Source organism: Erpetoichthys calabaricus, chromosome 2 (assembly GCF_900747795.2).
Source record: "Erpetoichthys calabaricus chromosome 2, fErpCal1.3, whole genome shotgun sequence".
Classification (NCBI taxonomy): Eukaryota; Metazoa; Chordata; class Cladistia; order Polypteriformes; family Polypteridae; genus Erpetoichthys; species Erpetoichthys calabaricus.
Genome location: NC_041395.2, coordinates 96,256,006 through 96,328,094, shown reverse-complemented (window position 1 = coordinate 96,328,094; position 72,089 = coordinate 96,256,006). Strand labels below are relative to the sequence as shown.

Sequence of the window (72,089 nt, the reverse complement as noted above, 5' to 3'; positions counted from 1 at the left end):
CTGCGTATACTTGCATTGTTGTAGTCATTGGAAATGCCAATGACAGTCATTTTAATTAAAATGATTCATAATTTCATATAAATCATTTTACTGACAAACACCTTTTTTACACTTTAAAAAATAGGTGCTCTTAACAAAATCAGGCTATCTTACATCCCAAGACACATATGATGTAGGGTAGTTGCCAGTGACAGTTTGTAATGAGGCGCACTGGGGCACCGTCCCCCCTCCAAATATTGTAAAAACTCTCCTTAAATTAATTAGGTAATGTGAAATAATCTTGAAATAAATGTATTTATATGCACAGTGTGCCTGGTGTTGGCTCATGTTGACGTCCATTACAAATTGGTTCCGACTTGTATATGTTTCATTTCTATGTGAATGCCAATATTTCTTGAGTTGAAGGGCGCAGACCAAATGAGAATATATGTAAGTCCTTCATCTTTTGGTGTCCAGAGGCAGCCCTTTAATTTTTCTGGAGACACATCTCTCTGCGCCCAGGACACTCCCACCTTTATTGGCAGTGAATTAGTATTGTTTAAGGTTTTTTTTAATATAATGTGAATGGACACTCATCAACAAACTATTACAGGTTCACAGTTCACCCTTGCCATTAATGTAACTACAGATAAGCAACCATGACTTTAGGGAGATGGTAACTTCAAGTGGAACTTCAGAAATCAAGGAAAATTCAGTTATTTCTTTAATGAAATACTCCTTCATAAATCATTCACTTGAAGAAAAAATGACAATAAAGGAGCTTCAACTGGACCGATCTGACTTAAGAATTCGAGGACAAGCTTACAGTCGGACTTTCTCCCACACAAGCTCCACAGGTGGTTGAGGCCTGTCTAAGGAGGATAGGTCAACCTGCAGAAGCTGGCATAAAAGCAGCTCTGCAATTACCATGTTAGTGCACTTCGGACGTGTTGAGTCCTGGCTGCTAGAGTCCATCTGCCCTGGGCGTGTAGTCACCAGTGAGCTTCACACGGCTGGTAGATAGTGGGCATTTGAGAGGGGCGTAAAGGGGCGAAGCAGCTTGGAGATGCCACCAAAGTGTCTGCGAATGCTAATCTCGGAGCTGCTCTTTTACTGGCTTCTTTGGTAGTCCCGCTCAGAGGCGTAGCTAGGGTTTTCAGCACCCAGGGACAACTGTTTGCCAAAATGCAATGGGAAAGGGAAAGAAAATTTTAAAATGGTGGCCCCTGGATGCTGCGCCCGGGGACAGCTGTCCCCCCTTGCCCCCCCCCCCCTAGCTACGCCCACTGGTCCCATGCATGAGATATAATGTGCTTGTGGTTAGTAAGACAGTGGTGTGCCTTAGGATGATTTTGGTTACAAAAAGTGTGTCACTACAGAAAAAAAGTTGGGAAACACTGCTCTAGACAATATAGTGCAAGGCTAATTTTTTGTCAGACTTGGTGAAATGAAAGTAGTACTTGAGATTTGATTTGTTTGTATGGATTGGTATTTGCTTTTAATTAAAATTAATAAAATAAAGAAAAGAAAGTAATTGAGAAATTTTTAGGCCTGAAGGAAAGGAGAGCAAAATTTATGCTCAAGAACATCTAGGTATCCTGATTGTAAAGACAAAATAAGATTTAGGTTGGACTTATCCTGTGGGGGGGGGGGGGGGGGGGGGGGGGGGTGAATTATATTTTAAGATGTGGGGGGGTCTATAAATCTTAGAATGTGAATTTGTGCGCAGGTGAGGTAAGCCTGGCAAACTTGCATAGGATGGGGCAGACTGGCAGCAAGTGTAGAATACAGTTAGGGAGGGAATGACTCTGTGGGAGAGGCAAATGATAAACTGGGACTTAAGACTTGAGTAAAATCAGAGGACTAGTGATTGTATGAGGTGGATTTATGGAATACAGTGGGAACGGCCAAGGACTGGGCACTCTATTAGCTGATGGATGTGTTATATGACACCATGTTATTGGAAGATTACAGAGGTGGGGGTGCGGACATTATTTTTGTGTGTTTTGACAGAATGGGGAACTAGGCCAGTTTGGCAATTTAGAGGCAGGTGTAGTATAAAATCTGGATGGCAGGCACACCTGTTCCTTTCCACATCTAAAGGGCAAGTTATAGGAAGAATAAGGGGACTGTGAATGAGGTTTTGGAGCACAATAGACATCAGATTTGGCAGCATGGTGGGAAGGATATAAAACATTTTAGCCTAGATTTTGTCCTATGGGTCTGGTACTGAACAGGCCAAGACATGCATTAACACGATGATAATGACCACAAGAGCATGTGGAATGACCAGATAGATAGATATGAATGGCACTATATAATAAATAGATTTGAAAGACACTATATAACAGATAAGTGCTGCTTCACTTTGTCTCCCCAGAAATTTCTCCCCTGCTGAAATTTTTTTTAACCATCCACCACTGGTAGTTGCCATCCTCTAAACTGGCCCAGAGTGAATGAGGTTCTGGTAGGTGTAACTGTGGCTGTTGTAGATTCATTCTATATAACATCCACAAGATCAGACCATATCTGGCAGAGTGTGTAGCACAACTCCTGGTCCGGGCTTTGGTCTTGTCATGTCTAAATTACTGCAATCCTCTCCTGGCAGGAGTAGCTGCATGTGCTACCAAGCAGCTGCAAATAATTCAAAATGCAGTGGCATATTCAACCAGCTGAGGTGGGCACATCTCCTTCCTCTTTACAGGAAGTAAACAGTTGCTCCTTGTAGCAGCAGGTATTAAGTTCAAATCCTTGATGCTTGACAGAGTAGTCAATGGGTTACCACCTATGTGTATAGAGAGACTTTTGAGGTCCCATGCTCCTTTTCGACCACTAAGATCTGCCAGCAAACAGCATCTGCTGATGTCACCTCTGCAAGCATGAAATCTCAATCACTTTTCATGTGGAGCATCTAGTGGAACAAGCTGCCCACCTCCATCCAAACTGCTGGTTCCCTAAATCTGTTTAAAAAGTGTTTGAAGAGTTTCTTGTTCTGTGACTATCAGCCCATTTGATAATGTCCTTTATGGCTTATTGTAACTAAGGAAAGATGAACAAGTTTTGTTTTCTGTTTGGTTTAGAGCCCTTCACTTGTGATGATCATTTTTGTAACCTTAATTAATTTTCCAGGATCCTGATGTGGGTGCGAAAGCATGACCATATCACCCCAATCCTGAAAACCCTTCACTGGCTCCCTGTTCCACTCAAAATAGAGTACAAGGTCGTTCTCCTTACCCATCAGTGCATTTATGGACATGCCCCTCTTTATTTACAGGAACTCCTTACCCCTCATACCTCCTTACGCTCCCTCCGCTCTGTACACACTAACACCCTTCAAGTCCCCAGATCTAAGCTGAGCAGCATGGGTGACAGGGCATTTTCATCTGTGGCGCCGAGGCTGTGGAATGCCCTCCTTGACTACCTGAGAGCCCCACAGTCGACTGAGGCTTTTAAGCGAAACCTAAAAACTCATCTTTTTAGAAAGACATTTTGTTAAAGTATTTTATAGATTCTTCTGTATTTTTTATGATTCTATTTTTACTCTGTAGCACTTTGGGATTGCTAAAATATAAAGTGCAATATAAATAAAATTTATTATTATTATTATTACCCTTGTTGTTTAACATTTTTTCCATTTGATGCTTTCTTGATTAAGTTGACCGCTTTTGTAAGTCACCTGCAATAAAAGTGTCGATTAAGCAAATAAATGTAAATGCAAAAGTAGAGCATCAACTTTAAAATCCATCCACCTATCCATTTTCCAACCCGCTGAATCTGAACACAAAGTCATGGGGGTCTGCTGGAGCCAATCCCAGCCAACACAGGGCACAAGGCAGGAACCAATCTTGGGCAGGGCGCCAACCCACTGCAGGACACACACACCCCAAGCACACACTAGGGCCAATTTAGAATCGCCAATCCACCTAATCTGCATGTCTTTGGACTGTGGGAGGAAACCGGAGTACCCAGAGGAAACCCATACAGACACGGGGAGAACATGTAAACTCCACATAGGGAGGACCCGGGAAGCGAACCCAGGTCTCCTTACTGCGAGGCAGCAGCACTACCACTGTGCCACCGTGCCACCCAACTTTAAAATCTCACTTGTTAAATCATACCAGAGAAATAATGTGCTTTTGGCGTGTTAATTCTAGTCTGAATTTGTTTATTGTTCTTTATTATTCCAGTGTTTTAGCTGTGAATTAATAGATTTATTTGTCAGAGTCATCTACTATAAATAACACATTGCATGTATACGGTATTTTTAAGATGTAGACCACAGTTACAGTGGTGTGAAAAACTATTTGCCCCCCTTCCTGATTTCTTATTCTTTTGCATGTTTGTCACACAAAATGTTTCTGATCATCAAACACATTTAACCATTAGTCAAATATAACACAAGTAAACACAAAATGCAGTTTGTAAATGGTGGTTTTTATTATTTAGGGAGAAAAAAAAATCCAAACCTACATGGCCCTGTGTGAAAAAGTAATTGCCCCCTGAACCTAATAACTGGTTGGGCCACCCTTAGCAGCAATAACTGCAATCAAGCGTTTGCGATAACTTGCAATGAGTCTTTTACAGTGCTCTGGAGGAATTTTGGCCCACTCATCTTTGCAAAATTGTTGTAATTCAGCTTTATTTGAGGGTTTTCTAGCATGAACCGCCTTTTTAAGGTCATGCCATAGCATCTCAATTGGATTCAGGTCAGGACTTTGACTAGGCCACTCCAAAGTCTTCATTTTGTTTTTCTTCAGCCATTCAGAGGTGGATTTGCTGGTGTGTTTTGGGTCATTGTCCTGTTGCAGCACCCAAGATCGCTTCAGCTTGAGTTGACGAACAGATGGCCGGACATTCTCCTTCAGGATTTTTTGGTAGACAGTAGAATTCATGGTTCCATCTATCACAGCAAGCCTTCCAGGTCCTGAAGCAGCAAAACAACCCCAGACCATCACACTACTACCACCATATTTTACTGTTGGTATGATGTTCTTTTTCTGAAATGCTGTGTTCCTTTTACGCCAGATGTAACGGGACATTTGCCTTCCAAAAAGTTCAACTTTTGTCTCATCAGTCCACAAGGTATTTTCCCAAAAGTCTTGGCAATAATAGAGATGTTTCTTAACAAAATTGAGACGAGCCCTAATGTTCTTTTTGCTTAACAGTGGTTTGCGTCTTGGACATCTGCCATGCAGGCCATTTTTGCCCAGTCTCTTTCTTATGGTGGAGTCGTGAACACTGACCTTAATTGAGGCAAGTGAGGCCTGCAGTTCTTTAGACGTTGTCCTGGGGTCTTTTGTGACCTCTCGGATGAGTCGTCTCTGTGCTCTTGGGGTAATTTTGGTCGGCCGGCCACTCCTGAGAAGGTTCACCACTGTTCCATGTTTTTGCCATTTGTGGATAATGGCTCTCACTGTGGTTCGCTGGAGTCCCAAAGCTTTAGAAATGGCTTTATAACCTTTACCAGACTGATGGATCTCAATTACTTCTGTTCTCATTTGTTCCTGAATTTCTTTGGATCTTGGCATGATGTCTAGCTTTTGAGGTGCTTTTGGTCTACTTCTCTGTGTCAGGCAGCTCCTATTTAAGTGATTTCTTGATTGAAACAGGTGTGGCAGTAATCAGGCCTGGGGGTGGCTACGGAAATTGAACTCAGGTGTGATACACCACAGTTAGGTTATTTTTTAACAAGGGGGCAATTACTTTTTCACACAGGGCCATGTAGGTTTGGATTTTTTTTCTCCCTAAATAATAAAAACCATCATTTAAAAACTGCATTTTGTGTTTACTTGTGTTATATTTGACTAATGGTTAAATGTGTTTGATGATCAGAAACATTTTGTGTGACAAACATGCAAAAGAATAAGAAATCAGGAAGGGGGCAAATAGTTTTTCACACCACTGTATCGCACAATAGAGCCCTCTGTAAATACATGGAATATAATCACCTTAAAATATAGATTTGGCAATTTGTATGCATTGATGTGACTTTTTTGTATTATTTGCCTCAAAAATATATAGCATTCAGCATCTTTATTTTGAGTCCATTCAATGGATGAATGCTGTGAATGGATTGCAGATGCAGGAGGAGTGCACACTTTGAATGGCAGTCTTATTTCTTGGTGAGTATGTCACACACCAGATATTGCAACTTCAGCTTCTTTTATTAAGAAAAAGCAAACTACGTATCATAAAAATAAAATAATAAAAAAATGGTATATCCAGCACGTGACTCTCCCTATATTATACTACAGCTTGACTCAGCACAATCCACTGGACCAACGTTCCTCAAAAACATAGGTTGGTAGATTTTTACAATGCTAATGACTATGTCAAGTTTCAAACGGATTCCAGTAAAAGATTTTTCAGCTATATGTCCACAGACACACACATCCTGAACCAAAGACACAAACAACATTTATTCAGGGAGACAAATATAATGTTTAGGAAAGCCAACAACATGTGAATTATTTGAAAAGTGTAAGTCAAAATATTGAATCCTTCACAATGCTTTCCCTATACATATATACATTGCAACATGCAGTCATCGCAATGCAGTCAGAAGAAAGGACCCATGGTCTCTGATTTGCATATATGCAAGTTCAACCGGATGCACATTTAAATGAGAAATTCAAGGCTAATACTAAAAGATCCAGAGAACTGACTGAAATGCGGCTATCTAATGAAAATACCATTAACAGAAATTTGGACATGAACTCAGCATATGCAGTCTTGAAAAGAAGAAAATGCAAATATTAAATAAAACTTTGTGATCAACACATCCACAGCCTTGAGTTTCTGAAAGTTTAATCATTTTCCTCTGATGATGATCCCTGGTAGGAATCAAAAGCTTTGGAATTAAAAACTATATATGTTTGGTATAATTCTTTTCAGAATTTATCGAACTTTAATGTGATATTTTTAGATCTTCAGATTCTTATTCCGTTTCTTAAATTATAAAATAAAAAATATCAAGAACTCATGTCCCACGAGGCAAGACTTTGTGCCAAGAGATTTAACCACGCCTGGGGCTGTAAATAAAAGACAAAGAGTAGATGATAAAGACAGCGACTGTACAGGCTTTTAAATGTCTGAAGCGCCGTGCGAGATGCAGATCACGCGGCATGGCAGTAGCAGCAATCCAGCAGCTGATCGAGCAAAGAGGAGGTAAGAAAAACTGTATTTGTTTCCCATTTCATTACGGTTTAAGAGGGGGTTTTGGAGGAGCGACCATGTCTCCTTGTGTGTTCAGTCCCCCTCTTCACAACACTAGCAGCAGAGACATGAAGTGGCTGGCACGTAATGCAGGCTGGGGTAAGCACCCTAGTATTATATATACAGTGCATCCGGAAAGTATTCACAGCGCATCACTTTTTCCACATTTTGTTATGTTACAGCCTTATTCCAAAATGGATTAAATTCATTTTTTTCCTCAGAATTCTACACACAACACCCCATAATGACAATGTGAAAAAAGTTTACTTGAGGTTTTTGCAAATTTATTAAAAATAAAAAACTTGAGAAATCACATGTACATAAGTATTCACAGCCTTTGCCATGAAGCTCAAAATTGAGCTCAGGTGCATCCTGTTTCCCCTGAGCATCCTTGAGATGTTTCTGCGGCTTAATTGGAGTCCACCTGTGGTAAATTCAGTTGGTTGGACGTGATTTGGAAAGGCACACACCTGTCTATATAAGGTCCCACAGTTGACAGTTCATGTCAGGGCACAAACCAAGCATGAAGTCAAAGGAATTGTCTGTAGACCTCCGAGACAGGATTGTCTCGAGGCACAAATCTGGGGAAGGTTACAGAAAAATTTCTGCTGCTTTGAAGGTCCCAATGAGCACAGTGGCCTCCATCATCCGTAAGTGGAAGAAGTTTGAAACCACCAGGACTCTTCCTAGAGCTGGCCAGCCATCTAAACTGAGCGATCGGGGGAGAAGGGCCTTAGTCAGGGAGGTGACCAAGAACCCGATGGTCACTCTGTCAGAGCTCCACAGGTCCTCTGTGGAGAGAGGAGAAACTTCCAGAAGGACAACCATCTCTGCAGCAATCCACCAATCAGGCCTGTATGGTAGTGTGGCCAGACAGAAGCCACTCCTTAGTAAAAGGCACATGGCAGCCCGCCTGGAGTTTGCCAAAAGGCACCTGAAGGACTCTCAGACCATGAGAAAGAAAATTCTCTAGTCTGATGAGACAAAGATTGAACTCTTTGGTGTGAATGCCAGGTGTCAAGCTTGGAGGAAACCAGGCACCGCTCATCACCAGACCAATACCACCCCTATAGTGAAGCATGGTGGTGGCAGCATCATGCTGTAGGGATGTTTTTCAGCGGTAGGAACTGGGAGACTAGTCAGGATAAAGGGAAAGATGACTGCAGCAATGTACAGAGACATCCTGGATGAAAACCTGCTCCAGAGCGCTCTTGACCTCAGACTGGGGTGACGGTTCATCTTTCAGCAGGATGACGACCCTAAGCACACAGCCAAGATATCAAAGGAGTGGCTTCAGGACAACTCTGTGAATGTCCTTGAGTGGCCCAGCCAGAGCCCAGACTTGAATCCGATTGAACATCTCTGGAGAGATCTTAAAATGGCTGTGCACCGATTATTCCCATCCAACCTTGAGAGGTGCTGCAAAGAGGAATGGGCGAAACTGGCCAAGGATAGGTGTGCCAAGCTTGTGGCATCATATTCAAAAAGACTTGAGGCTGTAATTGCTGCCAAAGGTGCATCGACAAAGTATTGAGCAAAGGCTGTGAATACTTATGTACATGTGATTTCTCCGTTTTTTTGTTTTTAATAAATTTGCAAAAACCTCAAGTAAACTTTTTTCACGTTGTCATTATGGGGTGTTGTGTGTAGAATTCTGAGGAAAAAAAATGAATTTAATCCATTTTGGAATAAGGCTGTAATATAACAAAATGTGGAAAAAGTGATGCGCTGTGAATACTTTCCGGACGCCCTGTATCTATAATAATAAAAGGCAAAGCCCTCACTGACTGACTGACTGACTCACTCACTGACTGACTCATCACTAATTCTCCAACTTCCCGTGTAGGTGGAAGGCTGAAATTTGGCAGGCTCATTCCTTACAGCTTACTTACAAAAGTTAGGCAGGTTTCATTTCGAAATTCAAAGCGTAATGGTCATAACTGGAACATATTTTTTGTCCATATACTGTAATGGAGGAGGCGGAGTCACGTATCGCGTCATCACGCCTCCTACGTAATCACGTGAACTAAAAACAAGGAAGAGATTTACAGCACGAGTCGCACGCGGGAACGAAGGTAAATGACGTTAATTTTTGACTGTCTTTTAATACTGTGTAAGCATACATATTAACACATGTGCAATTAAACGTGTGCATTTACGGGGTGATTTCTCAGGCTTAAAAGCTCGCCTTTTATCAAACGCGGGAACAAAGGTAACTGACGTTGTTCACTGTCTTTTAATACTGTGTAACCATACATATTAACACATGTCCAATTAAACGTGTGCATTTACGGGGTGATTTCTCAGGCTTAAAAGCTCGCCTTTTACTAAAAAGGTAAATGCAAAACTATTTTCAATCAGTTTATTGAAACGCTCCCGTTAAGGATTGCAATAACATATTCGCGAGATAAAAGAACGAAGTGGGGGGAAATGAAGGAAGAGCCGCAAACAGCGAAGAGCAAAAAATTAATTAAACAATTGAGAACGGAGCGAGTTAAGCATACAAGCATGTTCATAAGGGAAACAAAGCACGGTGTAAAACGTAAGTTTAAATTAAGTTTATACAAACGCTCCCGCTGCGGATTGCAATAACATATTCGCGAGATAAAAGTTTAATGAGAAGACACGAGGTATAAACGAACCACACGCCGTGGCGCAACGTTAGGGGCAACAGTTTCAACCATTCTATGATCTGCTTCTCGCAACTGAAAGACGGCACATGGCGGATGTTAGCCGACTTGCTGACCGCAACGTTAGGGGCTTCAACTATGGCGCTGACGCCACATCTCAGTGCCAACACTTTGCAGACTGTACTTAAAAGACACGCCCTCCTCACTGGACAGTTAAAAACACCAATCAAACTAACGATGACATCAAGTATTACCCAATCAAAAGTAGGAAAGGAGACATCTTCATAAAATGCGTGTGGGATGATTTGCATGAGACGCTGCTTTAAAAAAAAAATTATAAAAAAAATACGGGATAAATCCCGTCCAGTATTGATTCAAAACGGGACGCGCAATTTCATTCTCAAACACGGCACGATTCCGTATTTTAAAGGACGGGTGGCAACCCTACAGTGCCAGGTAACCACCCATACAATCAGATTGTGATTCAGACTACGAATGCAATGAATGTAATTACCCCGATCTACATACAAGGCGAAAGTCTTGCAACATTCAAAGATGATGGTTTGGGATAACTACACCATACAACATAAAAGAGCTTATGAAGCCTTGAACCGAGAAAAGCAAGATCTCAGAGATCGTAAAAAAAAAAATAGGAGGTAATGTCGTTTTACTCGCTGTAGATTTTAGTCAAACATTACCAGTTATTCCACGAGGGAGACCAGCAGATGAACTCAACGCGTGTTTAAAATCCATGCTTCTCCCACGCTCGGTTATATGTCGCGTGTTCTCCGGTAGGTGCACCAAAAAATGTATACATTTAAGCATGTAATTGGCAAACAAAAAATGAGGTATACCCGAAGGCACTGCAGTAGTACTTAATGTAACTTTACTTCTTAAATGTTAATGTTTTACTGTTTAATAATTTATACGCTTCTTATATGTTGTTCAAATTCTTTTATCAAAATACCACTGACAGCGCAATGCACGATAACATGGAGTGAATACACCATACGCATCCGCCCACGGCTGCCCTGCTGTGCGCAGATAGGAGTTGATTCTACAATAAAATAAAATAAACATAAAAAGAGTAAAACAATCATCACCCATGAAGCGTGTGTGTGTGTATATATGTGTATATATATATATGTTGATATGTGGATGTGTATATGTATATATATATATATATATATATATGTAGATATGTATATATATGTGTGTATGTATATATATATATATGTTTATGTGTGTGTGTGTATTTTATATATATAAAACACAGCAACACTCATAACAATGACAACACAATTACATTGACAATCATGTTACGTTATTTTTACAATGTTTCCTTTTTTTTTCATAACCTCTTTAACACACTACTTCTCCGCTGCGAAGCGCGGGTATTTTGCTAGTATATATATATAGGGAAAACAGTTTTCAGTTGTGAGTATGCGAAACACAGACTTTTTTCTTGTATTATTTATTAATTATTGTATTATTTATTTGTATTATTTGTCTTATTATTTGTCATCTTCTTCTTCTTATTATTATTGTTTATTAGCAAGTTGACTACAAGAATGTGTGAATAATGAAGGCCAGCAATTTGAGCAATTATGAGATTGTACCTAAGTGCACTGTGCCATTGGGACATTTTTCTACAGCTGTACCACCTCTGTATGTATATACTGTACATATAACTGCTCAAAAAAATCAAGGAACACTTTGAAAACACATCAGATCTCAGTGGGAAAAAAAATCCTGCTGGATATCTATACTGACATGGACTGTGTAATGTGTTAGGAACGAAAGGATGCCATATTGTTTGATGGAAATTAAAATTATCAACCTACAGAGGGCTGAATTCAAAGACACCCCAAAAATGTGAAGTGAAAAAATGATGCTGCAGGCTATTCCATTTTTCCGAAATTTCATTGCAGCCACTCATAATCGTACTCAGTAGTTTGCATGGTGCCCACATGCTTGTATGCATGCCTCACAACATTGGGGCATGCTCCTAATGAGACGATGGTGTCCTGGGGGATCTCATCCCAGATCTGGGCCAGAGCATCACTGAGCACCTGGACAGTCTGAGGTGAAACCTGGCAACATCGGATGGGCTGAAACATAATGTCCCAGAGGTGTTCTATTGAATTTAGGTCTGGCAAGCATGGGGGCCAGTCAATGGTATCAATTCCTTCATCTTCCAGGAACTGCCTGCATACTCTCGCCACATGAGGCCGGGCATTGTCGTGCACCACGAGAAACCCAGGACCCACTGCACCAGCATAGGGTCTGACAATGGGTCCAAGGATTTCATCCCGATACCTAATGGCAGTCAAGGTGCCCTTGTCTAGGCTGTAGTGGTCTGTACGACCCTCTATGGATATGCCTCCCCAGACCATTACTGACCCACCACCAAACTGGTCATGCTGAACGATGTTACATGCAGCATAATGTTCTCCACGGCTTCTCGAGACCCTTTCATGTCTGTCACATGTGCTTAGGGTGAACCTGCTCTCATCTATGGGCAGAGGGCGCCAGTGGTGAACCTGGCAATTCTGGCATTCTATGGCAAATGCCAATCGAGCTCCACAGTGCCAGGCAGTGAGCACAGGCCTCATAAGAGAACTTCGGGCCCTCAGGCCACCCTCATGAAGTCTGTTTCTGATTGTTTGGTCAGAGACATTCACACCAGTGGCCTGCTGGTGGTCATTTTGTAGGGCTCTGGCAGTGCTCATCCTGTTCATCCTTGCCCAAAGGAGCAGATACCAGTCCTGCTGATGGGTTAAAGACCTTCTACAGCCCTCTTCAGCTCTCCTGCAGTGACTGTCTGTCTCCTGGAATCTCCTCCATGTCCTTGAGACTGTGCTGGGAGACACAGCAAACCTTTTGGTAATGGCACGTATTGATGTGCCATCCTGAAGAAGTTGGACTACCTGTGCAACCTCTGTTGGGTCCAGGTATTGCCTCATGCTACCAGTAGTGACACTGACTGTAGCCAAATGTAAAACTAGTGAAAAAACAATCAGAAAAGATGAGGAGGGAAAAATGTTAGTGGCCTTCACCTGTTAAACCATTCCTGTTTTGGGGGTCGTCTCATTGTTGCCCCTCTAGTGCACCTGTTGTTAATTTCATTAACACCAAAGCAGCTGAAACTGATTAACAAACCCCTCTGCTAGTTAACTGACCAGATCAATATCACAGAAGTTTCATTGACTTGATGCTATACTCTGATTAAAAAAGTATTCATTTAATTTTTTGAGCAAGTTATATATATATATATATACATGTACATATATGTATATATATACACATATGTATATATACATATATATATACATATATATATACATATATATATACATATATATACATATATATATACATATATATATATATATATATATATATATATATATGTATATACATATATATATATATATATACATATATATATATATATATACATATGCATATATATATACATATGCAGTATATGATGTGTAGTCAAACCAAGGAAACACACTGGTCACAGAGAAAGCATTGAGACAACAACCAGGGTTGCCCCTTTTAATATTTATAAAGTCATTTGAAGTGAACCAGGCACAAAAAGCTGCATCAAATAATGAAAAATGGAAAGCAGGTTTAACTAAAGAAATAAACAAGAGGCTTTTCAGTCTTCATTGGGTGTGTCAAGGTCATATGGGAGCTCCAGTATTGATGCACACCATTTTGGGAATGTCTCGCTTTTATAACGGAGGGACGACATGGGACAGAGTCAGTTTCCCTCCGTGGGCCATTCCTTGTGGCATTGGAAGAAAAGGGAGAGACGTTACCATCAGAGAGGAGCACCCCCTTGTTTCCCGAAGTGGTACTGCTTACCTCATTTGAGCCAGGAAGACAAAACTCAGAAGCACATGCATTACAGCAGGTAAGTAAATAGGTACCATCATGAAAAACAAATAGATATTAAATGTTTACAAGATTAAATCACTTTTTGGGGGGCAGAACAAATGTAAATAAAGCACAGAAGTTGTGAGTGCCCAGTCTTCATTTTGGTAATGGAGCACCACAGGGTTAAGATCGGTTTTTACAATCCAAAATCTCCAATAGAATTTTCAACCCCAAAAGCCAAATTATTAAACTAAAGTTGTTTTTTAGGTCTTCTAGTATCAATCTAAATATCACATTAGGCTCACCATTCAGGAATTTTCTGATCTTACGTACTTCTGGAGCTGTCAGCTTTCTATGCACCTACTTTATGCATTTGTTGCAGCTGCTTGTTTTTCTGTATGAATTATTTTTAGGTCTTTACATTTATGCTGGAATTTTTCTGAACTAGTGATGCCTGGTTAAAGTCTATAACAAATGATCTTTTAAATCACTCTAGCTTAGCTTAGTAATGATAAGATGCCTTTTTATCCTGCTCGGGGTTGGTTTATATCTTGTATATACTGCTTCATAGGTAAGTATCAACTCAACATCACTGTGAACTCTATAAGAGGGTGTCACACACATGCGAGTTGGAGGCAGTCAAAGAGCCTAAAGGTGAGTGAATTATCGCGAGACAGAGGGTCATCACGTGGTACTTACCTGAATCTCTCTCATTCTACAGAAAGTCAGAAGAAAAATAAGGATCTCCATTTCCTGGTTCAAAATGGCCGTGATGGCGTCACTTCCGGTCAATCCCAATGATATCACTTCCGGTTCCACAATCCTCCACTTCTGTCGACTCCTGATGACGTTGGTTCTGCTTCCTGTCTCCAATCGTCACTTCCTGCCAACCATTTCCTGCCAACTATTTCCTGTCCCATCATTCCTTGTCATATAAAAACGCCATTTTGTGTGTAGTAAAGGGTTCGTTATTCTTTACAAGTTACGAATCAGTTTCTTTATTATTGTCTGGACGACAATATACAGGGATGGTTCCCAAATCTTTTTCTGTGTTTTTGAAGTTTTGTTTTCTTCAAGAATGACTTTCACAAGGGTTAGAAAAGGAATTTATATGCGTTAACAGAGTTTATGTTCAACCTACACTGATAGGCAACTGTATCCATAAATTAAAATGACTTGTATGAAATAGTGTTTTAATTACTCCAAGTGGGTTTCTTGGGTATTCTGGTTTCCTTCCACATTCTCAAAAGGTGTGTTTAAGATTGTTTAGCAATTAAGAATTATTCCCACATGAAGGAATCCATGGGTACCTTTATGAGTGGGAACTATAATGAATGGCTTCCCATCCAGGGTTTACACTTTTGGCCAAATGCTGATGAGAAAATCTAAATTTTTCCATGATCCTCTAATGGACAAAATTAGTTCAGAAACACATGGATGGACGTTGCACTGTGGAATCTTGCAGATTTTCAAAGGTATTACTTTCAGATGTTTTAGTTTACATCACCCATTTCAATCCTGAAAAAATAAATCTCTTTACTTTTTCCCTTTTTACTTGTCTGTTTTCAAGATGATTACCGTTACTGGCATTCAATATTATTAAATATCCAGTGGTGGAACCATAAAACAGGTGTGCCACAGATTACAGCTTCTGATTCTTTGAACAAAATCACCTTTGATGCTGAGGTAACTGAAATGCCCTTTCATATGTCCATCTGCCAATCTAGCCCTCAGTTATCATTGTCAACCAGTCTAAGCAGCACTTGGAACAAATCAGAACCCAATCCAAAGTAGAAGCCCAGTCCAACATAAGGTACAGTTAAACAAAGAAGTCCAAGATAACATGCAAATTCCTCAGAAAGGGCATTTGAGTCATGAATATGAATTAATATTAAATAATGACAATATTTAATAGTAATAATAATAATAATAAAGAACTAAGGTATGTGTGTCTAGTCCCTCAGAGAAATCTGATTGGTCAGTCAGTCTTTAACAATATAAACAGGAAGAAAGTGCAAGGGTGAGATGCATAAGGAGGAGTTAAGGTGAACTCTGAGAGAGCTGTTCTCAAAGATGGAAAGTATAAAACTGGACAGGAGGTGAGAAAGGTACCTCAAAAACAATGACAGAGTCTGAGATGGAGGCTTTACTAGAACCCGCTCAAAAGAGGGAATGCCGATGAAGAGAGATTCAGACACGTAAATACAGAGGAAAGGCTCAGAAAGTACATGTAAAACAAGGGACAGGAATTTTTTTAATTATCTTATTACCTGTCATTGACAGGTACCATGGCTAGTATTTAAATAAATTACTAAGTAAACTAAAATTGTTATAATTATACATCCTAATAGTCATCCGATTGTACATGCAGATTTATTCATCCATTAAATTTCTAATTCTTTTACCTGCCATACACTGTCACATCTTATATGAGACACACTGAGTCACTTTCCTGATTTTCTCGGCATTCAAAATGGCCGACAATATGCGAGAAATACTTGAGCATCCCATTGAAATCCCGATCAGATTTGCTTTCACTCCTTCAGACTACAGATCGAGCTACAGTTTGTCAGGTAATGCTCCCACAAGAGTTTTCGTTATAGTCTTCAACAACACTCTCTACTTCATCATTGGTAATACCAGCATGTCTACCAGTTTCTATTGCACCTCTAAATCTTGGACAATGGTTGTTTCCAGCTCATTTAAGTTCCAAATTATTTTTCTAGCTTTGTATTTATCCATAGTTCAGTTTAATTTATGTTTGTGGTAGACACCTAAACAACCCAGCCACAGGGGATGCACATCCAGCCACAGGGAATGCACAAACCAGTGTGTTTCTTCGTGACGATCCCAAGCCCAGATAAATGGGGAGGGTTATGTCAGGGGGGGCATCCGGTGTAAAATTTTGCCAAATCAATATTCGGACAACAATACAAGGATGATCCGCTGTGGCAACCCCTAATGGGAGTAGCCAAAAGAAAAAGAAGAAGAAGAAGAAGACACTGTGGAAGCCAGCCCCGGACACAGACAGACAGACACCTCCATGTCTACAAAAAGCACACATTTAATGAACAATAAGGTCCCGTACACAGCACACGGCACCTCTGCACCAATCACCCTCTCAAGTCCTTCTCAAGGTCCTTCACCACCTCCACTCCTCTGCACCGAGCTCTGTCCTCTTCCTCCCGACTGCAGCCCCCGAATGGAGTGAGGCAGCCCCTTTTATTCAGCCCCAGATGTGCTCCAGGTGCCTGATGACCGACTTCCGTCAGCACTCCCCAGTGTGGCAGAAGTGCTGTCCTTGCACCAGGAAGCACTCCGGGCATAAGCCATCCCTGGTTTGTCAGAACTTCCTGGTGTCTCGGAAGTGCTGTCCCCCAGGGATCAAGGACCGGCTGGTTACCCAGGTTAAAGAAGTGCCGCTCTCTCGGTTCCTCCTTCCTCCAGGCATCCCAGTGGGGCAGGGTTCCTGGCCATCTATCACAACACCAAAACATAATGTTCATCTACTGGCTTAATAAAGAACATAGTTGTCAGACACCGTCAACAAAAAACTTGGATGTTAAGGCCAGATCTAAGAGGCAAAGGAGATGCCTATTGTAGGATGCTTTAGTTGACTTAATCCTGACAGGTTATATTTAAATGCAGCAAAAATAAACAGAATAATAATTGGGTGCATGGGTCAAAAGCCTCCAAAGATTAGATCTTTTTTTTTGTTATGATGATCAATTCAAATAGTTAATTGACCATTTGCAATGGCTATTTCATTCTTACCTGCATGTTTAAGTTTACCTGGTCTTAATAAGAAATCTAAAATTTGTTTTAGTAAGAAGCAATTTTAAGGGACAAAATTCAAAGTAGTTCAGAATATATATTTTTTTGATTAATTTTCCTTCATGACCAATGGTCCGACCCCATGTTCTTCAATTCATCTTAATTGATTAATAACCGGCTTTAAACCTGCTTTTATATTCCTGTTGAAAAAGGTTTGTATGAATTGTAGAGTTAAATCTGGCACATCATACTGGACGTGTGATTATTTGCTTACTGCATATTACAATACTTGAACAAGTGTCAGCTGTTATCACTTATAATAACTTTGTTGAATCTCACCTGTTTTCTATTTCTTGTGCTGTAAGTTACATTTTGGCAACTGTTTACACAACTATTCTGACCTCTAATGTTCAAAGACGGAATTGCTTTGCTAAATCATAGGTTCATTTAGTTAATATTGTGACATGTTCACTCATCAAATGTACCTCATTTTTAAAATTCACTTTTAGAGTTACAAAAGCCTAACCTGGCACCAGTTGTCCAAAACAGCAAAGTTCCTGAGATGGGAAGTTAATTAATTAAATTAAATTAACAAGTAAATTAATATTTCACAATATAGAGCACAGTCCAGGATGATCACTACATTAGAAAACTTTAATCACATAAGACATTGTTTTAAACAATACTAAATCCCGAACTTTGGGAGCTAAAAAGAAAATAAACATTATTTTATTATCACATACTGCAATACTGCTGTCTTCTCAAATTCTCTAAAAGCTGTTTTTTTTTTAATTTTACCTTCTAGCAGGAATACCACTTTTAATAAACTCTATATATAAAGATTTTCATTATAAAACATATTATACTCTAATGTAATAAAAAAAATGAAAATTGACTGAAACAAATTTAAAGACTATTTTAAACGCAAAGAAAGCGGTGCACGAGTGGATGCAAGGACAAGACAAAAACCTTTTATTTTGCTGGAATCCAGAAACTTCCAGGCAGGTGGTGTAAGTGCATTGAGAAGGGTGGAGACTCCATTGAGAAATGACTGCATCAGTTTGGTTAAGGTTCATTACATTTTCTGATAAATGCCATTTTCCAACTTTAGCTTGACTCCCCCTTGCATTAAACTTAATCAAACAAATAGTAATAACATAAATATACAACTGTTTACTTTAAAGTCAATACAGAGAAAACAAGGAAAAAAATTTGAAAGAATGAAAGCAGAACAGGATGAATTCTTGTAGTTAATGAAAAGCATAAGGAGATTTTTGATCTACGCCCTCCACACAGCTCTCCAGCTTCACTTTACATGGGATTCTTCAATATGTTGATACGACAAAATCAGGACGGTCTGGCTGGGACACTTAGAAACAGGCATAAATGTGTAGGAGAATGAGGTTTTTCTTAATCACTATGCAATTCTCGTATTTTAGTTTCTTTATTATCATGTTCCACATCTGTCGTGCTAAATGAAGATGGTCCAGTCAGGTTCACTTCCCTTTTGTCCACTGAAGCCAGGCTCTCTTTGCTAACAGCATTTAAACATCCAAATATGGCACACAGGACTTGAGATGAATTGCTTTTCCTAAATAATCATATAAATCCCGAAAGCCATTGATCTCAAGGCGTCATTCATGTTTATACCATGATGTGCTTACTAGTTGCATACATAACACCAAGTAATGTAAAGGAATCTTCAAATAAATGTTGTTCTTGGTGGCACTGAAACATTGAAGCAGTATGTAGAGGCTACTGGATACTGTTCTGGACAGTTCTGGGTAGTTCTAGATGCAATGTAAAAATGAAAAGCACTTTTAATATTCTCCTTTAACATCATTTATTTTAATCAACTCTTCTCACACAACATGAGATGCATCCTGCAAAATAAAGACAAGATGAAGTTGTGTTACTATTGTAAAACATACTGTTATTAAAGTCAGACAAAGAGCAGCATTTCAAACACTACAGTTCCTGGATTTCTATTTCTCCCTGTTAATTTATCCTAGAGCATTACAGGGTTTAAATCCATCATGGCGTACACATCAACACAATTTATTCTCACTGATTTGATCTGAAAACAAGTCTTCTCGAGAGTTCATCCTAGTAGCATTGGGTGAAGGATAGGAATCAACCAACCAAGACACACTCAAATGCACACTGAAACCCACTCCTACAGGGCCAGTACAAGGTCACCAGTTAGCCCAGCATGCATGGTTTTGAGAAATGGGAATGAGAACTCAGAAAAATACGCATGCAGACTAATCCACACAGATAACAAACATGCCAGGACTCAAACGTACTCTCCAGGAACTGTGAGGAAAAAACATTAAACACCATGGAACCCTAGTAACCAACTTATAGTCTATGAAACTAAACAAATTCAGGCATTAAGAAAAATTATAATGAAAATTAAAAGCAAGCATACTCAACAGGTATCTGGTCTGGAGTATATAGAATAGTTAGAGGGTAGGTCTTTTAGTACATGGTCCTGACCTGAACAAATATCAAAATGGAAGCTTCTTTTCGAAGGGAACTCCAGGTGAGGCTTTATTCTTTGCCATTAAGACCATTTGCAAATTTTTTCCTCAGTGGTGGACAGAAAACAAAAATATGGTCTTTGCAAGTGTACTGAAAGCTATGCGTAATGCTTCTGAAAGTCATATTTGGACACAAGATAGAATCGGGATCTAACACTAAAAAGACTGCTCCATTCTTTATTATCAGTTGTGAGTTCCATAAAGGGCTGCTCACCTTTATTTCCAAGCGGGATATATAAGGGGATCAATGGAATCCTCTAGTTGGCCAAAATGTCAAACCATATTGACACTTGTGTATCCCTGATTGTTAAAGGATAACACAAGTCAGTCTAGTTAACCTAGAATGTTGTTCCAGTCTAGATATCCCAGTAGTGAACATATCGGAATAACCTCAGTTTAAACCTTTTAACTTGGCAACAGCGTTTGCTCTGCCTCCTTAGGGGAAATGTGCAGGGAATCCAGGGTAATCCACTTAAACCGAAATTAAGAACTCAAGATACCTTAATGTCTGTTCTACTTCCTTTTCAGGACGATGGAAGAAATGCAGCATATTAGACAAGCATCTGAGAAAAAGCCTGTTCATGTGGTTCTGCATTAAGCCAATGGGTCTGAACCTTCAAGATCAAGATGTATTACGTATAAAAAGGGGTCAACAGAAAGGAAGATAGTTGAACTTTGGATGCCTACAGTGCCAGCACATCACGCAGTGATTACCCCAGCATAGTATTAAAGTGACTAAACACAAGAGAATCCTATTCTGTTACCAGGGAAGAAACTTCTCACACTGTTAAAACCAGGAGCTTTTTAAAATGAATGTAATATTTTGGAAATGGTTCTTCATGGGGCTGCTAAGAAATGAGTAATCACTCTAAATATCAATATCAATTGTTCCTTGTACTTGGACAGTCAGGATAGATTTAACCTGAAATAACATGTCCAGCATGCCTGAATATAAAGATCTTATTTATGGGCTAATATGTTTGTTAATTAAGCACCCATTGATTCTTGTAATATAGATTACAAGCTTGAGTTGCATTGTTCACATGTTTTACAAGGTTTTAGATTAAATGTAAAAATGTAATAAAACATAATAATGATACAAAACATGTGTATTGACTGACTTACATGACTTCCTAATTATATTTTTCAGTTAACCTGCTTAAATACAACAAGAATAAACCTACAAATTCAAAGGAAGAGTAGATTAGAAGAGCAACAACAAATTGTACCTTCGGGCTGTCTCTTCTCACTACCGGAGGATGTAGTTTTATTCTCAATGGCTGATGTTTGCACTCTTGTCTGTGATGATCTTCAAAGTGCTTCATCATCTCTTCCCTTGTCATGAGTTCAGGTTTTTGTTTAATTCGTTCATAATCCTCACGCCAGTACTACAAATAAAATGAATATGAGTACATTCTGCAATCAGTGAACAATTCTTAATAATATTAGTAAGCATGGAATAATTTTAAGTTCTTTAATTTTGTTCCAGAATGACTCTAGGTAAAAGGAATATTGTTCCTAATTTTAAATTTGCAAAATTAAAACGCAAGCCCCCCCATGTCAAAAACAAACCTGAGGTCAGATTCTTTCTTTCCCATTTTCTCTGGAATTAAAGAAAACTCTCTAGCAAGTATTCTGAATCAACCCATGGCAGGTTCAGGGCTGTCTTAACATATGGGCACACTGGGCAGTTGCCAGGGGGCCCCACAAGCATAGGGGCCCCATGCTAATCTATGTATGTTGTGACTTGCTGAGTGGTTGTGTAGGTAGGGGTCCCAGTGCACTGCTTTGCCCACAATGCTGTTAAGAAAGCCCTGGACAAGTTTGATTGGTGGCATTGGTATCTTCCCGTCAAGTACAGTTATATATTAGGGCATACACTCTTTGTCTGCTATAGAGTTGAATTGTCCTTCCTTCCAAGTAATTCTCTTCATTTCCTTGAAATTGAAGTAGTATAATCCTAACTTTTGCCCTCTTTTTTATGCTCTTAGGAAATGGCATTAAGTTGAAAGACACATAACCTTTTTTCTGCTTTGGAATGCCTTCACTGCAATCTTTAATAAAGAGGCTCATCAAATCAATGGGAATTCCATTTTGTTTCAGTTCTTGGCCCATCAGAGCATCCGCACACTTGGGAATGTTTATGATGGCTCTAAACTCTGAGCATTCGAATTGTGCAGCCCAAGTTCTCCATTCTTTCCTGCCCTTTCTGCTTCTACTTCCAACTAACGATGGACTTTAAAACTTTTAGTTCCATGGTCTTGTCCTCTTTACAACCAACTATTTAAATTTTTCTTCCTCTACATCTTCTCATTCAAAATTTGACCCTAGCAGAGGTGGAAAAAGTTCTAAAAATCTACTCAGGTAGAAGTATTATTACATAAATAGACTCATGTAAAAGTATCTGATATGGAAACTACTCAAGTAAAACTAAAATAGTAGGCTTGGAAAAATACTTAAGAGTACAAGTTAGTTATTTTAGAAAAAAAAATTAAATTAGTTTTAATTAATAAATATCTTCAAATATCCATGCTGTGCAATGAAAATTATAAACAGAACATACACAACAAGAACATACATAGATAGGCTGCTATGTTCTTTATTAAAATTTTATTTAAGGATGTTTTCATGTACTGTAGATGAACTCAGTAGGATGTCTTACATGCAAAACTTACATGAAATGTTCAAAATTGACTGATTAAATGATACAATTCCAACTATTGGACAAAAATCTCTTTATTTGCAGCTTTCTACTGGATTTCAACATCTGAAAACTTCTGCATTTTGTAAACAAAAATAGAAATAAACAGCACAGCTGCTGCTCTGGTTTAAAACTTTATTTATTTTTGGCTACTTCTGTTAAACTGGGTCCTTCATCAACTGCAAAGCACCCCATACTCTTCCTCCCTGAAATGAGACTTTGACTTCTAAAAAGCAAGTCAACATTTTGTTATTACTACATGTGCGCTATAATAATTACAATATGAAATAAATAAAGCTGCTATATTTTTAGTTTATTAATAATAATAATAATAATAATAATAATAATAAGCTTTTATAAAGCTTGATTAAGAAATAAAAAATCTGTTCCCCCCAAAAAAAAGGCTTCAAAGATCACAAGTTGCATATTTATAAAACTGTATCTAATTAGGTTTATTAAAACTAATGCTGGAGGCATGGTGGTGCAGTGGTAGCGCTGCTGCCTCGCAGTTAGGAGACCCAGGATCGCTTACCAGGTCCTCTCTGCGTGGAGTTTGCATGTACTCCCCATGTCTGCGTGGGTTTCCTCCGGGGGCTCTGGTTTCCTCCCACAGTCCAAAGACATTGTCCCTAGTGTGTGCTTGGTATGTGTGTGTGTGTGGGTGTGCGTGTGTGTGGGTGTGTGTGTGTGTGTGTGTGTGCCCTGCAGTGGGCTGCAGCCCTGTCTGGGGTTTGTTTCCTGCCTTGCGCCCTGTGTTGGCTGGGATTGGTTCCAGCAGACCCCTGTGACTCTGTAGTTAGGATATAGCAGGTTGGATAATGGATGGATGAAAAGTAATTTAGCTTCAGAGTCCTTAAACTGTGGAATAATTAAACTAAGCCTCCACATTTAAATCTAGTTTTAAACCAGAAGTCAATTCTGGACAGGACACCAGTCTATTGTAAAATGCAGCATTTAACGTTGACATGTTATATTTGCAGATCTGCCCAGTGAAGTAAAGTGTTATATAAGAAAAGTCGATGTTAAATTGCATATTATTGAAAAAACAAGAAGGTTTTAAATATAGTTTGTTAAGTCAAGACAATCTAACTGATAGAAGTTATGCCATGCTTGTGTCAAAGGATATTTGCAAGCACAAAAATAACCAGGAGATGGCAGCATTCACCCAAAACCCATAGTCGACTCTAGATCAGTGTTTCTCAAACTCGGTCCTGTGGCCTCCCCCCCCGTGGCTGCAGGTTTTTGTTCCAACCACATTCCTAATCAGTGACAACACCTGATAGCGCTGATCTCTTTTAATTAGCTGGTATTTTTTTCTTTTATCCTACATTCAGAAAAGCACAGCAGCATGACTTTTACATTTATAAGACATTTAGAAATATTTCTGCTTTTGCTATAGATTTAAATGCTTAATTCTCTTTTGTTGATTTCATCATATTTTGCCCTTTCTCTGTGTAGTTTTTCCCCTTTGTTGTATCTTATTAATGAGAATTAAAAATGAGCAGAGCAGACACACTGGCAAACAACACTGAATAAGCAAAGGCTGCAACTACTTTAGCATCAGATCCACTAATTAGTAAATAATGGATTAATCAAACAATTAGAACACCTAGAAAAGTAGAATGAAAATCAAGATGAAAATATTGTTAAAAAGAAAAAAATACATTATTCCTATATAACTTCTTGGTACATTTTAATATATATATATATATATATATATATATATATATATATATATATATATATATATATATATTTTTTTTTTTTTTTTTTTTTTCTTTTTAACCAAACGTAGTTTTCTAATTTCTATATTGTTCCCAAAACACAGAACTTTGGAAATATCAGTTCACTTAATTAGCCCAGGAGTCCAATTAAAAACAGAAGCTGGTTGGAACAAAAACCTGCAGCCACAGTGGGTCCCCAGGACCAAGGTTGAGAAACACTGGTCTAGAACAATAAATAAAGTTTTCAAAACTCACAATACAACTACATAAATATGCAATATGTTACAAAATGTCAATATGTCCAGTTTGTTTTACCCTCTCTAATCTGACACTATTTTAAGACAAATTTACAATGGTTAACAAAGCACAAGCCTATTGTATGTGGGTAACTTGTCTAGCAGAATATAATTTGATTCTCATCTTATTATGTTAAGATAATACAGATTGGTATCGTAAAAGATAAAATAATGTCTTTAAAATAAAAAAATCATCTAGTCAGGTGCTTGTAAAAACTATTTTACGATTAATCATCTCTTTTTAAATGTGTTGTCTTGTCAAAAGTGATTAAATAATGGGAATGCTCACGTGAAACAGTCTATTATTGTAGTTACTTCAGGTAGACCACAGATGGCAGTAAAACCAAGGTTATGCCTGACAAAGTAATGACTGAAGAAATAGTAAGAGTAGGAGAATCGGAAATTATTCGCAAATAACTCAAACTCATTTTATATTTTAGAAAATATGTATAGAAAAAGCAGATTTCAAGTGGAGCAAAATGCATTTTCCATTAAACACAATGTCCTATTAACCTATCAGTCGAAAAACTGAGACTAATAGGTTTTACTTCACAATGCAGCATTCTTATGTTAAGTAAATTGAAATGTAAGATTTCAAACCTTAATCAATGTCTTGTATGTCTGTAGTACTAGGGTGTTGTACCGTGTTAGCCATTATGAACGTAGAGAAAAGCCAAGCAAAATGACACCTTTTATTGGCTAACTAAAAAGATTACAATATGCAAGCTTCCGAGGCAACTCAGGCCCCTTCTTCAGGCAAGATGTAATCAAAACTGTAACTGTAAATTTATGAGCAGATAAACAGTTTGTACCATTTGGTTTTCCCTTCTTATTGCAGGTGCATTTACTAGTTGAAGACTTTGTTGACATTCAGTTGCTCTCATTGGTTCAACCAGCCTGATCTGTTCAGCCAATCTCATTGGTCCAGCAGCCCTCCTCAGTTGACCTTTCTTCTGCAGGTTAGACTCCCTCATCCATCTAGTGGCCTCCATCTGTAGTTTTCTAAAGGTATTGTACCATTGCTGTAAATAAGCCTAACCAGTGTATGGGATTAGTTAGTAAATAACAAAAAATGGAGAACTGGTATGCTATTAGAAAGGTTTAAGAGAAAAATAACAGAATTCAAGAGTTAACTCAGCTATTCACTTTAGGATTCTTATAGAAACCTTAAAAAAAATACTACAGTAAAGCTTTCATAACTGACAGTAAAACACAAATTACAGAAAACCATATTTATGCCATGTATAGTAAGTGCAGTTAAGTTAAGGTAATTAATTATGTTCTTTATATGGCATTTTAATAGCAAACAGGATTACTAGTTGTCAGTCATTCAATGCACTATGGATACCATGCCCCGAGCCCACCATCTCATAAAACAATGAGGTTGTTTTTATGCAACCTAATATAAATTAATGTGTTTATGATACTCAATAAAATAACTAAAAGAACTTTGGAATATGTCATGATGTTCCCTTTATAATCCAAGCAAAGGAAAAGATATATATAAAACAATCTCCACCAAACATTCATATGCATGTCACCTACTATCTGACACAATCATGGTTGTCACTCAATTATCAGTTTACAAAGCTCAATTAGAAGAGTAACAACAACAAGATATTTTCACTTGCATTCTTTTATCTAAATGTCTAAATTATCTAAAAGTCTAAATTTATGTATACTATTCATAAATTTCAATCTCATGGGGTAGTTGTAGTTATGTTTGTTTAATAAAACATTCATCTGTGGTATAAGCATTCAGAGAGCATAAAATAACTGGTGGGTTTAAGACGACTGATGCATTTAGTCAGATCTGGATGCTGCTAACCAAAATTTTAATTCATGTAAGTAAAATAAGTTGAATTATAGTAGGATTCCAGGACTATTGGTGCACATCTTCCTAAAATAATCTCAATGCTACATTAACTCTATCAAAGTGCTCCTGGAGGTAGTCATTTTAAAAGAAACTAATACAGATATTTTACCTGTGATTTCTTCTGTTTCTTCCAGTTTTTGATTCGGCAATCTATTAATAAAATAAAGTTAATTAATTCATTTGTTGTTTAATGCCGAACTTTTTCTTTTCATTAATTTTATAAAACATTGCAAAGAGCAAGGTCATTCAACTAACATTAAAGTTTCATACTAAACAAAAGTCACCTAATTCAGGCAGCCATGTGAACACTGAGCAAGATGAACAGGTCTCTCTCATATATATTGGAACATCAAAAAACATTAAAGAACGGCCTACCTTGTTTATTTTAGAACAGTATCAATATATTTATATCTAATTCTGAAAATGCTTTAGACCACTCCATTAAGAAAATGTCTTGTTTTTTTCATTTTTGGTAACATATGACTTTTTCCATCGTGGTATAAGATGTTTCAATTGATTTTTCATGATATAATGCTGTCTAATGTTACTCTGAAAAATGCTATTAGAGGATTAGGACTACTTGTAAATGAAAAACTATCTGAAAAATGTCTAGCAGTTTTTTCCTAAATACGCGGTGTTAAACAAACCTAACTAGTCAGTTGCTTGGCAAACTCATTCACAATTCAGATTTTATCCGGGACATATTTTGGATCATTTTAATCTGCAAAAATATACTTTATCATGCCAATGACTTAATTCCATTTATTCCCATAAAAAAATTTTACTGCTGAAAGGTTGCTCTTTGATGAATCATGAGACTTAAAAAAGATTCTCATTTATGTTTCATTTAGGAACCAACTACGTCAAAAAGGTTTCTCCTAATATTCCTTAGGAGAAATAGCTTTAGACAAAAAGGAGACATGAGAAGAAGTCAAAATGGAGAATATGGTTTGAGAAGCATGTTTGTAAGATCTCTTTCCAGTCTTGTTTTAACCTTTTTCAAGACTTCATATGTTTTACTTATTATTGGACTGATGTCTATATCCAAGATTGACTTCCAACATTTGAGATACGACTGGTTACACTTCTTTTGTACTTCCAATTGAAACACACAGGCAGATGAAGTGACTTTCTTATAGGCACACTAGCAGGATTTGAACCCACAACCCTAGGGGTCTCAAGTCTTAACCACCATGTAATCTTACCTACCTTTTCTTCTAAAATGATTATGACCTAACTGGAACAGAGTAATATATATTAGATTGACTAATATTATTATTCAGAAGCAAGGATTACAGTTTTGTAATCACAGTAAAGAGTTTCAATACCAAAAACAACTGTCCGTACAAACACCATATATTACTGAGCACACAATGTCAGGACACTACTTGTAAGATCTCAGCCCATTGTATGACTTTGCTGAGATCTCTCCTGATTCTCAAGAGAAGATACATGTTAGACTATTGAGGTAATTTTTCTTGAGTGAAAAATCTGAGATGTATGAGATAAAAGAATATGTTTCCATTGCATTTCTTTCTGATCTCATTGTTGTCTAGAAGAAGCTTAAACGATATTAAGGAGATCTCTTTTTTGATTTTTCATTCCTATCGGTTATTTGAGATTCTAACTGAAAGGCCCTGTTCCTAGACTTAGATCTTCTAAGGGTGCACTGCTTCAGTCTGGAAATGCTGCCCATGTCTTCTTTGATACCAGAATGTATAATTTTAACCAAACATGATGAGGGGAGATTAGGAAAGTTGTAACAAAGGATAGCTGAGAAATATGGTTGTTCTCCACGGGAGCAATTGAAAGGATCTGATCTTAAAATGCTTCCTGCTTTAATGCTGCATTTTTGTCAGAATGATTTGTTTTTATTTATTCACCTAATACAATTGGTTACTTTTTGCAAACCCCTTGTTGTCAGAGAACAGGGTCAGCCATTGTACAGCTGTGACTTATTAACTTAACTTTTACCTTTTTGGGTTCAAGATTTTTAATTTTTCAGCTTATAAATGGTAATGATTGATCATGTTATATTATTATTATTATTATTTTAGAGTTAATTTATTTAGATAGAAAAAGAAAAATACCCTTTAAATTTGTTGACTTTTCTTAAAATTTTAGATTTTGCTTTGCTGTCTTGGAGATAAATGGTTCAACTGCTGAACCCTTTAGACAGTAATGTTTTAGAATGACAAAACTAGAGCAGAATAAGGCAAATGCGGCTTGCTGTCTCTTCCTTCTTAATCCTGTATTTTATTTCTATATACAACAACAGAAGCAGCTACTATAATAAAAAAAATCAAGAAAAGGCTCATTTACTTTAGAGACCAAACCTCCATTCATAGAGGAAATAAGACTTAGAATGATAACACCAGCATTACACCTCATCAGCAGTGAGGTAACTGGCAACATATCACATCTGTCACGTGCACTTATTCTAAAATCAGAAAGCAAAAAAGGAGGAAAATCATCCATCCATCCATTTTCCAACCCACTGAATCCGAACACAGGGTCACGGGGGTGTGCTGGAGCCAATCCCATGAAGAATTAAATATAAAATAAAATAAATAGCACAAGCTGCTTAAAAGGAGGAGAGCTTGAGGAGAACTCCAAATGGATCAGCTCAAATTGGGAAATCGCCCATAGGATATACCGACAAAGGAAGCCTTTTTCCACCGGAAAACCAGTAGGATGATCTATAAGCATTTATTGAACCTGGAAAGGTTTGTGTCTTTTTGGTAAGGAGAAATTTTAAAAATTATACACAGAGAGGTTATATCAAGCACAGTGAAGCTGAAGTTATAACTGTTTGCATGTCAGTTTCAATTAAAGGTGACAAAATGTTGTAACTAGGGACATTTCAAAAAGTAGTCACCCCAATTGATTATTTTTTGTTTTGCAGTATTTCGAATTCAAATTAAATCATGTTTTTTTTCTACTCCTTTAGAAGTAATTTTCTGTGATGTTAAAGTAACATAATGCTTTAAGTCTATGCTATTGTAGGCATGGAGCTGGACAGTTTGACATCCATGGCAGAGTGACGGGTGCTCAGCAGGCTCCTATCAATTATGGAGAATCCACTGCATCCACTAAACAGTGTCATCTCCAGACAGAAGAGCAGCTTCAGCGACAAGACTGCTGTCACTGTCCTGCTCCACTGACAGACTGAGGAGATCGTTTCTCCCCCAAACTATGCGACTCTTCAGTTCCACCCGGGGGGGTAAACGTTAACATTATACAAAGTTATTGTCTGTTTTTTACCTGCATTATTATCAATCTTTAATTTAATATTGTTTTTTGTATCAGTAAGGTGCTGCTGGAGTATGTGAATTTCCCCTTAATTAATTCCACTGGGATTAATAAAGTATCTATCTATCTATCTATCTATCTATCTATCTATCTATCTATCTATCTATCTATCTATCTATCTATCTATCTATCTATCTATCTATCTATCTATCTATCTATCTATCTATCTATCTATCTATCTATCTATCTATCTATCTATCTATCTAAGTCATCTGCTAAAACCCATGTAACAAAACGTGGAACTGTTTTTAAGAAATGTTGGGTTCTACTTTGACCAACATTTGAGTGAACTGGCAAAGTGAACTGCTTGGCACAAGTCAAATACAGCCCAACACATAGGTAACGTCTCTATTGTCAAGTAACTCTCTACCGTGGCAGCACCATGCCTTGAAGTTGCTTTTCAGCAGAAGGAGCTGGAAAGCTTGTTGCCAGCAGAGAAATATGCAGCCAAATAGCAAATCATTGAAAAGAACCTCAATAAGCCAGATCTGTGTTCAGATTCATTTTCCAGTAGAACACAACCCAGTCACATGAAAAACAAAACTAATAAGGAATGTCTTGAAAAAAACAAAGGTTAGTACTTTAGAGTAGCCCAATATCCCAAAGTTGAATCCAATTGAATATTGACAGTGAATGAATGGATCGTGAATTAATATAGAAGAGCAAAGAAGTGAGCGAAGCACTGCAAATTCAACAACACAATGAAGAAAACAATGCATTAAATCAGAAAGATATAAACTTAATAAAGAAAAATTTTAAAAATTACATCATAGCATTACAATAGGTTAAATGGTATTATAAACTCAGAGGTCAGTATTGTAAAGCAATCATAGATATATAAAGTCAGGGTTTACAATGTCTTCTCTAAATATGACGGTGGAATCAAAAGTTTTAATTGTAAAGGAGAGCTTATTCTACCCAAAGGGAAGAAGACTGAAACTACGCCTACTAGTTGGAGCATCACTGGATGGCTAGTGGAAGATGACCACTGTGACCTGGCTGGTCTGGAGCCACCCTACATCTGATCACTAAACTGAAAGCTAATAACGAGTTTTCTATCTTATATCCCTTCTTCACTTCACTTTAGAACCCATCCTTTTGTCTTTTGATTCCCCAAAACATCTGTTACTTTTGTACTGTTACTACATAATGATCAAGAACTATAAACATATATTTTTCCCCTGGTCTCTGCCATTTCAGACTTAAATGCAAAATATATCATGGATATATTTCCTATTATTTCTTAAAAAGAGAAAGAGAGAGACAGATTTTACTTTGCAAATTGCATTTGGTATTTTTTCCATTTTAACAAAGATTAGTATTCTCTTTGGTCTGCAACCAAAACATACTCCATTTAATTTTAATACTGTTCTCTAACGCTCTTTCACTTTTCATTCTGTCTTTCCACTGCACTTTTCTCATTACAATAAGCAGTGTCCAGTTCATCCCTCTCCTTCAGAACTCCTGTTGGTATTATTTTACTATTTCTAAATTTCATATAACATACTGTAACATTCCTATATGTGTGTACTGTATAATATTAACAATAAGAGCAGCTCACTACTGAAAAGGGCAAATACAGGCGTGAGTCAGGATCAAACCGGGGACTCTTGATTACAAGTCAGCAAATCTTACCGCTATACCACAGAAGCTGTTGTCTTTTCCTTGAACCTCTTATGAAAGTGTTTACTTGACCTTTGGACTTCAGGTTTCATATATTATATAGTTTATGCCTACATTTTGTCATTTACTACTAAAATATGAAAAATGTTTCTGTTTTAAAAATGTGTTTACACAGATTACAGTAGAAACGGAACACACATGAAATGTGTGTGTTCCAAATAACGATCTATTATTTCCACTCTAAAACTCCAGCACTTCACTCTCAGATAATCAATCAGGGCATGAGCTGGGAGAAGTTCGTGCATGTTCTAAGTCAGTGGGGGGATGGAATAGCCGGCTGCTTGCAGCTTGTCTTTATCGGCACATTTACAGGACAAAAGACGCTGACGGATAGGTGCGAACAGATTTATGGTGGGCAGGATCTACAAGTTTTTTCGTAGACTCTGGTAATTCTAGTGTTAAACAGTTATGTTTTAATTTTTCATTTTCTTTGCTTCAGACTGCCCAAGATATTAATGTTAATAACTGAAATATGTGACTCTTTAGTATAATAGTGATGAGACCCCACCATAAACATGAAACACACAAGTTCTAATTACTCACTTTTTGCAGGAGCTACTGATGCAAACAACAGAAGAAGGACTATTAAAATGGTCATTACAGCACTGGGAACCAGGTGAGTCACAACAATGCAGGATTGCCCTGCAAAAGAAATAACTTTGATTAGTTAAGTCAATTGGACATTGAGATTCTGCATAATAAAATGCAAAAGCAATCATTCACCTATATATCAAATCATTTAACCCACTTATTAATCCTCCCATCTTTTCTCTAATCCTGCTTTATCTAGTAGATAATAAAGGGAATCAGATCCACAATTTATGGGCAAATGACAGAAAAGAGACCTGGTTGAAGGATGGCAGGCTAACATGAGTCCCACTGACATGCAAACTTTCTCATACTGAACAATATGGAGTCACTGATCAATCAAACATGCACACCTTTAGCATATCTTAAAGAGACCAGAATACCTCGGCAGATAAGGAGACAACATTCAAACTTCACTCAGACAACAACTGGTCTAGATTCAAAAGTGAGAAATTTAGAACTGAGATGTGAAAATGCTATGCAAGACTGTGCCTCTGTATACTGTTTTATCAGTACTTTTGCTGGGCCTTGCTTATGGAGATAGTTGGGTGTTAAGTTCTTGTCTCACAGCATGGGTTTCCAAAAATATAGTCCATCACTAAACTCTTAAGCTGCCTAGTTGAGAAAAGTGCTATATAAATGTAAAGAATGATGATGATTATTATTGTTATTATTATTTATGATGTCAAATGAACTTTTTCTAGTGGGCATATCCTAGCACAGGGGTGGGAAACCTTTTTCCTATCAAGGGCCTTTTCATTTTTTAGAACATCCTTTAAGGGCTATACTAAATTACTGAACACATATCACATTAACTTCTCCAATGCGATAGCTGGAATTGCTTATCTTTGGTGAATTGTCTCATGTTAGATGGTAGTGATGATGATGCTACTCGCAGCTGGTTTTCCAGTCTAGAGCAGAATTGAGTCTTTGCAAGAGTCAGCTTTGAAAAGAACTGTTCACAGGAGTAGGCTGTCCCAAACTGAGATGCAAATTTCAGAGCATGTCTCCTCAGAATGGAAAAATCCTCAGGACGTATATACAGTTTATAGAACTCAAGCAGAGGAAGGCTGTTGTGCCTAGCTTTGAGGTCGTCATTTCTTTGCTGCTCAATGTTTTCATGTTGCATGTTGTCAGATAAATCAGCTGGTTCCACATTAAATGGCATAGCAAATATGTTTAATTCCTTTTGTTTACTTTTTATGTCCTGAAACCTCTCACCAAATGCCTGATGGAGTTTGGCACACTTACCAGCATATTCAGATGTCATATCAGGCCTTTGTTCTTGCAGTGTAGGAAAATACACAGTCTTACCCTTTTCCAGTTGTACTTGCCACAGCTTTAATTTTGCTTCAGATGATTTCGCACTTGAAAACAGAGAGCTGAGGAGCTGGAAGGAATCTTGGAGCTTGACGTCCAGCTCTGAGGGGTACTTTGTAATGTCCACAATGAAAGCTACTTTCCATCACTGAGTTCCATGATATGCTTTCCCTTCATTTCCATTAATTCTTTTACTTCTTCTCTCAGTTTGTAAAACCATGCATGCATATCTGCAGGACTCAGCCATCGCACCTCACAGTGGTAGACCAGATCTCCATACTCTGACTCAAGCTCACTGAGTAGCTCCTTGTTTAGACCTCTGCTATTGATGAAATTTATGATGAAGTGACATTGAGATTCAAGGAATGTGCACACAGATGTTCTTGATGTATAATATAGTGGCATTCAACTAAATCAATTGGACTGAGACTGAGATGACTCATTTCTTTTTTTACTAATGCTGTCAATCCCTTTAGCAGGTCAACCATAGCAGGGGTTCCATTTCTGGCAAGGCCACTAAATATTTCAGATGGTAGTTCAAATTTGTTAATACGTAGCTGAAATGACTTGCTCAAACAAGTCCTGACCTTTAGTATGGCCATGCATGGCTTGGAAAAACAGCAATTCCTCGCTCGTATCAAACTCAGCAGTAATCCCAAAATTGGCTAAATGTGCAGTATTTGTTATGTCTGTTGTTTCATCACAGGCCAGAGAAAGAAACTGAAATTTTCTTGTAATGTCTTTAGGTGAGTTTTCAATATCTTGTGCCATATCAGTAATATGCTTTCCAATGGTTATTCGAGACAAATTAACACTTTGGAATAATTTTATTGTGTCTGATGCTAGCAGATCTGTAGCAGCAACAATGCACTTCTTCACAAACTCTCCTTCTGAATGAGGTTTCAGCTTCTTAGCAATTAGCTTACTTACCACAAAACGTGTCTGCATGACAGTGTCGCTGTCAAAAGGCTGTCTTGTGAAAGTGGCTTGTTGAGCATCCAAACTCCGCCAAAGAGCAATAACTTTATACAAGCGTATCTGTTCAACTCATCCACTTTAGCAAGTTTTGAGCTGTAATGATGCTCGAGATTGGCCTTTTTCATCACTGTGAGCATGTCCCTGCAAACTAGGCGCACTGGCTTGCCTTTTACTTCAACAAAAAAGTAATCGTTTGTCCATTTCTACTTTTCTTTTCTTGACTGATGCCATATTAAGTCAGCAATGATAAGTGATGATAAGCCTGTTGCATTTACTCTGACAGTGACCCAGAATGGCATACAACCAAAACATGCAACCCAGGTGCCCCTCCCTACTATTTTGTTATTATTTTATTTTATGTCAGGGAAAAAATAACTGCCCTCTGTGTATTTTTTGTATTAATGTTTAATGAAAAAAAAATTAATAATTATTGAATTGCCTGAGAGGCTGGACCAAACTGCCTTGCGGGCCGTATATGGCCCAGAGGTGAGAGGTTCCCCACTCCTGGCCTAGCAGATTACTACAAGTATTTAGTTCCTGCATTTAAAGCTGTTTGTTTGTTATTTCCAGTATTCAAAAAGTACTTACATTTCAATATCTAGGTTATCCATTGAATTCAATGTTTTGACACTTTGCTGACTGTAAACTCAGAGTCCCTTAACCTCAATATATAGGGTATGTGTAGAAAATTGGTAAATAGATGGGATGTAAAAATTTTTAAAATATAAATATAAAATTAAATAAAATATTTGTTGAATGTGTTTTAATTGTTTTTAGTTGCAGGGAATATTTCTGACCCAAGTTCACTTCCCAGGTCCTCCCTGCGTGGAGTTTGCATGTTATCCCCGTGGGTTTCCTCCCACAGTCCAAAGACATACAGGTTAGGTAGTTTGCCGATCCTAAATTGTCCCTAGTGTGAGTGCTGGGTGTGTGTGTGTGTGCCCTGTGGTGGGCTGGCACCCTGTCTGAGATGTGTTCCTGCCTTGCGCCCTGTGTTGGCTGGGATTGGCTCCAGCAGACCCCCTTGACCCTGTGTTCGGATTCAGCAGGTTGGAAAATGGGTGGATGGAATATTTCCTTAAGAATTAGGAATTAGGCTTTACAGATGATCATCACAACAAAACAGTGCATAGTGAAAGTTTTAAAAATACATTGTCTCAAACTTCACATAAACAACATATATTTTGGACACTATCCTGCTTGACAAATTTCCCCTGTGTAAAGGAGGTGCCCTCATATTTTATCCATCCATCCATTTTCCAACCCGCTGAATTCGAACACAGGGTCACGGGGGTCTGCTGGAGCCAATCCCAGCCAACACAGGGCACAAGGCAGGAACCAATCCTGGGCAGGGTGCCAATCCACCACAGGACACACACAAACACACACACCCACACACCAAGCACACACTAGGGCCAATTTAGAATCACCAATCCACCTAATCTGTATGTCTTTGGACTGTGGGAGGAAACTGGAGCGCCCGGAGGAAACCCACGCAGACACGGGGAGAACATGCAAACTCCACGCAGGGAGGACCCGGGAAGCGAACCCAGGTCCCCAGGTCTCCCAACTGCGAGGCAGCAGCGCTAACCACTACGCCACTGTGCCGCCCCCTCATATTTTATATTTATGGAAATTAAAATGTTCTCACCAGCTTGGACAACCACTGACACAATCAGAATGATTGAATTAATCTGGGAGAGGATGTTTGTTCCACAGAGAAATCCAAGAATGTGATAGTCCACTAAATGAAAGGAGGAGAAGAAGAAAATGTGAAAAAAGATTGGAATAAGGAATTCGTACAGCACATGTACAGTACATCACATGGTATTTTGAGAGAAATCAGATTGCAGTTATTCGTCATTAAAGGGATAAGAAAATCAATGATTTATAATTTATCCATTTAGCAGCAGTAAACACACTATGATAATATAAATATTCAAAATACAAGATCAAGAAGAGGGGGTCGAAATGGAAGGGGGAATGAACCCGAAAATCAGTGCTGATGTGGTGACCACAATTCCCATCAGATAGCAAGAGTGCGCTGGGGATGATGGGAGGACGCCATTATCAGCATGCATAAAGGTTTGCATCAGCCAAAGCTGTTTTGGATAATAATTTTATTGTCTTGCTGGATTTTTTTTCCAAGAATATGTCAGTTTTTCTCATTGTGAGTTGTGTTTATCTTTGTTGATTTATTTTCGCTTAGAAGCTTTCTGAGTAATATGCTGGTCCCAAAGGAGTATGCTGTGAGCAAACCTCTTAGGTGCAATGTTCCTTTCTTTCAACCCCCTAAAACCTTTGAAATTTCCAGACTACAATTTTTAGTGAGTTTTGCTACTGCAATATTAAATGTGAAATTAACTTTAGCGTCAAATTCAAGAAACGGTATGCAAAAGGAAACTTGGCTGTTTGGCGTACCACTATTTTGTGATGTTACATTATAAGCAGGTTTAGAAAATGGATGGAAGGGTGGATTGATATTATACTTAATGAGATTCAGAGTAAGATTCAGGCCATTGAAAGGGACAGTGTTGGCCTGATGAATGTTGGTCAAACGTGTAGAAAGGAATTTCATTGCACATAACTATAACTCTGAAATTAACTGATGAAACTGCATTTATTTTTTATCAAAGCAAAACCTTACATTTTTTTTAAAAGTCAGCACTATTGTATGCTTGCATTTTGATGCTAAATGCTTTAAAGATAAGCCACATTGAAACAGATTGTTTAGCACATGCCGAGCTTCTGTTCAGAATATGATTGAAAGACAAAAACTAAGGAGAAAACATAAAAAGGCACAAAAAAGGAGATTACATAAAAGCCACACAGAAATGCCAGATCTTCCCTAAAGTCTGGTCAGGGCCTACTGGTTAGGCCTAACTTTCATGCTGCCTAGCCTCAAACTCAAAAGGCGTGCTTTCAGGCCTGACCAAACCCCAAATGGGCCTAAGTTTCTAAAATTCAAAGAGTTTTATGATATCCACTAATAACAAAATGTGAGAGTGAAAAACTGTAAAAAAATATATCAAATACAAACAAACGACCTTGGATATTTAAAATATTTATTCTAAAGAGTTCAAAAAGAAGCACAAAAAGCAATGTAGGAAAGCAACACAAAAATAGGTTAAGTTTAAAAGGCAAACCTGAAGCAAACAGGGACAAAGACAGAATCTAATAGCAGCATCTTACACTGAAGCAGGGGTCAAAGCCACTGCAGTAAATCCAAAGTAGGACTACAAGAATTGCAAGTTGAAAACTGAAATTGCCAAGAAACAGTGCAGAAGTTGAAATGAGAGCTTCAGCTTTTGCTTAAATACTGGCTAGGCAGTGGCCCAGCTACATAATTGGGGTCAGTTCCAGCCAGCACGTCCTGTGCTACAACACAGTCTACAATTTTTTCTTTATTTTAAGTACATTTTTATTGCGATCTTACAGTCACAGATGGTGCAAGAACAACTTGAATTACTAGTGAAATAATAATTGTAATGAAAACAATATTAACACCGCACCAATGCTGATAACAGCCACCTTTCCATTTCCAAACCCCAGATCAGTTATCCCTGTGAGCTGGGGTTAGAATAAGGTCACTTTCTCTCTTGTGGATTTCAAAAAGTGAATAAAGGAGTTTGGCATCAGAAAGGACATTTGGCCATAATAAATTCTGCTCCAGTACCTCCTTTGAAAAGGGCAGCTGGCCAACCTGAGTGAACCTAAAAAATTGCTATTAAACCATCAGAGAGACAGAGATCTATTTTTAATTGTTAAGAGGCTTCCAAATCAGTTTCGATCTTGATAACAGTGGAGCAAGTAGAAAACATAACTCAAAACAGTTTTATAGTCAAGTCAGTTTTATAATCTCAAAAGGACAAGTTTTCTTTGTTGAAACCATGCTTATTGGGGTCTGCAATGAGCTGAAAGCATTGCAATTGTGTTCTCATTACACAGAAAAAAATGTACTTCAGATTTATCTCAGTGCAGCATTTTCACTGGGTTGTCACAAAATATAAATTTTCATCTATACCTTCAAAAATTAAGAAATTAATTTAAAACACTTGAAACTTACCATGATGATCGAAAAGACAGTTATCAAAATGCAGGACATAAGGAATTGGCAACAAATGGACAAACATAGAAAGAATAACTGCTACGGAAAAACCTAAAAAGATACAAGGATTGCCATGAGTCACTTTTTTGTTACTGTTAGTTAGTTTAATGTTAAGTTGATAAAGGCATTTTCCTAGCTATATTGAAATGTTTAGTTTAATACTGCTATATAGAATACATTGGTAAATAGAAAATAGACGTTTTTGCCATATCTCCCATGAGCTAAGATGTTAATGTAATGGCGAAAGGAAACATTGTCAGTCTTTGTTCTGCCTTGTAGCTGGTAAGACATGGACGGTAGACTATTTCCAACTGTAATCTGTAACTGGATAAATAATACAGCTAAATATAGTAAACAGTAACTGAAGACTGTAGAAACCCTTTGTATCTGTGATATTTTTTCCTGAAGTTTCTGCAACTTACATTTCAATAAATTACCACAATTATTTTAAAAACAAGCTTTACTGGACTGTTGATATTTCTGTTGTTATACCTTGTGATCTGCTTTACTTTGGGAGCTTGCGAAAGATGCAGCTAGAGTTATAAATATAGAACTTTAATGACTCCTTGTTTTAAATCATGCTAGAGCAGTGATATTCATTTATACCAACAAAAGCAAGGGTGTTTTTTCAGTATTTTTTCCTTTATGTGATTTATCAATTAATTACTTTACTTTAGCTTTCAGAAAATATTATGCTGAAATGCTAAAAAGAAACAGTTTTTTGCGACTTATCCACAGAAATAAATACATGAAGTGGAATATAAATTCAATACATTTTTCAACTGCATTGAATCTATGAATCCATCCATTTCCCATGCCCATTCTTCTTTTACCAGCAAACCCCCGATTCTCTAAAGAATCGCAAATCCAAGAAGGGCAATTACTTTCTGTTCCCTCCGATCTTTGTAGGGATGAAAAATCATGTAGGGTGGGAGTGTCCTGGGAAAGTTTTCATTTAATTAAATAAATATATTTGTAGTAAAGCTGTTTCTTTTTGGAGCTGTGACTCCTTCGGTTCTGGTGTTTCAGAAGCGTGTTGTAGGCACCTTCGTTCATTGTTTTTATCCATGCAGTCTCGTTTTTGTTTTTCTATGGGTGTGTTGTTAGCTAGAAGTCGTTTGCTGTTAGGAATCATAATTGAACTTACTTTTAACACTGAATTACCTTAATGTGATTCAAATAAGCCACACTGACAGCTGCCACACTGAGTGCTGGCACAGTGGATTAGAGCACACTGACTGTTGGCACTGTGTAGTGGAGTAGCTGCTGGTACTGTGGAGTGGAGAACACTGACCGCTGGCACTGTGGAGTAGCTGACTGCTGGCACTGTCAGTAAATACCACTACCTCAAGTTTAAATACATAGACATATATAGATAGACGCCGGATTCACTGTGTTTCCCAGTCGACACGATACGTCAGAGCGTCAGCCTTATTGCGAGTGGCAAAAGTGCCATTTAAACTAATACAGTTAGACGTGGAAACTGGGTTTTCTGATGAAAAACAATAATGTTTAAAACTGTATCGTTTATATACAACAGATTTTGGTGAATCGTTTAAATGCAATTATTTATATCCATTTATACACCAATAATGGCAATTATTAAATAATAATAATTATAATTATTATTATTAAATAATTCCTCCCATATAAGTAACATTTCTCGGACTGCCTTCTTCTATCTTCGAAACATTTCTAGACTTCGTCCTGTTCTTACGCAACACAGTACCGAAGTATTGGTTAATGGCCAAGTCACCTCAAGTATAGATTACTGTAATGCTATTCTATCTGGCATCCCACAAAAACTCATCCATCGCTTACAACTTCTTCAAAATTCTGCTGCCAGGATAATAACCTGCTCTTGTAAATCCACTGAACATATTACACCGATTCTCTCTGAACTTCACTGGCTCCCTGTTAACTACAGAATACAATACAAAATACCGCTCTTAACATTTAAAGCTCTCCACAACCTCACTAATCTCCTTCAGACTTTACACTCCTCTCGCTCACCTCAGATCTTGTAATTGAGAGTATTCAGTCTGGCAATATGGTGCAGCCTTAGTTTGTGGAAGACAGACACAACTAAAGACATGAGCATAAAATGATGGTTGTCAATTTCAAACTGTGTTTCCTCAATGTGCTCCTTGAGAAAAAACATCATCAAGTTTCAGAAATGTTAACAGCTAACAACAATCTACATAGTTAGTGACTAAATACGTTTTAGCCACAATGTTGTTTGGAGGCTCACTTGAGCACATAAATGCATAGCTTTGCTAGCTTAGCCTGGCTTACCTAAAGTTATAAAATGGGATTTTCTAATGGCCAAGTATAACCAAAACAATTGTTCAGCCTTACCTATGAAATGTAATCCCCTGGGATCTGGTTTGGAGTGTACAGCGGTTTGTACAATCCCAAGCAGCACATTATTCATTACTTCATTCCACAGCAGTGCCACTCACAATATGGTGGCGACGTTGACGTACGATTCTGCTGGTCATGAGGCGTCGTTATTCTATGCCTATGTTTAAATATGTCACCATGGCAACTTGTTGGCATGCACGCTTTACCTCAAGTTTAGTTTACAGGTTGTGTTGTGTTGTTTGGGCGCCACCTACTGACTCTGGGAAGCCGCTGGGTTTGACTCTGGGGCGCTGACGCACTGTGCGAGTGCATGTGCACTTTCGGTACGGGTTGCGTCTGGCATCCGTGCATTTATACAACGTTTCTAAACATTACTAAACAAAGGTTGTATATGCGGTGGTGTGCGCGTTCGCGTTTGGGTGGAGATTGTATTGTGACCTGAAGTTTAGTTTACAGGTTGTGTCGTGTTGTTTGGGCACCACCTGCTAAGTCTGGGAAGCCACTGGGTTTGACTCTGGGGCGCTGAGGTGCAGTGTGCGTGTGCTTCATTGCGTCTGGCCTCTGGCATCCGTGCATATATACAACCTTCGTTTAGTAATATAGATAGTGTCATCCTTCATACCTGAATCCTATGTTGAGAGCGTGCTTATCCATCAAAGGGCTCACTTATGTCACTTATGTCTGCACACATTCACTCTCATTCACACTGAGCTGATTTAGAGTGCACAATTAGACTACCAGAAACATCTTTTAAAAATGTGAGGGAAATATAGATTCAGTGGGAAAAAAGGTATTTAAAAAAATTGCAGTTTCAAATCTAAATAACACATACATCGCAGAACAAATACTGTATAACCACAATTTATAACATCACAGCATGGTATTCTCCAATTTGGTCAACACAGTGTGGGGTCAGGGAGCCCATATACAGTAGCCCAATCAGGTGCAAGGCAGGAAACAGTCTAGGATAGGGGGCAAGTTGTTTATAGGATCTACTCACACACATACGTACATACTTACACAGAGAGAATTAGGAACCTAAATGGCACATCATTCTTAACATGGGATCAATGCTAATTACTATGCAATATTGCCATCATGAACAAAATTTATGAATACAATGCATGTTGATTTTTTTCTGCTAAGTGAGAATTAAATTTTTCATCTTTTTCATTATGTGCTGCTCGTGATGTGAGTTTACAGCAATACATTTGGCATAGTCGGTAGGATCTGCAATGTGCACGGGTGGAGTGTGGAGGCATTGCACAGGACAGCATGGGCTGACTGAGAGAGAGAATTCAGTTAATATCACCAGGAAGCACTCTGGTCACTGTGTTCAGAATCACTATCTGCTCAGCCTAATCTAGTAAATTTAGCTTCCTTTTTCCCAGCCTGATAAAAAACTGTTTCTGAGAGCCATTGTAATCCATATGTTGAGGACTATTTATGAACAGTGAATGTAATATGTACTTATTTTCTTCCTATTATGTTAGAATTTGGACATTCTCTTGTTCCATCCAAGAATTCTCCAGTTTTGTTTTCCTGTCTACCTTACTTTTGATATCTTCTGCTTGAATTATTCTGATTCTGCTTTTTTATTAATTTCTAAACTTTTTTAATCAGCATAGAATCATTTGGGTATTAGCACAAGCACCAAGAAAGGAAATTTCCTGGGATGGTGTGGAATCATTGGCACTACGAGGACGAGCTCAGCTGAAGTAACCCAGAAGTGCTCCACTCACAGTGTTTAGAAGCACTATCTGCTCAGCCAATGCTGCAAAACGTCCTTTTTCTCAGACTGATAAGACACTGTTTCTGAGAGCCATTGTAATTCATATGTTGAGGGCTCACAACTGATCACTTGCAATTACCACAGTGCTAATCTGAGAACTGAAATGGCTTATGGTGTGAGACCATGGCTATATACTTGTAATAGTCATTAGGATTTGCACTAGCTCAGGCTTATAACAAAAGCCATTGTAATCCGGACTTTGTAGGTTCGTGGCTGGCCACCTGAGATGATGGCGGCTGCCCGAATACGAAATGGTTCTTGGTGTAAGTCCACAGAAAATACAGGTAGGATAGGACACAATTACAATGATTGACATACACATGCATAAGCTCCCTGATGATTCTCCTCCTCCTAGCCACGCATTCTCATATAATAAAACTCCTGTCAATCTTTTAAAAGAAGAAGAGGACCTTCTGCTGTCACCACTCACCTTCAACTGCACCCCAGAATAGGAAAGCAGTGGACATGAAGACAGGAAGGAAAAACCAGTTTACGTGGAAACAAACCGCCACTTTACCACTGTCTCCTGGAACTAAAAATACAAATTATTTCCTGAAGTCTATAAAATAAAAAAGCTGAGTTTTGAGACTGTTAAATTAACACATTTCATGCACACTCATGTTCAAACAATAAAAATACATTGAAATATAAATAGGCTTTTAAGTGAGTACAGTATTGACATATTAAGTACTGTAACGTGCAGGCAGTGCTTTCTAACCTTGTTTGAGGGAAAGGGAGGACTGGAAGGGGAGGTTTCTAATTGTAAGGGGCGGACACACCTCAGAGGGGATGTTTTTTTTTCGTTGTGTTATGGAGGTGTGCTAATAATAATAATAATATATAATATAATAATAATATAATAATATAATAATGATAAGGCGCAAGTTGAAGAGAGAGGTGGCAAAGGCTAAAGAAAAGGCATATGATGAGTTGTATGAGAAGTTGGACACTAAGGAGGGAGAAAAGGACCTGTACCGATTGGCTAGACAGAGGGACCGAGCTGGGAAAGATGTGCAGCAGGTTAGGGTGATAAAGGATAAAGATGGAAACATACTCACAAGCAAGGAGAGTGTGTTGAGCAGATGGAAAGAGTACTTTGAGAGGCTGATGAATGAAGAGAACAAGAGAGAGAAGAGGATGGATGATGTGGAGATAGTGAATCAGGAAGTGTAATGGATTAGCAAGGAGGAAGTAAGGACAGCTATGAAGAGGATGAAGAATGGAAAAGCCGTTGGTCCAGATGACATACCTGTGGAAGCATGGGGGTGTTTAGGAGAGATGGCAGTGGAGTTTTTACCAGATTATTTAATGGAATCTTGGAAAGTGAGAGGATGCCCGAGGATTGGAGAAGAAGTGTACTGGTGCCGATATTTAAGAATAAGGGGGATGTGCAGGAGTGTAGTAACTACAGGGGGATAAAATTGATGAGCCACAGCATGAAGTTATGGGAAAGAGTAGTGGAAGCTAGGTTAAAAAGTGAGGTGATGATTAGTGAGCAGCAGTATGGTTTCATGCCAAGAAAAAGCACCACAGATGTGATGTTGATGGAGAAATACAGAGAAGGCCAGAAGGAGTTGCATCTTTGTGGACCTGGAGAAAGCATATGACAGGGTGCCTCGGGAGGAGTTATGGTATTGTATGAGGAAGTCAGGAGTGGCAGAGAAGTATGTAATAGTTGTACAGGATATGTATGAGGGAAGTGTGACCGTGGTGAGGTCTGCAGTAGGAGTGACGGATGCTTTCAAGATGAAGGTGGGATTATATCAGGGATCGGCTCTGAGCACTTTCTTATTTGCAATGGCGATGGACAGGTTGACAGACGAGATTAGACCAGAGTCCCTGTGGACTATGATGTTTGCTGATGACATTGTGATCTGTAGCGATAGTAGGGAGCAGGTTGAGGAGACCCTGGAGAGGTGGAGATATGCTCTAGAGAGGAATGTCAATAGGAACAAGACAGAATACATGTGTGTAAATGAGAGGGAGGCCAGTGGAATGGTGAGGATGCAAGGAATAGAGCTGACAAAGGTGAATGAGTTTAAATACTTGGGATGAACAGTACAGAGTAATGGGGATTGTGGAAGAGAGGTGAAAAAGAGAGTGCAGGCAAGGTGGAATGGGTGGAGAAGAGTGTCAGGTGTGATTTGTGACAGACGGATATCAGCAAGAGTGAAAGTGAAGGTCTACAGGACGATAGTGAGACCAGCTATATTATAAGGGTTGGAGACAGTGGCACTGACCAGCAAGCAGGAGACAGAGCTGGAGGTGGCAGAGTTAAAGATGCTAAGATTTGCATTGGGTGTGACAAGGAGGGATAGGATTAGAAATGAGTACATTAGGGGGTCAGCTCAAGTTGGACGGTTGGGAGACAAAGTCAAAGAGGTGAGATTGCGCTGGTTTGGACATGTGCAGAGGAGAGATGCTGAGTATATTGGGAGAAGGATGCTAAGGATAGAGCTACCAGGGAAGAGGAAAAGAGGAAGGCCTAAGAGAAGGTTTTTGGATGTGGTGAGAGAGGACATGCAGGTGATGGGTGTAACAGAACAAGATGTAGAGGACGGAAAGATATGGAAGAAAATGATCCACTGTGGTGACCCCTAACGGGTGCAGCCGAAAGAAGAAGAAGAAGAAGTGTTCCAGAGGTGTGCTAGGTTAGAGGAGTCAATGAGAGTGTTCCATTTCTGTATTGGACCGAGTCAACAAAAAAAAAAAATCAAAGAGGCCCTGACAGCTGTGAGTGCCCCTGTTTGTATTTACATGGATCGCTACAGTACCTTACTCATAGTTGTACACACTGGATATTAGCAAATGAATGTCAACAGGATAAACTTGTGTTTTTTAATTCAGAAAGTTATACAACAATGTGAGAAAGCCTGTCAAATGATTTACTTACTTTTCTTCACAAGGCGCAGAATCATTGGAATAGCAGTTAAGAGAGCCAGGCATAAAACCAGAGAAGATGTGACCAGTGTACCAGTATGTAGTGATGGTATACCTATGAATGATACATGAATATAGACACAATAATTAATCTCTTGGTAACACAAGAGAAACAAGTATATTTAAATAACAAACTTACAATAATCACAACACCTCATTTCCTACTTCCCACTCAGAAATGTTGCACTGATTATAACGAAGCAGTAGTGCTACTGCCAGGCACGGACCAAGACCGCATAAGGCATTCGGCATGTTGACTCTGCAAAGTCACATAATGTGCTCGCCAAGTAGTGTTGTTGGCACGAGGGCATCTAGGGTTTTATCCCCTGAACTCAAGCATCCAACTCCTGATTAACTGGAATCATTAAATATTTAGAAAGAAACACATGAGAACGAAGTGGAGGTCTGAGTATTACTTACTTAAGTTGACAACTTAGAAAAAAAATGTACAATGTGAGAATGACCCAGCATGGCAGATTATAAACACTAACAAGTCATGAAAAAAAATGAAAAAAAAAATCTTTTAAACAGCCAGAGTTGGCAAAGCATAGACTGAAATTCCAACGATTAAACCACGTGATGTCAGACTTTAGTTACAATAAACAAGATTGAGCAAGAAGGACTTAAAAGAAGAGCACTTGACAGATTGCCAGGAAGCTGCTTTACATTGTGCAATGTCTCAGTGGTTAATGATACTGACTAGGAAATTCAGCATCCTGAGTTCCAGTCTTGCACCTGGACATTGAACTTCTTCATACCTTCCTCTACTTAATGCAGTTTCTCTCACACATATCTAAAAATATGCAAGTTTGATTGATTGGTGACTGTGAATTGATCCCATGTATGTATTTGTGAGTGGACCCTGCAATAGACTCATGCAGTCTTGTATAGCTGGTGTTTTGATTGACTACAATGTTAAAACAGATAAAAATAACAACATAAGTATGCTTTTGGAGTTGGAGCTGATTTACTTTTTGCAACTATCGTGAAGTTTATATTGTTACAAACAACTTTAAATATCAGAAGGGAATTTCATGCCATGTCATTGTGATAAATGGCAAAGTGACAGAAATGTCTGAACTAACCTGTTACAATGATTGATTAAAAGGCATGTAATATGTAGTGATTTAAAGGACTCTTTGTGTGCTGAGATGCACGGCTTTTATAGACTGGCAGTGATATTATTTAGTAATGGCCTGGGATTTTATAAAAGTTTCTTTTGGAAAACTGAGAAAGAAATTTCTTTCACTGGTTCATTTTCTGTTAGCGGCAGTCAATCATGGCATAGTTCAATAATCCACTATATATGTTATTTTTACAATTATTATTAGTTTACAATATTATTTTCTTTTTTAGATATTTACAGTATTATAAAATACTTATGGTTGTTCTGCATAAAAACAACTCACACACACTTATACACAAGGGATCATGTAACATAACATTCTAAGGTCAGCTTAATCTAATTCAGGGCCACAGTGGCCAGAGACCATTCTGGCAACACTGGGTGCAAACAGGAAACAAACCTGGACAGGGCAACAGCCCAGCACAGGGTCTACTGACACACACACACACACACAACCACTCAAAAGAATTGGACTTCCTTTAGGGATGTAGGAGGAAAACCCAAGTAGACAGGCAAACTGCACAGGCGACCCAAGGCTGATCAGATTATTATTACAGTGCTCATTATCCTAACATAAAAACTGCAAATATGTGCCCTGTTAGTAAACCATTTAAGATCATTTTGTAATCACTGTGCAATGATGTATTTTGCCACTTCTTATTCATATACTAATGGCAATTAGTATAATGTGATGACTTAAAAGCATTGATTCTGCTATGTGCATTGACGTGATGACCAAACTTGGCTTAAGTGGTGAGAACATTAATCAGCTTATGGTTAACTTAAATGCACATGTAAAACAGACTTTAGACACAGTAGTGTACTTAAAATTACTCCTTGTGGGTCAATGATTCCACCCTTCTATCTATCTATCTATCTATCTATCTATCTATCTATCTATCTATCTATCTATCTATCTATCTATCTATCTATCTATCTATCTATCTATCTATCTATCTATCTATCTATGATGTTTGACCAATTTAAACATTGGACATGTTATACAATTACTGCTGCTTGTAGAGAGAGTGTGGTTTGTGTTTTGTTGTGTAGTTTACATTGGTCAGTTTCATTTTAAAGTTGTAATTGTTCTATTTAATAGTACAATCTTAAGTTGCTTAATTTAGTCTTACTTGCTTTCTATTTATGCATATTTCTTATCATTTTAATCTCTTTCACATAATCTGAGTAGTGAACCAGGTTGACATTTCACTGCATGCTATATGAGTGTAACTGTGCTCAGTGCTCACCATAAATGACTACACCCTGCTTGAAAATTAACATTTTTATTCGTTTCTCAGTGACCAACAGAACAATTAGCAGAATTATGATAAAATATTATTAAACATTTCTTTTGTGGGCGGCACGGTGGCGCAGTGGGTAGCGCTGCTGCCTCGCAGTTGGGAGATCTGGGGACCTGGGTTCGATTCCCGGGTCCTCCCTGCGTGGAGTTTGCATGTTCTCCCCGTGTCTGCGTGGGTTTCCTCCGGGCGCTCCGGTTTCCTCCCACATTCCAAAGACATGCAGGTTAGGTGGATTGGCGATTCTAAATTGGCCCTAGTGTGTGCTTGGTGTTTGTGTGTGTCCTGCGGTGGGTTGGCACCCTGCCCAGGATTGTTTCCTGCCTTGTGCCCTGTGTTGGCTGGGATTGGCTCCAGCAGACCCCCGTGACCCTGTGTTCGGATTCAGCGGGTTGGAAAATGGATGGATGGATGGATGGATTTCTTTTGTTAATGTATGACAAAAACGAATACACCTGACAACAATTTCCACCAAATCTATTATTTTGTACGGCCTCCATGATTTTTAAGAATAGCGCCAGCTTATCTAGACATAGAATGAACAAGTTGGCAACGTACTGCCATGTCTATTCATGCAGAATAAGCTCTTTCAGAGCCTGGATGCTCAGTCTGTCTTGTCAGAATGCTCTACAGGTGTTCTGTTGGGTCGTGGTCGGGTGCCATACTTGGCTACTAAATCACTTTCACCCTTTTCTTCCTCAAAAATGCAGCAGTGGCCTTGGATGTATGTTTTGGGCAATTATAATGTTGAAAGAGTGCCCGGTGACCCAAGACACAGAGAAGTGGTAACACAGTACATCTGTGAATTCATGACACCATCAATAAAGTGCAATTCCCCGGGTGCCTGCAACACTCATACAATACCACAGAAGAACACTGCCACCACCATATTTTGCTGTGGGTATTGTGCATTTTTCATGTGACGCTATACAGGTGCTCAGAGACCTCACGATGTGCAGGCAGAGTCAAGCTGTATTGCGTGATGTACACACTGTCTCAATTTAAATGAAATGAGTGCCCAGCAATGGGGCCATCTTACAGTTCTTTTCAAGAGTTCACACTTGTCTGACTCCCAGCTTCCCGTTACCTTGGCCCTGCCTCTAATTAGTTCCGCCAATGCTTCCCAGCCTAATGAGTGTAACACTTTATCTTATCCATCATGGCCACTTGACCAGCCCACTCCCCACCTTGAACCCATTCAGTCCCTGCCACTATTATCTCTAGTCCTCAGCTCACATTCACCACCTAGAAAAAAAGGGGGGGGGGGGGGGCTTGCCTGTCAGCCTCTCTCTGCATACTTGATCTTGACTCAAGAAATTTTGGTGGTTTCCAGCTTGCTAAGAAAAATACAAATATACAGGCACAGGCTTTTTTGTGATTTAATCCTTGCTATACTAATGTGCACTAAGATATAATGATTATTTTCATATATGCTTGTGATTCTCTTTGAATATATGCAAATCATTAATTTTAAGAATATAAATTTTTATATGGTTTCTTTGTGTATAAACACCCTTGTATGTGACTCCACTGTAACATACCTCATATTGTGTTGTGAGGAACAGTCACAACAGTTTGGCTTTCTACTGCTTTAGTGAACTCTGATGAACTTGCATGGCGATTTTCCTCAATTCTTCCTATCACAAAACCCTCACATCAAGGTGTTAGCTTCCATGGACAACCTGGACATCTCAGAAAGTTTGGCGCAAGTCCATCCCTTTCGGATATTGTAATCACTTTTGCTACTGTATTCTGACTGATTAGCAGTGCTTTACTAATTTTCTTGAAGCCTTGACCTTTTTTGTGTAAAGAAATTACTTTCTTTATTACATCTTGGAACATGTCTCTTCCATGTGGCACCATGTATGATGACAGATCAGACTCATCTGTTGTTGAGTTCCTGTTAATTACCATTTTGTAAAGTGTTATAACTAAGACCTTCATCGGGGTGTGCTCATTTTTGTACCGTGATCAACAAATGCAATTTTAGACCGACAAATTTCATTTGCAACCAAAACACCAGACTTGCTGGACTGTTTAATGGCATAGGATCTCATAGAAAACATTAATTCTAAAGGGAGACAGATGAGTTTTTGAAAGAATATTTTAGAGAGTACCTCATTTATGCTGAGCACTGTATGTGGCAAATAAAGATGTTGTATGTTTTGTATCTTGTATTAAGTAAATTTCACAAAGAAATTGATTTTTTTTCTCATTGTCACATGTTATACATGAAACATTTTTTTGTTTCTCTTTCCTGGTTCTCAGATACCTCTACACTGAAAACATACTAAAATTTCATTATATCCACAATAAACAAAAATCCACACATCACCATTAATTACATGAAATAAAATGAACCGAAGGCACTGATTAAAATTATCTGTGTAAGTCAAATACACAAGTAACTATTTATTATAGGATCTGTAGCATTTTTGAGATAATGTTATTTCAAAAAATAGTCTTTACCATTCATCCTTTCAGAACTAAGCTGCACATTTGTTTTTACTTTCTTTATTACTTAGCAGTTTAAATGGAGGAGGCAGCGACAAAGCGAGTAGCAGACCCTCACAGTCACTCTAAAAGTTTTGAGCTGAGACAGACATGTTTCACCAATTGTAAAGTGAATCTTCTCTACATCTGCCTACATGTAAGTTCAAGTCTGCTAGAAAGGCTACAGAAGACACTTGTCTACAAACACCTGTAACATAACATTCTCAAGCTCACTTAATCCAGCGCAAGGTTGCAGGGGGCTGGGGACTACCCCATTATTTATTTATCATTAGTCATTTATCATTAGGCACAAGGCAGGGAAACATCCCTGGAAACAGCTCCCATGCTTCATAAAGCCCCCTAACACTGACATCCACAGGGTTAATTTAGAAGTCACAAAGTTCCTAACATGCATATCTTCTAAGATGTAGGCATACTTAGAGGAAACTCCACAAGCATGATAAAAGAATTTAAACCCAGGGCTCTAGATTTAAAATCCAATAGAACTAACCACTGTGCCACCTATCAACAATTAATCAATAAGATAAAATAAAATCAAGTGATTAATAGCCTGTAATAAATTTAATAAAACATACAGTTCCCTAATAATTTATTTTAGACATACAGTATATACAAGAAACTATTTATTTTAAGATCTTTAGCTTTTTCTTAAAAATAATTATTAGTTCCAAAATTACTAAACCACAACTTACCATTCATCTTGGTGATGTAAACCGTATGTTTTATTTCCCTTTCGTTTTCTATTAAGTGATTCACAAGGTGGGTCCAGTGACAAAGAAGGCCTGCCAGTCACTTCGAAAGTTATGAGCTTAGAGCGACATGCAGTTACCTGTTTTAAAGATTTTCAACACCTCCATCAAACCTATGTTTAGTTCTGCTAGACAGGTTCTAGAAGATATCTGCCTAAAAATACGTGTAACATAACATACTGAAAGCCACCTTTGGATCCTCTCCCAGTAATCATTAGACACACAATAGGAAACAGCCCTGCAGGGTGTGCCAGTACCTCATAAAGCCCACTCATGCAGCCATCCACAGGGTTCATGTGGAAGTGGCAATTTACCTAACATGCACATCTTTGTGAGTTTAGGATTACTTGGAGGAAATTCCACAAGGACAATGACTGGAACAGAATTCAAAGTCAGAGCTTTAGATCCATAAGGCAACAGCACTAACCACTGTGCCACGGTGCCAAGCTTATTATAGTTTTGCCTTTTTATATTAGTTTTTATTTCTATATTTTTTTTTACCTTACTTAGAAATTCAGTTTAGTTTTAGTTTTCCTTCATCATGTATTTTTAGTTTTAGTTTTGACATTTCTGTTTTATTTTCATGTCTATTAGTTTCAGTTTTAGTTTTAGTAATTATGGCATGGAGCTTCTACGGAGTTTAGTTTTGTGTCACAGCCAGACAGAACTGTACACTTAACAGATACAAGTTTAAAGTTAGTGGAAGTTTTTGAGTTATCGTGTTTACACACACACACACAGACACACACACGCCGGTACACGCGCACGCACACACACACACACACACAATTCCAAAAACTGTATTTTTGGACTCTGGGAGGTCTATAACATCAAGATTCATCAAAATATTGAGGTCGAATTTTTTCATGATTACTATACTTTCTCTATACTTCGTATATGAGAAAGTAAAAACGATTTCTCCTGTGCGAAGTGGCAGGTGAATTGCTGTCAACAAAAAGCAGTCACCAGAGAAATAAACTGAAACGTTACTAACTTGTGATTTTTTGTCCATATGATAAACGTTTTGTTGACCAACACATTCTGATTTCAGCCATTTGAATTACATCTTGATATACAACAAGCACAAAGAAAGGCGTAAATCGCTTTCTGTTTCACATGCTTTACGTACCCGCATTTAGCTTGTTTTGTCACCGCAAATGCTATGTGAACAGCCGCCCTCCGTCACCAGCCGCTGTTCACTGGATGAATATGTGCGGGCGGCTCGTGGTGGATGACTTTCTATTTTAGAGTTAAAACTTACAAGGGTTAAAGACTAAGGCAAAAATATTTATTCAAAAACAAAAAATAAAATATTTTAGTAAATTATTATTTTATTTCAGTTAGCCTTTCCAGCTACTTTAATAGTTTTGTTTAGTTTTAGTTTTTCATTTTGGTTTTGTTAATTATTTTGTTTCAGTTTATGAAAATGTTTTTTTAATAATAGTTTCAGTTTTAATTTTAGTTTTTGTTAACTATAATAAACCAGCTCTGTGCTACCTATTAACACTTAACCAATAAATTAAAATCCAAAATAAAGTCATTAATTAACTTAAAAGATGGATGAAAGATAAAGATCACAAATAATCTAAGCTAGCCAAATAGAAAATGCTTATTTTAAAATTTGTTGTTTATTTGTGAGAATATGTTTTTATTTTAACAGCGATTAAACCACTACTCACCATTCATCTTGTGGAAGTAAACAGTATTTTTAGTTTTAATTTCATTTTCTACCAAGTGCTTTGAAAGGAGTGGTGACAGAACAAAAAAGCCCTTGTCATTCTGAAAGTAGTGAGCTAAGAGGGACACACTGCCACCTGCTGTAGATGAGTTCTGCACCTCATCACACCTACGTTCAGGTCTGCTGCAACTGCCAGAGACTGGGTGAGAGGTTACAGGAAATATTCAGCTAAAATACTTTCTTGGCAAAGCATTACTTTTAACTTCTTTCTTAATTTTTATGTTTTTAAAGTTAGATGTAAAGTTAATTTTAAATTTCATATCTTACAATGGAAACTTAAGTTAATATCTTAACCTCTCTATTAGTGAACTGTATTTTGTGTTATACTAGATACTTAAATTATAATTAAAAAAATGTGTCCACTATAGTTGGAAAAGTACTTTGAAGCATTTTTTACACAAATTACAGTCTGCTTACATTTTAGCATTAATCATGTCTTTTCAATTTCCATTTTTAGTAGTGTTCACATATACGGTAATATGAAAAACGCCTACTGTGGCTGCCATGTCTGTCTGTCCACATGAAACAGGTTAGCTCCCAATGGACTAATTTTGTTGAAATTTGCCACACTTTCTCTTCAAAGAAATTTTTTTAGAAAGATCACTTTTTTCATTGAGACATCTTAAATATTTGACAAAGTTTTAAAATATCAAAATCTCCTATTGAAAAACAATGACTAATTTTTAAACTCGTCTATCTATTGATTATGTTTTGCCTGAAGAAGGGGCCTGAGTTGCCTTGAAAGCTTTTATATTGTAATCTTTTTTAGTTAGCCAATAAAAGGTGTCATTTTGCTTGACTTCTCACTACGTTCATAATGGCTGACACGGTACAACAGCCTAGTACTACAAACTCATCTATCTTAAAACAGAAATACTCTGTGTGACTTCAGTAACAGATTAGCTTATCTTGAGATGGGTTACTTCAGCTTACATATTTTTATATTTTCCTTTTCTACTCCAAGGCTAAGATTCTGCGCTGGTATCTGGAAGGTTGTCAGTTCAAATCCTGTTACTGCCAAAAAGGTATGTTACTCCATTGGGCCCTTGAGCATAGCCCTTAACCTGAAATTTGCTCCAGGGGTGCTGTACAATGGCTGACCCTATGCTCTGACTTTCAAAGTTCATGCAAAAAAAAAATAATTTCCCTTCAGGGACTAATATAGTGTACCAAATACCAATTGGTATTTGACAGCAGCTACTACTGGTAAAACCGTGAAACACCTGCAGATTCAGGCATGCTGCAGCAGCCTGTGCTGGATAACACTGTCTGTAGAAATGGCTCCATGGGTGAACCTCTGTCAGAGCAGTTCACTTGTCCTGTTCCTTCAAATCCTGGCAGGTAAATGACATGATGCTAATGAGGGTCAAAGTAAAAAATGCAGTCTTGTTGCAGAAATGAACGAAAAAGCTCCCTTACCGTGGCTCATTAAAACTTTATACATACAGTGGATAACCTGTGCTTAGATAGCACTAAAAACAACCTCAAGGATGCCTCTGTCTGCAGATCAATTTTTCTCAATATTGATTCAATATTTCTCTGATGCTATAATTTACTGGCAATGTGCCATCACAATCTGCTATCCAATATGGTCAGATGCAGCCAATAAATTCAACTTGCAGCTTCAACGCAGATTTTAAATCTCCATTGGGTACCTCTTTAAAAAATTATACAGTATGTCTTAGAAATTTAATTTGAACTAAAATTACTCTTTGTCCTTCCACATCCAACAATTAAAAATTGCTCATCAATCAACTGAGTTGGAATTTGCTGCATATGAAAACTATTTCAACCACCACTGGCCAATTTGGGCTCTGTTTTTAACTACTGTATATCCATCCTTCATTTTTACTTCTTGCTGTGACATTTAGCATGCATCTTCACAAAATTGTTTCACCTTTATCTAAAGCAAAGTCTTAAATGTAAAGTACAAAAGTTTCCATATTTCTACAGTATGAGTAAAGTCAGAGTGTGCAAATGAGGTATATAATGTATGGTAAGTACCTAAGGACAACTGAACTGGGAATATTGTATGATAGATAGATAGATAGATAGATAGATAGATAGATAGATAGATAGATAGATAGATAGATAGATAGATAGATAGATAGATAGATAGATAGATAGATAGATAGATAGATAGATAGATAGATAGATAGATAGAACTTTATTTGTCCCCAGATCATCACTATTTAGTATTTGTCGTCTGCATTTTTAAGTACTTTATTATTCTAGTTTTTGTGATATTTTGCTGTAGTCTTGTGATTTAGAGATTTGGCATATGGACTGATTTTTGTTTGTTCAGGGTTGCCTTTTAGACACATCCTTTATTGTATGTGTTTTATTTTTGGAAATATTTTTTTTAAATAAACATCAAACGCAAAAATGAGTCCTAACCAATTCAAATGGGGCCCCAGGCTTTCCTCCATGCAGGTTCCCAACTCAAAATACCAAAAATGATGCTGTGCCTTCTAAATCAAGCCCCAGCCTATTCTCTAGCATAACCTTCAAAGAAAAAGCCTTTCCTTAGACCAAAAGTCACAAAATAAAGGGGAACACCCAGACTCAAAACAATCTTTAACAATCCTTCAGAAATATTTAAGAGGGGGAGAGGAAACCATAAAAACCTCTACTTGGTCTGTCTATCTCAGTATGTTGCCACCATAAACCTCATCAGGATAATCAGAGTGAAAGTGAAGTAATGTTGAAACCTTTGATTATAAATACTGGACAACAAAAGTTAATCAAGAAGGTAAGTGCTTAGTCTTTCAAATTATCTGCATACATGTATACATATCCAATACATTACAGATGAAGAACTAATGTACAGAATATGCACACAGAATTTATATTATTGTTTAAGACAGAAAATGGGGAAGTCTTATCTGAATCATACTGAAGCTATAAAGGTTGGGGTCTTGCACTTCCTGATTATCTGAGATTGTAGATAGAAACCTAAAACTTTTCAAGTGCTTGCATTTGTTTTTCAGTCTTTTTGGTTTCAGAAATCGTGCAAGTGTGTTTTGACTATGTCTTTGATTAATGATTTACCTGAGACAATACAGTAGATTCACGGCTTTGACCTTAGCTAATTTTGGGTCTCATGTTTCATCTACCAATCTCTTTTCAAAAAAGAAATATCTGCCATTTCTATCTGAATGCATTACAACATGGTTCAACCTACACCCAACATCTCTCTTGACTAACAGTATATTATGAATATGTATCAGCAGCTTTAAAAATAGTATATCCAAAGTAAAGCAATGTTATTTTGAAAGAAACTCAGACTCTGTGCAAATAGCTCCAGCCAAGGCAGACACAGTACTTTGTTTTAGTACAATACGTACATAGAAAAGAGCATTGCTTTACAAAAATGATAGTTAGTTTATATCTAGACATGAGAAAATATAGAGAGCAAGTAAGACAGGCCATGTTGAGCGTAATGCACGCAAACACATGAGGGATGAGTCTTGTTCTTTATCATGCTATCTTGTGCACCAGTGTGTAAGAGAGAGGAGACAGAGGCACATTTCACAGCCATGAGTGTGAGAGAATGACAGTGGACACTACTCTTATCTCATATACGATCTGAAACCATACTGGAAAGACTTTTGTTCTGTGTCTCCAGAATCCTGAGATTAAAATGATTTCTTATGAAACTCTTGAATACAGCATTCTATGCATTGTGAGGGTGTCCATCAGGAGACCTCAAGGGCTGATATCTAGCTACACTGGCAAAAAGAGAGGTAGTGCATGGAATGCTAAAGGGTAGTATGTTGTGAAAGATCGAAAAGGTAAAAAAGGTGGAGGGCACAAATGCAGAAAGGAGAGAGTGCTGACTTGGGTGAAATTGTGCAATATTCCTCCAGGTTGCTAGAGAGTAGGTAATGCAGTGGACACCAAAAGCACTTGACTGTCTTCCTTAGACTAATGGTGAGGTCCAAGAGGGAGGACACAAGGTGCTATGACCTGATGGCTGTTAGAGGTTAGCACAATCACTAGTAGTAAGAAAAGGTGCCATGTTGTCACTTAAATAGAACAGGTAGCATTGGGCCATAGGAAACTTGGCCCTTTATGGGAGAATGAAGGATGGCAGTGCATGTAAGCCAGGAACTTCTAGAAAAACAGAAGAATAATTTGGTGTCCCTGGAGTAAACGCAGTGTCGTCCCCAAGACTAGAAGTGATCTTTAGGCTTGATTGGAAGTAGCCCCAGCAGTGGGGTTTAGAGCTAGATCATGGCCAGAGGCTCTTCCACTCCATGTCGCTTTGTTCTTTATTTTATCATTGCTATTTTACTTTTAAGCACAGTGAGCTACTATATAGCTAGTTATACTAGTATAGTTCACATAACATACAGCTTGCAAGAAATATTGGATATTTCAATTAATGACTTTACACCACCATCACATCCGAACATCCCAGACAAGCTTCTCAGCATCTAAATTACTATTCCATTGAGGAGGCAGCGCAGGCGGAGAAGGGAGAGTAAACAGAACCAGTGTAAGAGGGCCACCATCAATGCTAGACTAAACATCTTCTCTGTCTTATCTTGCATTAACTTCTGTATGAACAATATCACTATTGCTTATGAACAGCCATACTTTCTCTAACACTAAACCTTGGATGAACAGGAAGTCCAAGATTTTTTGAAGGCACAAACACAGCTAGGTCCAATCTGAGGAAAGGCATTAAGGAGGCAAAGTGATGTGTATAAAGCAAAAATAGAGGATCATTTTAACAGCTCTGACTGCCGACGCATGTGGCAGGCATTAGGTTCATAACGGACTACAAGGGTAACACCTGTTCAACCTACATTGGGAACTCATTCCTGTTGACCTCAATAACTTTTTTGCACAGTTTGAAAAGGATGGCAACCAACCTATCATTAGACTAACCCAGCCCGAGGCCCCATTATGCACTCTAGCACTAAATAGAACCTAAAGTGAGCCAGGTGATAAGCCACATTAATCCTTATAAGACAGTAGGCCATGATGGGGTTCCTCGATGGGTCCTGAAGCATTATTGAAACAGCTGACAACTGTGTTCACCAGCCTGTTTAATATCTCTCTAGAACAGACCACTGTTACCACTTGCCTCAAGTCTGGTATAATTGTCCCTTTTCCATTACAGGCAGTAGTAACGTCCCTGAGTGATTATTGCCTGATGATCCTGACTTGAAGCACTTCTCTTCACCCATAATACTGAACAGTGGGGTACCACAGGGCTGTGTACTGAGCCCTCTCCATTACTCCCTCTTCACAAATGTCTGCAAATTCTAACATCATAATAAAGTTTGCAGACACCACCACCATGATAGGCATGATCTCCAGTAGTGACGAGGCAACCTATAGAGAAGAGGTCAAGAATCTGGAGAGTTGGAGCCAGAACAACAACATTGAACTCAATTCCAATTCGAGCTATTGGTTAACATCTATAGGTGAACCATAGAGACTATCCTCACATACTGAATTACAGCATGGTACTTTGGCTACACCACTGAGAACAGGAAGGCCCTCCAGTGTATCATTAAAACCACTCAGAGAATTACTGGCACTCCGCTACCATCACTGAAAGATATCTTCACTACCTGAGATATAACCCACCCTGGCCATAGCATTTTCACACCTCTGCCCTCTGGCAAGTGCTTCATGACCACTGCATGCCCACACTACCAGGCTGAAGAACAGCTCTTACCCCAAAGCAATCAAACTATTAAATGTTCAGTCTCTGGACAACAAATTAGATGAGCTGCGCGCACGGATAAAGCACCAGAAAGACATCACGAACTGCTGCGTTTTGGCGTTCACAGAGACGTGGTTGGAGCCCAGCGTACCTGACTGCGCAGTCACACCAGACGGGTTCACAGTTTATCGGGGAGACAGAACGAAGGACTCAGGCAAGTCAAGGGGAGGGGGTGTGTGCTTTATGGTTAACTCTTCGTGGGCTACGGATGTGTGTGTCTTAAAAACACACTGCTCACCGGTTCTTGAGCTGCTGACCATTAAAGTTAGACCCTTTTACCTCCCGAGGGAGTTCAGTTCAGTTCTCCTTTCAGTTGTTTACATCCCCCCACAAGCTGATAAAGCTTCAGCTATGGATGAACTGTATGATGTTATCAGTGGACTAGAGAACGCTAACTCAGAAGCAGCATTTATTGTGTTGGGAGACTTTAACAGAGCAAACATGAAGAAAGTTCTCCCTAGATACTATCAGCACATCTCTCCCCCCACAAGAGGTGATCAAACACTGGATCATTGTTACACCTTATTCAAGGACTCCTACAAATCTCTCCCTCGACCAGCTTTTGGAAAATCAGACCATTGCTCTATATTGCTGCTGCCTGCATATAAACAAAGACTTAAACAGGAAAAACCGGTTTACAGGAACATCTACAAATGGGACAGTGAAGCTGAGGGGGTCTTACAGGACTGCTTTGAAACAACTGATTGGGAGATGTTTGAGGATGCAGCTGATGGCAACATCAATGAATTCACAGACTCTGTCACAGGATATATCAGCAAGTGCATTGACGATGTTGTCACTAAAACCACCGTTTGCATATATCCTAACCAGAAACCCTGGGTAAATAGGGAGATCCGGGCTAAGCTCAAGGCGCGGACCTCTGCCTTTGGCTCAGGGGACTCTGATGCATACAAAGCAGCCAGATACGACCTCCGGAGGTCCATCAAGAAGGCCAAACGGGACTACAGGGACAAAGTGGAGTCAAGCTACCACAGCTCTGACACCAAGCGCCTGTGGAATGGACTGTGCTGCATCACTGACTATAAAAAGAAAAACACATTCAGTGTTCAGCCCACTGCATGTCTTGCAGACGAGCTCAACACTTTCTATGCTCGTTTTGATGCAGCCAACAAAGAACAGGTGCTATATCCTCAAGGGGGCAGTGAGTCTGTCACTCTGATCCTTGAAACGTCTGATGTGAGAAGGTCCTTCAAAAAGGTCAATCCTCGCAAAGCTCCGGGACCAGATGGCATCCCAGGCCGTGCCCTCAGGGCGTGTGCTGACCAGCTAGCAGGTGTGTTCACCAAAATTTTCAATCTCTCCCTGAGGCAGTCAGTGGTCCCCACTTCCTTCAAGGCATCCACCATCATTCCTGTCCCAAAGAAACCGGTGGTCTCCTGTCTGAATGACTATCGCCCGGTTGCACTGACATCGGTCATTATGAAGTGCTTCGAGCAACTAGTCAAAGGTTACATCTGCTCCTCCCTCCCTGACACGCTGGATCCTCTCCAATTTGCTTACAGAGCAAACAGATCGACAGAGGATGCCGTTGCGCTAACAATAAACATTGCCCTCACCCACCTGGAAAGAGGAAATACATATGTAAGAATGCTGTTCATAGATTACAGCTCGGCATTCAACACCATCATCCCCTCAAAACTCGTCTTGAAGCTTGACGACCTTGGGTTGGGGACGACCATCTGCAGATGGATTTTCTCTTTCCTCACAAACAGGTCCCAGGTGGTGAGAGTCGGCAAACACACATCCTCATCACTCATCTTAAACACAGGAGCGCCGCAGGGCTGTGTGCTTAGCCCCCTCTTGTATTCCTTGTTCACCCATGACTGTGTTGCAAAACACGGCACAAACACCATCATCAAGTTTGCAGACGACACAACCATCATAGGCCTTATCACTGACAATGATGAGACGGCCTACAGAGAGGAGGTGCTGGCATTGAGTAATTGGTGCCTAAATAACAACTTGTCTCTTAACGTCAGCAAAACCAAGGAGATGATTGTGGACTATCGAAAACAACAAGGCAGAGAACACCAGGCCATCTACATCAGTGGCATAGAAGTTGAAAGGGTCAACAGCTTCAAGTTCCTCGGAGTAAACATCACCAAGGATCTCTCGTGGACCCTTCACATAGACACTGTGGTCAAGAAAGCTCGCCAGCGGCTCTACTTCCTGAGGAGGCTGAGGAAGTTTGGCATGAATGCCAACATCACCTCAAACTTTTACAGGAGTGTGGTCGAGAGTCTGCTAACGGGCTGCATTACCGTCTGGTATGGGAGCTGCTCTGCCAGCAGCCGGAAATCACTACAGAGAGTGGTGAAGGCAGCAGAGCACATCACGGGCAAGAGTCTTCCTGCCATTGAAGACATTTACCTCCATCGGTGCTTGCGTAAGACAAGCAGCATCATAAAGGACCACAGCCATCCAGCACGCCAGCTGTTCTCCTTGTTACCGTCCGGCAGACGATACAGGAGTCTGGCTGCTCGGACTACAAGACTTAAGAACAGCTTTTACCACCAGGCCATTCGACTCCTCAACAGCAACACCTGAACACTTACACACACTTACATTACATCTACATTGCACTACTCACACACAAACTGTACCTGCACACACTCTGAATACTGACTGGAACATGCATCTGCACTTTATGGAATATGCATCTGCACTTATAAAACATTATCTGTGCAATAACTGTCATTTGTACTTGCTGCTCATTCAACTCATATTGCTCTATAACTTCTTTTAAAACATACACATTTTATTTTATATGACTTGTCTATTTTTAACTTGTAATCTTTTTTTTAAGCTTTATTGGATCTAGGCTGAGTGACTTGTTTTTCTCGTCATACACATTTCATTGTATGTTGACCCTGTGTTAACCTATATATGGGCGGAGTGGTGGCTCTGAGGCTAGGGATCTGCACTGGCAATCGGAAGGTTGCCGGTTCGAATCCCGCAAATGCCAAAAGGGACTCTGCTCTGTTGGGCCCTTAAGCAAGGCCCTTAACCTGCAATTGCTAAGCGCTTTGAGTAGTGAGAAAAGCGCTATATAAATGCAAAAAATTATAAAATTATTATTAAATTATTATATATGACAAATAAACCTAAACCTAAACCTAAATGCACAGCGATCATTGCCCTTCTTATGACAGAAACCACCACTAACTGAACTGAACCTCTGCATCAACCACACAGAGTCACACACTTATACATGATCCATTTGACTATCACTATTGCATATAATTTGGGTCTTGAAACCTAAATATAGATTATAAAATCAGACCCCGACTTATACACCCGTTCAAAAATGCAACACATTTTTTTTCTACATCTTCTTGCTTCCTCCAATCTCGCACCAGTTTCTCAGACACATCAAATTTGGTTGCAGCAGTGCAGTTACCAACTTCTTTCACCACTTCAATGACTTTTAATTTAAAACCAGCTTCATATTTTCTTCTGATATCTACCATCGTAGATAAGGGATGCTCTTACAGTAAAGGTGTATGAAGGTGTGAGATACAAAAAACACAAAACAGTGCCAACGTCGCTTCGGAATAGTTTGGGTATTACCATGTGGTCACGTAGGCACAATACATAGAAAAAAAAGGCAGTGTGCTCTGTAGTTACTCTCTCAGGTGGGCGTTAGCATATCATAATCTCTTGGACCAATAGCGTGAGTTTTCCACATTTGACTTATATGACTGACATTATAAAATACCAGAAATCATGCGATAAAATCAAGCCCTAACTTATCCGCCGGAGAACGTAAACACAAGTATATACGGTAATTCTCACTGCGATTTCATTTATTATTTATCTATTTATACATATTTACCTTTATTTTTACTCTGTGTATATTTGGAACCGTTAATAGCTAATAGTTAACTACTGTTAATAGTAACTGTGCTTTTCATAGTTTAAAATTTATTTTTAAATTTGTGCTTCTTGTACTGTAGTTTAAAGTTTACTCTTATATACCTTTATTTAAGGCATCTTTAGGCTTGCTCCAAACAATATTTGATTGTATTCCATCCATCCATTTTCCAAACTGCTGACTCTGAACACAGAGTCACGGGGGTCTGCTGGAGCCAATCCCAGACAACACAGGGTGCAAGGCAGGAACCAATCGCGGGCAGGGTGCCAGCCCACTGCTGGGCACACACACCAAGCACAGTTTAGGATAGCCAATGTACCTAACCTGCATGTCTTTGGACTATGGGAGGAAACCGGAGCACCCAGAGAAAACCCATGCAGACATGGGGAGCACATGCAAACTCCATGCAGGGAGGACCCAGGAAGCAAATCCAGGTTTCCTAACTGCGCCGCTGTGCCGCCCTTTGATTGTATTGTACAGTGATAATTAAGGTATCTTAGCTTTATTTGTATAGTGGTCAAACAAGGGAATTGACAAGTTGAAAATAAATGTTGGGGTGCCGACCACATCACCCCCTTTACATAAGAAAAAAACAAACTAGCATATGGTGGTGCAAACCTAAGAAACTAATGATCAGGCTGTAAATCATCCGCAATAAGAGTTGAATAGTTCCAAATATCAATCAAGAGCTCCATCCGCCAGTCTGCTCTTTCCTAAATGAGATGACACCTTCTGGGGGCGTCTCAATCTTATATTTCTTGGACCGAAATGAACAGAGTGAATCATCCCAATTGGGTGTCTTCTTGGAGCTGTGGACAGAAAAAGAGACATTACTGTAAACAACAGTGCTCCTTTGTGTCCTCGTGTAGTAGTGCTACCTATGATAAGCCCGAAAGGAGACCCTATGACATATATATACATATATATACAGTATATATATGTAGTGAGGTATGGTTTGTCCCGGCCAATACCCCCAGGCCACCAAAGGGAGCCCTCCCTGCAACATGGAGGTGCCCCAAATTCCAGCAGGGCCTCATGGACATTGGAGTTTTAATGCACAGCCCTGCTGGATACCATGGGGGCCGCCAGGGGTCGCTGCAGGGAGGCCCAGGGACTTCTTTTTGCCTTACAACCCAGAAGTATTTCCCAGTCGAGGGGACAGAGGCAATGACGTACTTCTGGGTTGAAGAAAAGGAGTTTTCATCCGACCCGGAAGTGTTGCAAAGTCACATGGACAGAGACAGAGAAAACACTTCCAGGTCAATGACTATAAACGAGTATGGGAAACCCCAGCAGATGGAGCCAGGTTGGGAGGAAGGGTGACTGAGCTGCTGGGAGGTGTGGAGGATTATTGTGTATTTGTTGATTATTGAGAATTGTGTTTATTATTAGGTATAGTGGTGGTGGTGGTGCTTTGTGCACATTTATTAGTAAAATAAATTAATTATTTGGACTTTTATCTGGTGTCTGGCGTCTGATCTGAGGGTTCAAGGGGACGACAGCGCCCCCTATCTATCATATATATACACACACACACACACACACATGCACACACACACACACACATATATATATATATATATATATATATATATATATATATATATATATATATATATATTCAGCATCATTTTATGGGTTAGACTCAATGATATTATTTGTTTTTACAATCCTATGCTTTTGTGTAATTATTATTTTTCTTTTTCTGACTAATTCATTCTGCCTAATTTTTTCTTGGTCAATTGAAATTGTATTCTGGCTTAACAACATTCTTTCTTTATATTGTTACTAATTTTCTCTCTCTGAAGTAATCCTTGTCTGATTGATAGTTGGTCAGTATCCATATTAATCCAGTGGCCAGAAAACCTTCATATCCCTTGGCATCAATAGTCTTTTAGTATACATTATAGGCCTCTTTTCTATCTATTTTTCATTTAATTTGTACAGGTAATCTTTTGTCAATGTCTCATAAAACATATTTTTATTCATTAGGATTATTTCCTGAGTCTCTCTGAGCTCATAAAAGGATATCAATAGTAATATTTGAAAGGATGAAACACTGTTCATCTTGTCCATCCTAAAGGTGTTTTGTTAAAATTATGATTGATTCAGTGCCTAATACATCCATTAACAATTCTGTTCCTGTAGTTTATTTATTTTTGCTGATTGTGCCACCCCTTTATCCTTTTTCCTACTAAGTTGCCTGTTTAAGGTTTATTACATATTCCTCCCAAATACACACATGAAATAATTATTTTTTTACATGTAAGGGCTAGCAAACCAAATAGCTTGGATAAATGTTTTTTTTTCTTTAAACCTTGCTCAATGTTGCAATACATTATTTCCTTAAATACTCTTTGCATGTTTCCTATGTATGGGATCGTGCTCTTCTTAAACAACTTACTATGAATTGTCCACTTTTTTTTTACTAATAAATGAATATTTTGTTTGACGGTCCTGACTCAAGTTATTGTTCACATAATATTAATCTGCTTGTCAGGTTTTGCTGGTGTTAAGACTGTACTGGTATGCTTTTTGGAATTTTTCTCACTTTGATTTCCTTTTTATATTGCATACTACCTTGTTGGCTGACATTGACTGGTTGCCCTGCACATACAATAGGACATAAGGACTGGCGTTTTATGGGACAGAGAGAGTTAGAAATTCCACTAAAGAAAAGGCCTGTTGTGCTCTCTAAAGAAACACAATTGAAAGAAATCCTGTTTTTCTAATTTTTTATTCTGAGTGTTGGTTTGCTTTAATAAAGAATATTCAGCTGATAACACACCTTTTTGTTTAACTTTTATCATTTGTAATTATTTCTAAATATAAACACCACATTTTTATACAAATGAAATGTAATTATTTTGCATGAGGTAAATTGTATAATCGCCAATTGCCTTGACAATATATTTAGTTTTTTTCTCAGCACTTTGCCATTATCTGAATACTATTTGTCCCTCTCCTTATGATTGTTGGACACTAACTAAGGGATCTGTTACTGAGTCACTTAAGTTGTCTGCCACATTATGCCCAGTTGCTAATTGGTTTTGACCCTCTCTATTTGTTAGATTTCTAGGATTTGTATTTTTCTTTTCTTATTTTTGACTTTATTTTTTGTCAGCCACTGTCATTTTATCACACTTATTACAATTACTTACCTTGAATCATTTGAAACTACATTTACACATACAGTATACCTGCTATTCTTCTGGTATATCCCAATCTGTTTTAAAGAGAGCAGTGATGTCATTCCAAACTATGGACAGAATTTGGCATTTATGCTGGGGAAGCCCAGATAAACCATAAAAGAAGCAGGTGAAATAAATAACTAATGTCCTGCCTAGCTTACAAGTAAACATCTTTCTTTGAATTTGCTGCATTATGTCCACAGTCCCTTCGGGTTACAGCTTTGTGTTATTTCACCTTCAAAGTAAAGCTCCAGAAGGGGTGAAATCCTTGATTTGCGCATAATTGAGTGGAACCAATTCTAAATCCTTCACATTGGCAAAAATGTTTGATGTAGCCGACCCACTCAGAAGAGTCAATGCCAACTGATAATGTGGATATTTTGTAATAATTTAAGTGAAATAGGTGTGAACATGGCAGAGGCCTTAACAAGGTTTGTTTTTGCTTCAAAACTTAGAGGTGGATCTTCAAGAGGCTCAGCATACTTCCATATCAAAGATCCAATTCTATATTTTTCGCTCTTAAACACTGTTTGACATGCCTGGGTGAATTCTATTCTTTCTCCTATGAAAGCCCTGTTCAGTTTGGAGCTAAAATTACTGTATCTAAAATAGAATGAAGCACTCTCAGGTTTGATTGCTTGCTCCATCACCTTTTCAGCATAACTTTAACGTATTTCTCTGCAGTTTAAAGTAGAGGTGACCAGGAAATTGTAGTAATTTTTGTGTCTTCCTCAAATGAGTATTCCATTCAAGAATATCTGTACCAGTAGTAATAAGTAGAAGTGATCACTTTCTGTCTCCAAAACGTTTTGTAAGGAATTTTCATACAACAGGCTGGTTCGGCCTATTTTTTATTTTTACCAAGATCATCATCTGCTGCAGGTGCTGGCAACTGCTCTGTATTGAGGGTTTATCTGGACTTGCTTATCCACTACATAGGGTGAGTAACTTTATCTGCTATGGGGAGAAGGGGGGGTTGTCTAGGGCAAAGCATGGATCACGTGCATCAGCAGCTGGATGTTGACTTGGTCTGGGCACAAGTAGTCCTACATTTACATTTGTGAGGTTTTTCATTTTTTGTTTTGTTTTTTTACTTGCATGTATACATCCTCTACATTTGTAGAAGTAACAGCATACTGTAGAGCAGCATAACTTGGCAAACACTGGAACGTAGAGTTTATAACCAGCTAAATTAATCCAGTATCTACCAAGTAACAATATGGAAGAAAAAGATTATAAGCTGAAAGTGAAATTTCATCCAGGCACTTTTTACCCCTGTTGCAAGGTCTGCTTTACATTTCTCCTTCTTGTATACTCCAACAGCTTTAAAAGAGAGTGAAGGATCATGGTTCCTAGCTAGATAAATCTGGTCAATGTGTGGTGTTAGCATCTGCTGAACAAACAGTCATGGTTAAAAAAGTTGTAAAAAGATGAGCAGCAAGATGTATGGAGAAAGCGTGTGTCAACAAAAATGTACATTTCCCACATGTTGTGTACTCATTCACTCTTCCGAGTTTTGTCACGCAGTCCGCTTCCAACTTGTATACTCTGGGGTCCAAATCAGGGCTTAGAGCTGAGGCTGGCTTTCCACATGCCTGTACAGAAGTGACGCATGCATGATTTCCCATAAATGAGTTCAACTATTGGTTTTGGTAGGGAAACATGAATGTACAAAAGACGTGTAAAAATTTGCAACTTTCTCTGTTCTTATTTAAAAACATTTACAATTTAGGTAATTGGATATATTAAAATTGTACTAATTAATTGTTGATACTGAATTTTCCTGCTTTTGTACTGAAGTAAAATGATTGTTTGATTAATTCAAAATAGTTAGTTCTAAGGGGCAGAGACAAAAGTGTATAAATAGTTTGGGAAGAGAAGTGAGTTAGTGAGGTGTGGGATGTATGATTATATTAAAATGTGTCATTTTTGTATATATTAAATAAATTGTTTTATCTGTTCTAAGGTGTTTTGTGGGGTATCTGTAAGTGAATCTTTTTGAACTGACATGCCATATTTCTGAGAACTCTAAATCCTTAAGATTAATATAATAGAGGCAGAAGATGGGAAATCTGCAATGAAGAAGTACATCATGTCAGGAAATGTGTTTAAAAATAAAACAACTTATTAATTACAATTACATTGAAAACACATTAACTCCAAGGCCTAGACAAAACAAGAAAGGCTTAATGACTGAGCACTGACCCACCTCTCCCAGTCACGTAACTGCATCTGAAGGGGTGGGGCCAAGGGCAAATTGAACTTGGAAGGTGTTGCTAAAGTCAAGGAAACGACCGTGACTGAGCGCAGTCTCAGGTGACTGTCAAGCTGATAATGAGCCAGGGACATGAGCCTTGTAATCCATCTGATGAGATGCTAATGCTTTTCTATAGTATAACACAATTTGGCTGATCTGGTGATTCCCAGGTGTCTCTAATTGATTGACAGTAGTTTTCTCACACAATAAATTCCCAGAATCTCAATATATTAGGCTTGTTTTTATCCTATATTTCATATCGGACGTAAGAATTCATAAAATTGTTTCTTCCCTTGTTAACACTGACCTTGTCAAAATATTTTCAAGCCTCCTCTGGAATCCAGTAAATTTAAAGACAGCCTGTCAGCCGTTCACTTATTATGTTCAATATTCATTCTTCACATCGTCCTATTGTTCAAATGCTAGGAGCATAGGCACAGTCCTTGGATAAAATATGGAGCATGATACCGCAAATTACAGTAACACAAAACTCAAAAGGACATTAAAGGAGAATAGTTTTGGCATCTTATTTATAAACAATGTAAGTATACAAGACATTAGGGTCTGCAGATTTCATTTGAGGTCATCTTTAAATGAACTCTAAAAGCATTGGATTTCGCTTGCCAAGGCTTTTTCTTTATGTGGGCTCAAGTCCAGAGAATCTTCATAAAATCAATATTGAGGTCCCTTTTCAGCCAAGTAGGTATTGATTTTTTTCCTTTTATTTTCTGTCGAAAAAAAAAAAACAACTTTCTAAATGATCACATTATATATACACTGCAGACAATCAATACAACTAAGTGAAGTTTCTTGTGGGCGTATAGATTCTGAAGACAGGAGACAATACCCAAAGATAAAATACTGCCACAAGGTGGTTCTGTTGAGCTTCTTGGCTAGCACTATAATATATTAAGGTGATAAATATTTTTAGGGTTAGGGCTAACAGTCTTAAGCTTTCATTATGATATATACATATTGTATAGTGTATTTAAAAAGTAAGATTTATAAACAATAATATTTATTATTGCAGAGTTTTGGAGGTAACAAGATCAAAGTTGCCATCCTAATTAGCTGTATCATTTTTTTTTCAATAAATTATTGCACTGAATATGTTTCTTCTTTGTTGATTGCAGTTTTGTAACTTGCTGGTGACTCCGGCAGTGAATAGATAAATGGGCTCTGCGATGGACTGGTGCCCTTAATAGGATTTGTTTCTGTTTTCTCAAATGTTATGGGAATAGGCTGTACCCTCATCACCATGGAACTACACTAGGTTGAATTAGAGTATGGGTGAATGCAATTTTTTAAGTCATGCAGTACTTTGTGCAAGTCTTAGGTACTTTAGAAATAGAAAAGACTATTTTAGAGTTCCAAACATTCCTTTTGCAGAAAGTGAATAAGTGAATAAGATATTTTGATGTCCGTAAAGAAAGAAACTAACTTAACTAAATAAGAAAATACTAGATGCAGGCATATAGCCCATCCATGGACAGCTGCAGGACATGCTAAACCTTATCCAAAGGTGGTTCCATTGAGACTCCATCAAACACATAAGAAATGGTTGCTGTTGACACAGCGTTGTCTCAGATAGGTGAGGCAATGAGATGCTTCGGCACAATGCTGACTTGCTGATTGATTTAGCCCCTTGATCCGCAAAGCAGCTACCGTGGTGTGGCTCCTACTCCCATGCAAGCTCAGGTCGTCCTTTCCTTTCCCTGGAGCAGCCTTAGGTACCTACTGCCTCTCTGGTCAATCACCTTACTCTTGCCCAGACACCTGGAGTCACTGACATTGATGACTAGGGCCCTTGGAGCGGTGGGCGGAGTAGGAGATGGTGCCCTGGGAATTTCACAGCTGGGAACAAGCGCAGGTGCTTCCACTGCGACCAGACTGGACATCTGCCTAGGGAGTGCTGCCTCTCTCCTGCTCAGTCTATAGAGATTGGCTTAGCTGAGGTGTGTTGCTCTCATGTCCCCTCTAAAACTTTGAAGAAAGATAGTTTTAGGGCCTTTGTTGACTTGGCCGGATGCAAGATCCTTACCCTACTAGACTCTGGTAGTGACCTCTGTGGTATCCGACGTGACTGACTTCAGGAGACCCCCTGCTCTGGCATGGAGCGAATGAGCATTCGCTGTGTTCATGGTGATGTTAAGGAATATGAGATTTTGTTACCTTCTCTGAAGAATAAGGCATGAAAATTTAAAGTTTGGGCTGCCATATCCAACTCCTGTCCCTGGCCCTTCTTGGTTGGGAAGAGAAATGCCTTTTTTCTGCAGGTCTTGACTGACTACAAAGAACCTGCTCTTTTAGTAGATAGAGTCAGCCAGGAAACCAGCTTGGAAATTGAACCTGATTTGTCTAGTGAGAATGGTGGGGATTCCTCATTGGATTTCCTTTAGCAGCTGTCTGGTCCTTCAACCTCTTTAGGTGGGGCTGCTGCTTCGGCCCCTCCAGAGGCATCAGCTGGTGAGCAGAGACAGCTCCCTAGAGTTTGCATTTAAACAAGCTCATGCCATGAATGATTCCTACTATAAGGAGTGTGACAGCCCTGGCTTCAAAACTCTGCACTTTTTGGTTAAAAGTGGCTTCCTTTATCGGGTGATTTCCATTCGCATAGGTGGCTGTCTGATCATAGAGAGCTTGTATTGAAGATTGCTCCTGCACACATCTTGAGCGGTCATCTTAGCGCTGAAAAAAATAGGGACCATGTCTCGAAACGGTTCTGTTGGGTGAATATATGTCAAGCAGTTCTGTAAGTTTTGACCCAACTGTCAAGTAGTCTCTGCTGACAGACCTCCTAGGGCTCCCCCTTCACCAGTGGCTATTTTAGATGATCCCTTCCAGTGAGTTGGGTTGGATATTGTCGGCCCACTCCGTAAGAGTAAGAATGGTTAGCAGTACATACTCATACTGGTTGAGTATCCTGAAGTGGCTGCTCTGAGAAAGGCCAACTTACCAACTGTTGCAAGGGATCTGTGTGAGATCTTTACTAGTATTGGCATTCCTCGAGAAATTTTCACTAGCCAAGATATGCCCTTTACTTCCCACATAATGAAACAGTTATGTGATGGTCTTATTTAAAAAAAATTGAGCACCACTGTTTACCATCATCAGATGAATAGTCTGATGGAGCAAATTAAGAAGACTTTAAAGCAGATGATCAGGCGTGTGGCTTATGATGACTTGACATCCTGGGACTTTGTGTTGCCGTTTCTCATGTTCGCGGTTCGTGAATCACCTCAGGCTTCTACCGGCTTTAGTCCATTTGAGTCACTGTTTTGCAGGCATCCACAATGCGTCTTAGATATTATTTGTGAAGACGGGTTGTTTCACTGAAGGAACAAATTTCTAAATTTTCCTCTATCGCCGTGGAGCATTAGCAGTGTGAGCAGGAGACTCAGAAATTTTATTATGATAAGAAAAGCAAACTCCACAAATTTAAAAAGGGTGATGGGGTGCTTGTTCTGATTCCATCAGACCTGTATAAGTTCCTGGCGAAATGGCAGGTTCCTGCTGTAGTAGAAGTGTGGATGGGTCCTGAAAATTACAAGGTTAGAAAACCAGGCCGGTGAAATCCCGTTCAAATTTTTCATGTTAGCCTCTGGAAGGAATGGCATGAACCAGACGAAGTGTTAACCTCCGTGGCTGCAGTCTCCCAGGCTGACGTTACTATTGGTGAAGATTTGATAGACACTCAAAAAAGGGAGTTGCTGTCTTTGATCAGAAGAAACACTAATGTCTTTTCCTTATTGCCTGGCCTCACTAAACTTGTTGAACAAAAAATTGTAATGGAGCCTAGTGATCAATTGCAAATGCAGCCATATCGGATACCAGAGGCGAAAAAGAATGAGGCGTGAAATGAGG

At 38.7% G+C, this 72,089-nt stretch overlaps 1 protein-coding gene across 1 annotated transcript; it reads right to left on the bottom strand.

Annotated features, from left to right (window-relative positions):
* Nucleotides 1-19,318: 19,318 nt before the first annotated feature.
* Nucleotides 19,319-45,988, bottom strand: LOC114646155 (uncharacterized). Its single transcript, XM_028794176.2, has 10 exons — nt 45,851-45,988; nt 45,665-45,766; nt 43,202-43,303; nt 38,574-38,666; nt 36,159-36,251; nt 32,165-32,263; nt 26,736-26,776; nt 25,563-25,784; nt 21,259-21,417; nt 19,319-19,369 (listed from the first exon to the last, which is right to left on the bottom strand). The coding sequence occupies exons 1-10, from the start codon at nt 45,867-45,869 to the stop codon at nt 19,349-19,351; spliced, it is 951 nt and encodes a 316-aa protein (XP_028650009.1). The 5' UTR covers nt 45,870-45,988; the 3' UTR covers nt 19,319-19,348.
* Between the last annotated feature and the right edge of the window lie 26,101 nt (nt 45,989-72,089).

What these genes read in the sequence shown, in the direction of transcription:
- LOC114646155 (XM_028794176.2), bottom strand. An exon ending in GTCAGTGGTTGTCCAAGCTG is followed by an intron (nt 32,264 to 36,158) that starts GTGAGAACATTT and finishes TTTCTTTTGCAG; the next exon opens with GGCAATCCTGCATTGTTGTG. An exon ending in TAAGAAGGGAAAACCAAATG is followed by an intron (nt 21,418 to 25,562) that starts GTACAAACTGTT and finishes TTTTATTTGTAG; the next exon opens with TACTGGCGTGAGGATTATGA.